Below are 72,089 nucleotides of genomic sequence, written 5' to 3' on the forward strand. Positions count from 1 at the left end.
ATGGCTTTAGCCTGAAAGAAAGTAGGTTTAGATTAGATATTAGAAAGAAATTCTTCCCTGTGATAGTGGTGATGAGATATTGGAAGAGGTTGCCCAGAGAAGTTGTTGCCACACCACTCCTGGAAGTGCTCAAGGCCAGGTTGGATGGTGTTTTGAGCAACCTGGTCTAGTGGAAGGTGTCCCTAGGGCCAGCTGGAACCAGGCGAGCTTTAAAATGCCTCCCAGCCCATACCATTCTCTAAGTCTACAGAGCAAGATGAAATCTTATTTTGACTTATCAGATACTTACTTAGGGAGAGATATTAAGAAGAAGGAAAATGAGATATTGAATTTTTTAAAACACTGTTTAGGCTTAAAACAGAAATGTAGTCACCATATTTCTACATATTTCTTGTGTAATGATGGTGACATTTGCTAACCATAGATTTGAGTAAATCAGATTTATTATACTATACTGGGAGAATGAGTGATCTCAGACACATAATTAAAATGCTTTCCTAATGTGCCTGCATTTAGAAAATGTTTCCTTTGAGACCATGTGGAATTCCTTACCAGATGAGATCAGACTTAAAAGCTATGATTAGATGAATTTAAGTACAATACCATTTCATTTTGGTAAACATGAAAACAAATTAAAATGTTGCCTCCTGAAGAATGTAATTTAAAAATTGTACTCATGTTCTCAACAGTTTTATGGAAGAATGTTTTTTTCAAATATAAGAATAGAGAAAAGTTATTTATTTACAAATTACTCTGTGTCTGCATTTTTTTCAATTTGTCAAAATCAGCCTTGTTTGAAGGCAGTTGGTCCTGTGGGACTAAAATTTTTTCCAGGAAAAAACCGTTTCCTCAAAAACTCTCAGATGCATTTTAAAATATGCTCCTGATGTGTAAGTTATGGTAAAAACCTGAAGAGCAGTTCTAAATATTATTCTATATTAATAAAGACTTAACTCTACTGAGTAGATGGAAAAGATTTATAAGAGAATTTAGTTTTAAATTTAGTATTTTCATTGTTAGAGGAACACTTTTTAAGTTATTCATTGCTATTTCAGGTATCCCAAATGTAACTGAATATACAGAAGAACTAACTTCCAAAATTAATTTTTACTTAAGAGATGTACTTATTTCCTGTTTATATTTCATTTTTTGAAGTGCAGTTTCCATGAAAATTAACTCCTGAGAATACTTTGAATCATAAAAAAGATTTTTAGCACATGTCTTTTATTTCATCATTTGCAGATAAATGCAAGTGCAAGTTGGATGAAGGTTTGGATTGTTCTAGTGATCCACCTGAAAACTGTCGCTGGTTTCTTTCTTTTCTGGTAGAGTTAGGTGGAGTCCTTAGACCTGTAAGATTTACTGTTGCAGTAACAGCACCAGAGCTGCTGCAGTAGAGGGGCTGCCTCTCATGAAAGCATCAAGGTTTTAGGATGGTTTCAACTAGTTATGAAACTCTATCTTTGAAAAAAGGATATTCATTGCCATAATGCAAAGACCAGTAATTGTAAATGACCAAAAGCTACCAAGTAACTGGTAGACAGGACTGGAGAGTTATTACTAGAAAGGAATGGGAGTCAGCTGGCAGAGATGAGGAAGAAGCAGTGGTTCTTCAACAACTGCTTAAAGATCCACCAAGGAGCAACCCTCTTGCCACCCAGGCCAGCTCAGATCTGTCTCAGAACAAGTTATGAAGCAATTTCTTTTTTTTTAAGCCCAGGTGCTCTATCTAAAAAAAACCCAAACAAACAACCCCCCCCCCCAAAAAACCCGGAGATGTTCTTATTTAAATACCCTTCAGGAGAAAGAATGCAACATCTGAGAACAAAATAGATATATCATTTTGGAAGTGAACCAACTAGAAAAACGTGTTAGATTATATGTGTAATATTTCTGAAGAGAATGTAGAAAAATGTTTGTGCAAAAATTGGGCTTTGTGATATTGCTTAGACTGTATCCTTTTCTTTTTTTGCTTTCCAAAGTTAAATGCTTTTATTTGTCCTAAGTACACTTTTTCAAAAAAAAAACCCAGCAGGTTAAGTCATATAAAACATAAATCTGCAACTCAGTTAAAGTAAAATTGCAGAGTTTTTCTAAAATCTTTGTTTTTTCACTGATCTCTGTAATGTTCAAACATCTTCAAACACTGCATTGAAGAGTATATTGCTTAATATAAGATGCAAACTGAACTGCTTGGAAAATTGGAATTTGTTAAAGATTTTTCTACTTTAATTTTTTCTTTTTTTAATATAATTTTATATTTATGAAGGTAAGAAATGAACTGGAAAGTAGTCATATTTGTTAGTTCTTCTGAAAATTTGCTTCCTAATCCAGGAAAATGAAAATACTTTTGCAGACAGAGGTTTAAGTAGTGATGAGTTAACAGACAATTAGCAGGCAGTTGATTACATGTCTGCTCAGAAAATGAGCAGTGACTAAAGCTCTGGATGAATCACTAATACTGTGTGTGCTAATGAGCTGACACTGCCTCACCAGGAACTCCACAAAGATTTACCAATACATTTATACACACACATATATGTGTTTATACTTATATATATATATATACACCTATGTGTGTCTATTTATTTTTAGCATATATAATTCTCTACACCAAGAGAAAAGTTAGAAGTTATCCAGATTCTTCCCTCCTACCACATACTAATAATTTGGGAAATAAAATTACCTGCTTATAAATATTTTAACTGCCTTATGCCTAATCAATGGCTTTTTTGCAAACAGTTTGTGAATCACTGCTGGAGAGAAATTTTTTGCCACAGTGTACCAAAAATCACTTTTGCAATTCAAGTTAATTCTCACTATCTGACAAAGAAGGAGATTAACATTAACTATCAAGAAAGAGTTTATGGCAGTTGAAAGCAAAACCTTGTTGCTGGAATTTAGTACATCTAATTTCATTCCCTTTCTCTGGTCTCTTGAGAGTGCAGAATTATACTGAAATAAGTTTGAAAATCTGGAGAAAGCAAGTGAGTGTCTAATCATCATATTACAGGATGACTTTCCTTTTCTTCTTTTGACTTAAAATCCAAATATTCATGAAAGTTGCAACAGCTTTAAGAGGAAAAAAAGATCAGGCACTTCCTTCAAGTCTGTCCCCAGGAGTCTAGACAGTATATACTGAAGTCTGCTCAGGCAGGGAAATAAAAACAGATTTTGGGTTTCCTGTAGTTCTTCAGTAGCAGCTTTAGCTACCAGAGTGCTCATTAAAATAGCAGTGAAATCAGCTATCTATCCTTACTTAGTTCCAGAGTTCTGTGAAATTTGCTTCCTCTTTTGCTTAAAAGTGCCTCAAATTGGCAGTAAAATTTTACCTCAGGATGAATATAAACCGTAGTCCATGTAAAAATATTTTTGATGCTCCTTATTTGCACAAGATTAAGCCCATTTTGTGCCAGATACCAAAAGGAGTAGGCAAGACATTGGGGAAAACTATCTAGGTAACGCTAGGTAACAAAGCAAACAGCAGAAATGGCAATGAATATGCCCGTGACTGTTATGTCAGTGAGGAAATATCTCAATATCTCACCACTGGACAATTGAGTACAATTTGAGGGTTCTGAGTTTTCAGGAGATGAGCTGAAGCCTCCGCTTAAGTTCCTAGTCCCAGACATTCTCTGCTTGAAGTAGAAGACACTGATGAAAAATTGCTGAGTCAGAATCTATCTTGTGAACCAATCTGCAGGTAAAACCATTTATTACCATCACTGAGTATGAAGACATACATTGGTTCACCTTCACCTGTTGAACATAAATGTTTCCAAAGACTGATCAGACACATTTGACGGTATGTCTGTTGCCAATTGTTCAGTATTACAAATAGGTCAGTTTCATCTCTTCACTAAGAATGTTCTCTTTGTGCACTCAGAATACGCATGTGATGACACTATAAACATGGGTTTGGAGACATATCAGATGCCATTGTCATGTTTGTTTCCACTCAAGCAATTTACTTGTGTCTGCTAGCTCTCTGCTAGCATTAATTGAATTGTATTGTCCTCCATTAATGCGAATTGCATTGGGTCACATTACGTGCCAGATCATCTAAATGCTAACTGTTTCAGAAGATACTCCAGTTCATTCACTCACAACTTTAGAAACATTACAGTTTATTGCCTAACTTTATCTGCCAAATCACAAACAAAAGAAAGGCCAAGAGAATTATGGCTTATTTCATAAATATATACAAGAAGATATGCTACAATATATTAATACTTCTTCTGAAAATTGTTTATGTCTTATTCCATCTTAATAAGTCCTGCAGTCAGTCCTGGATAAAGATGCACATTCATTAAGAATGTTTAGTTGCTTTCTTCATAATCTTGTCCAATAACAACAAAAAAAAGTGCTTTAGAGATCACTTTGAGGTCCTTTACTCACATGCTACAGGTTCATGTGTTACACCAGGAACAGGTTTACCACAGAATTGTAACAGATGCATGAGTTCCTCTCAAGCCTTCTCTTGGTGGAAGAATCTTCACCTGGACCACAAGAACAGTCTATTAATCCTTGATTTACAATGACTTGATGGAGGGTCTGTAATCCTCATCTTAGATTTATTTTTTGTAAAACACTTTTTTCTATTTATTGGACTATCCTGTTGTTGGGGTTTTAGGATTTGTCCTTCTGTTTTCTTTTTCTCTTAAAGAATTCTCCCCATATATGTTGCCGGGGGACAAATTACTGGGTGCTTAAGAAAAACAAAAGACCTGGCCATAGCGAGAGGGGTCCATCTGGCTACTCTCTTTCACCTGGGGTTTTCTCGTGTAGGGTGGGGGGATGCCGTGAGATTTGAAATTGGAAAAAGGGGTTGGGATGGTGTTCTTGGCGTTCGGAGGGAGAGGAGGGCTGCCATTGTTGTGGAGGGAGTTCGTCGCTGCTGCAGGCTTCTGCTTTTGGCTGCCTTCTACTATGAGTGGAGCTTGCTCGCTGGAGCGGCTGTTGCACCAGGACCCTAACATCCCACCTCACTAAAAGAGGGACCTTTTCACCGTCTGCTCAGTTGCCACAGGGAAAACTCTGGGATTCCCAAGCCTGCCTTTCCCTGCCTCGATGGGAGCTGGGCTGCGGCCACCCTGCCCCCGCCATTGCTTCGAGCCTTTGCTACGTTGTAGCCCCGCACACCCTGCTTGCCCAGACCTCCTGGGGGTTCCCACTGCAGCTCCGGAGTTCGATACATCTCGTCTGCCACCCGGGATTTTTGCTCGTCCCTGCCATTCCAGCTTGCTGCTCCCAAAGGTCCAGCAGGACACCGGGATCGGCTGCCCAGGGGTTTGTGAAGCCTTTGTTCCATCCTTCCCCGGGATCCCAGGGCACCAGTGCCGCGTGCTCCCCGAGCTCGCTCCGGAGCGCCCCCTGCAGCCGCGGGGGAACCATCGCACCTGCCCTGCTCACCGGGAGCCGCCAGCGATCCCTGCCGGCTGCGAGCGGAACTGCACCCGAGGGGAAAGGGCCCGACAGCCGAGAAGGCTGGGACTGGGTTTGTGATTGTTTGCTGTTACTGCCATAGTTATTGTTGTTTGTTTGACTGGTTATATATATATATATACACATAATAATAAAGAACTGTTATTCCTATTCCTCATGTCTTTGCCTGACAGCCCCTTAATTTCAAAATTATAGTAACTCAGAGGGAAGGGGGTTGCATTTTCCATCTCAAGGGAGGTTCCTGCCTTCGTTGGCAGACACATGTCTTTCAAACCAAGACACCTGTTTACATTTTTTTAAACAGGTCGTGAAATCCTATTTTACTTATTCCTTTGTCAGTATTATCACTAGGTTTGCATCAGATATGACAGGATTTCCTTTTTCCCCCTAGGACTTTAATTGATTAACTTCTCAAATGTAGTTTTATCATCAGTTGTTTTAACAATAGAGGACCATTTACTCAGTTAAGATTTTTTTCCAATCTCCGCTGAAAAGTATAATTTTAAGTTTATGATTAAATTAGTTTAAATTTCTGACACGATGCTTGACATGATGTCAAGATATAAAACCTCAGATAAGCACTCCCTTCCTTATTACAAGTCTTTTCTTCATGTATAAAACAGACACATATTTATTTTGCAAGACTGCTAAGATAGCTCCTTATTCTAAACTGTTAAGCAGTTACTCACTTCCCCTGAGTATAACCTAAATGTACATGAGAACAATTTTAAACATTGTATCTATGAAACAGAATTTCTTTGTCATCCTTATATTTTATCACAAGAACTTTTCATTCTTTCATTCTGTGATTGCTTTTATGCATAAACAAATATCGATCTTCTGCTTTTAAATTGGCCATCAACAGTTAGGAATTTATATTTTGTTAATTTTTATTTATAAACACTCTGCACATTTATTACTTACATTATTGCTTAATAGATAAAGCATTAGAGATACATTTGGAGTCTATGTGTTTGTCACTACAAAACCAGCTCTGCCTTATTAACTTTAAGAAAGAGTGGTGTTTAATAAAAAAAAAGGAATAGTAAGATTGAAAGCAGAAAAAGCCAAGTGTGTTGGAAACTTCAGAAGAGTGATGGAAACCAAGTTTCAGACCTTATCCTGCCCTCCCAGAGAAAGTTAAATAAATATTTCATGGAAAGCTTTGCACCACTCAAAATAATAATTGTCAGCCTAGAACAAAGAAAATGTTTTCCAGGCTGCCATGGTGATGAAGTAAAACATGACTTTATGTTGGGTATACAGGAGCCAACTTCATTAATTTTTAAAGAGTAGGTATGTGCATTCAACATTACCACTGCGGACTTCAATGCTAAAATACACCATTGTTCCCTACAAGAAACTATTGGTTATTCACATTTGCTCAGTAGTTAACTTTTTTCTTTGCATGTAATACATATAAATGTTTACATGCTGATACTTCTCCACTGCAAGCTGTCCCTATGGTAAGAGGGCAAAACAGATCACTTTAGCTAGCTACAGAGTAAAACACAGCACTCTGATGGCCTCAGTAGCCACTCTCTTTTAGTTTGATGACCAAGTTTCTTCTGTGTGTGCTCTCTTGCATGTGTAATCAACACAGATATGCACAAAGTGAGCACTCTTCTCAAAAATTATGCCAAAAAAGCCAAAGATGCTCCTTGATAAACTGATGCTGGTGGAGAGCTACAAGGCTCTGATTTTGCAGAACATAATCTAAATTTAGCAAAGTATAGTAGCAACAGAAAGTATTTCAGGCTGAACTTGAACAGCTAAGAAGACTTAAAGACAGCTGCAGTGTGACACTAAGTCTCATTATTACTGGTGATATCTGGAGAAGGCAAGAGGAAAATGTCTTTTGCCAAGGACCCCAGAGCTGATATTCCCAAGGATATTAGGGTCCTTTGGAAGAGTCAAACTCAGTAAAAGTCTTCCTCTACTGCTTGAGCATGGATCTCCAGAAGCTAAGTTTTCACTTTTGTTTTCATTTGAGAGGATTTGAGGCCAAGGCAGCTGTTAAACTTTGCAGGCATGTGACCCTCTCCAAGAAACTATGAACCACAGGAACATGAATTGGAAAATGAAAAGTGACCTTGGTGGTGACATAAGATTGAAGTGAGTGTTCAGAGAAGGCACTGAAACAGGCACAGAAGAAAAATGTCTGTGCAGTGAGAACAATCAGCAGTGTGCTCTGAGTCAGCAGGCTGCTTGGGCAGTACTGAAATGGAAATGGCTGTGCTGCTTCTTTTTAGTACAAGCACTGAGCAGTAGTAGGCAGGGATTATAGCATAAAGGGAAAACTTACTGCCTCTTACAGTAGGACACAAGCATGTAGGCTATTCATTTTCAAAGATTTTGTATTATTTTATCTAATGAAAGATTGGATCTTGGAAGCTGCTGGAACCAGAGAGGACAGGTGCCATGCCAGAATATAAGCTGCCAAAGACTTTTGCTACACATCTACAAAGTTAGAAATAAAGACAAGGCACTTTGGTAAATGTTGGCAAAACCCTATCAGCTGTATTCAATTTCTTCTGAGATAAATGTGTTTCCATGAGAATCTAAGGTCTTCATTACCTTTGAAAATAAATATCCATCTTCCAACTAACTCCCCAAACACAGTTCATCAGATTTTTGGAAACCTTCCCAGTAACATATTTAGAAAATGCACTGTACTTGTGAAAGAACTAATCCATACAACACTAAGTAATAATCATGTAGGAAGTCTGGTTCCTTGCCAGTGGGGATTCAGCATCTGAATTGATATAAACAGACAAGGGAAAAAGAAATGGTGCTCCAGAAAAACAAACTGGAGCAATTACATTCAAGGTGCATACACTACAAAGAATTCACCTAGAAACATGACATAAAGCATAAGCATCATTCTGATAAAATTCCAGAAATACCAACAAAACATGCCTGCAGCAGTATGCCCATGTCATTTGTATATCCTGATAAAATCATACAGTGATTCATATAGTGATTAGAGGATTTGAACCTATGGTTGAACGTTCAGTTATGCATCCACTTGTGTATTACTGTACTAGACAATGAATATATAGTCTCAAAATGCTTTTCACAGACAAAAATGAACAGCTAGATTTGCACTGTGTGTGCAAGGATGAAATTCACCTGTAGGCAATGAGCCATAACAAAAAGTTAAAAATCATTTAAGTCTTCTTTAAGACTTTGAAATGTTATGCAGTTTATAGGAGTTTTTTCCACTGGACAAGCTAAAATTCACCCTAACACATATTCAGGGACATAATTTCTTTTGATTTTGCCCACACTCTTCCTCCTGTTTTTCTCGCAAAATTATCCTGCATTAAAGTAATGATTGGGATGGCTTTAGAGCACCATTCATAACAGGGCATAAAGTCCATTGATGTGTATCAAAGTGCTGGCATCTCAATTCCCTGACAGCACAATGAACAAAATTTAACCATCTCTTTCTGAGTACTGCAAAGGTTTCTTCTTTGGCGTTTCAAAGTGTCCTGACATTCCATGATCAGGGCACCATATAAAAGACTTGAATACAACCCAAAATACAGAATTATAAATAGAGTAAAAAAGGCCCTTCAGTTAAGTAACTTGATTTGGGTAGGAGAAATACACTTTTATGTAATAGATTAGATAGGAAAAAAATTTAAAAATCAAACATTCCTACATGGCAGAAGAAAACCTATTTTAAAAAGAATTAAGAATGGGATATGAATTTAAAGGGAAATATCTTTTCAATAATCAAGACTGCACAATAAAGTCTTTTGAGGGGAAAAAAACAACAACAACAAAAAAGGAAATCAAACCCAAGAAGTACTTACATTTAGTGTCTTATGAAAAATGTAAGCAGTGAAGAACACTGGGTAATTCCAGAATAGAAAAGGTCCAAAAAAGGCCATCTAGGCCTATCTAAACATTGGAGGTGTTTCTTTTCCAACATGACTTTTTAGTTGCAAATGACAAGGAAGGCTCTTATGCTATTTTTAGCATCAGACTCTTCCTGAAAACCAGGCATTTCCAGCATTGTCACTGAATGGCAAGTCACAGTCACTTAATGAAAAAAATAAAAATAGCAAGAAGATGTAAAAACCAATACTTTACTATGCAATATTCACTGACCCTAAACATGGGGGATCACAGTAATGAAAAATATAAATTAAGCATACAGCAGTGCATGTTTGTCTATAAAATTTAAAGTTGTTACCTTTGTGTATTAGAAATAAAGAGATGGAGACAATTTCTAACTTTATAGCATCTTTCTTTGTGTACAAGGAAAGGAAAGTATTTTAATGTCATCAAGGGCTTTTACAACAGCTCTGCTTTTAGCTAATGCCCATTGCCTTCAAAGCTCAGGCTTGCTCAAGTGGGGCAGTAGCACATTGTGGGAATGGCAAAAGCCATAGGTTCTAATTTTTTTAGCCAAAAAGCAGGGAAAGGCAAAGTTTCTGCTCATGTATACTCTTAAAAACAATTTGAGAATGGAATACCCTAGAGGTGCTTCAAGAATAACTTAAACATTAAACTAAACTGTTCCACTGCAGAAAAAAATGCACTTCTGCCTGCATGTAAGTTGTGTCATGCCAGGGAAGAACTAAGCTAAAAATTTTCTATTAAAGTTCAAAGTTCTACCTAAAATTGAGAGCTTGAAAAGTTACGTACTTTTAGAAGAACTTGCAAAGCAGGACTTTTGTCAAAAGTGTGGCAGTAAGTCAAAAAGCACAAAATTATTTGTGTTGTTTCATAAATAACTGTGAATGACAGTCTGCAGTACCTGGAGCATGTTGCCATTTCAGTGGTGCTAAATACAGGTTTCATTTAGGCATATCACTTGCTGTATTGCCTTTAAAGGATTTAATCCATTTGCACTAGATCTGAGTGGGGAAATGGGCAAATATTACTTCACTTGCCATTGTTATGGTTTTATAATTAAGTAATGTTTCACTGACACCACACAGATTCATCAGTTCACCCAAAGCAGCTAAATCTATCAACAGCTGTTGTTGTTGTAAGTGGGAGTTTGGGATTTTTTTTGTCTTTTAAAGTTATTTCCTATGGTTTAAAAAAAAAAAATCTCTAGAAGTGCATCACTGCTTACTCTTTTGATAAATTTCATTTTCTTTTCCAGCTCTGGTTAGAGATAGAGAATACTTTCCTACTTTTCTTGTCTGGTTCTATCAGGTTGTTGCAGTTTAACCCAGCCAACAAATATGTACCATGCAGCTCCTCTTTCACATCCTGCCCCAGACGTTAGTGGGGAAGAGAATCTAAGTAAAAAAAAAAAAAGTAAACCTTGAGATAAAACAGATTAACAATGGAAAAAAAATAAAAAACACACCACCACCATCACCAATTATAATAGAACAACAATAATAATAGCGAGTGCTCAAGATAATATTTACAATAATAATAATTGTAATGAAAAAGAGAGATAGAAATAAACCCGAGACAAACAAGCAATGCACAATACCATTGCTTACCATATGCTGACTGATGCCCAGCCTGTCCCCAAGCAGCAACCAGCAGCTCAAGCCAACAGCCCTGTTTATATGAGGTGGCATGACATTCTTTGGTATGGGATATCCCTTTGGCCGCTTTGGGTCAGCTGTCCTGGCCATGCTCCCTCCCAGCTTCTTGTGCACCTGCTCACTGGCAGAACATATCAAACTGAAAAGTCCTTGACTCAAGGTAAACACTGCTCAGTAACAACTAGATCATCAGTGTGTTATCAACATTGTTCTCTACTAAATCCAAAATGTAGCACTGTATCAGGTACTAAGAAAAATTTACTTTTTCTTAGACAAAACCAATACACAGAGCTTTAATATGAGATATAATTGTTTTTCCTATCCTGGTTCACTGCAGACTACTCAAGGGTCTTCAAAAACCCACACAAACACCCTAACCCCCACATATACATGCAAACACTCAGAGAACCCCTACCAATAACAACAGCTGCCAGCAACAATGAGTCAGACTGATGGGGGAATGTGATGATATCGTACTGAGATCAAGCATTTCTTTGAAGTCTAAATTCACCTGGAAACTCCATATTCTATTTGCTTTGCTTATTAGTTCATAGGAAAAAGCCTCAGGTTTGAAATTGTATCTTCCTGCAATTATTGCTACTTTTTTTTGTTTGAGCTAAAAAACTTCTATACCATTGCTGTGTTACTCCTGGCAGCCAGAATTATAATTTTAGTTCCTTTAAAGAGGACATAATGATTCACCATCAAACATTCTTTTGAAAACATAACTACTTAATTTCTTTTAATACATATCCTGTACATATATTTTTAAATGACGTAATTTACATTGCAATTGAATAACATTTTATCACAGTAAACCACAGCAATAACTATAAGGAAAAAGAACTTGACTCCTGAAGATGCAGTAAACCAATTTATCTACCAGGACAAGATGAAGGTTCCTACCAGAGCAATTCAATAATAATCACGGAATTCACTTCTCTCAGTTAATCCAGATACGATAAGAAAAGGAATTAGAAGACATGTATGTGTCATATAGTTTTTAAGAGTCCAGAGGTGACTAATCTGAATTAAACCTTATTTTTCTTTTATTGCCAGTAAAGTAAAAGGCTGTGTTTTGAAGAAATGCTACAATTATTTTATACTTACATGCCCCTTCTGCTACAAAACTCTTGTTGGTAATCACAAAAAAACTAAAAAGAAGTTTGAAAATTCATTCTTCCAAATATGCCTATACTTACTACCTAACCAGACTTCACAGAATCACAGAACTCTTAGGGCTGGAAAGGACCTTTGGAGATCATCTAGCCCAACCCCCCTGCCAAGACAGGATCACTTAGAGTGGGTTACACAGGACCATGTTGAGTTTTGAATGTCTCCAGAGAGGGAGAATCCTTGACCTCCCTGGGCAGCCTGTTTCAGTGCTCTGCCACCCTCAGTGTAAAGAAGGTCTTCCTCATGTTGATTTCTTGTGTTTTAGTTTATGGCCAGTGCTCCTCATCCTGTCAGTGGGCACCACTGAAAAGAGCCTGGCACCACCCTCCTGACAGCCGCCGTTGAAATATTTCATGCATTGATGAGATCTCCTCCCAGTCTTCTCATTTCCAAACTACACAGGCCCAGCTCCCACAGTCTCTCCTCTTATGAGAGAGACTCCAGACCTCAAATCATGTTTGTGGCCCCCACTGGATCCTCTCCAGTCGCTCCTTTTGTTTCTTGAACTGCGGAGACCAGAACTGAAATTCTGAACAGTATTACGGATAGGACACTTAAAGGGTCAGGATCACCTCCCTTGACCTCCCGGCCTCACTCTTCCTGATGCACCCCAGAATCCCATTGGCCCTCCTGGCCACAAGGGCCCTGCAGGCTCATGCTCATCCACCAAGACTCGCAGCTCCTTCTCCAAAGAGCTGCTGTCTAGTAGGTCAGTCCTAACTCATATTTGTTCTTGGGGTTATTCCTCCCCAGGTGCAGGACCTCATTAGGTTTCTCTCCACCCAACTCTCCAGCCTGTCGAGGTCCTGATGAATGTCAGCACAGCTTTCAGGTGTATTTGCCACTCCCCTCAGTTTTGTATCATCAGCAAACTTGCTCAAGGTGCATTCTATCTGTTTGGCCAGGCTGTTGATAAACAAGTTGAATAAGAATGGACCCAATAAGTATTGACCCCTGGTAATGCCACTGACTTCAGGCCTCCTACTGTATTCTTCTCCACTGATCACGACCCTCTGAGTTCTGACATTGAGCCAGTTATTGATCCACCTCACTGTTCATTCATCTAACACACATTTACTGAGCTTACGTCTGAGGATGAGATACAGTGTCAAAAGCCTTGCTGAAGTCAAGGTAGACTTCTGTGATTTCTGTACTTCTTACAGTAGACTCTCCATCACATCTGAGCAGTTTATCAAATGATCCATCACAGTTACACGCAACCTGGTGTATTCTCATGTGCTGCCGTAATGCTTTGGCAGAACAATATGTAAGATATCAGTCCAATTCTAAAAAGGCTCAGCAAGTTTTAAGAACTGAAAGGTTAAGCCATAAGTGAACTGTTATTCTTCAGTAATGTCAGAAGAAGATGTGTTTACAAAATCAATTTTTTCTGTGAAACAATAGGCCAATTTAAGCATCTTTTATATTTTTTGAATTAGTGTTTGTTCCATTTGAGACCTATTTTTTTGTAGTATGTGATTCCAAAGGTTTTCCCACAGATAGAAAGAAATGCCTTGACTGTCTTTTCATGCATTTTTCCCAAAAACAATACCTGCAATTCATTGTTAACAGACCCTTCCCATTAAATATTGCTATGCATCTTGTACAAAGGTTGAATTTTTGCAAAAATTAATTCTTCACTGGCAAAAGCTTGATAAAAACTCTTCTTTTTTCTCTTTTTCATCCTCTGGTTCTTCCTATACTGTGACAGAAATAGAAGCAAATAGATATAGGAAGGTTTGTAGATACGTAAGACATGTTCTGTTCAGTCTGATTTACAGTGAAAATATGATATGTGCATACTGAAATCTTCCCCTGTGGAATAATTCAAAGAGTCTCTGTTTACATCCGTACTATCCGTTTGTTAAATCATTTGGGAAAAGTACTTGTATATATGAATAGAAGAAGGATTATATACTGTGTCATACTTTTAACTTCAATGGCATAAAAAGAGCTTCAAAAAGCCAGCACAGTTCAAAATAACACCCAAAATAATTAAGTTCTCCAGAGGAAAACTTATTTTCTTAACAAGGCCAGCAAACTAAGCTGATTTGTAATAAAATCTTAATCAAGCGCTGATTGCTTTCTTCTACCACATTGGGAGAATTATCTTCCGGCCAGTACTGCCTCCTCCAACACTAAGGAAGATATTTTATACATATTATAAAAACCTAAAGTAGGACTCAGGACTCCCTTTACAATGTGGTCAGATAATTAGCAACAGAGATGGAGAAATACTAAAAAGAAAAGGTGGGGGGAGAAGGCTTCTCATTTATATTGGCTTTTTATCTAGTAAAAATGACAAAATATTCTGATGTGCTTTTCCAACAGTGGATAGAAATTCATACCTGAAACCACACCTCCAAATACTCAAAAGTCTGTCTTCTATCTGTCACATAAATCTTTTTAAGAAAGAAAAATTCTACCAACTCTTTTTGTCCCATGTTTTCTTCCTTGTCATAGCAGTTATGCATCCAGTCCCAAATTTCCTCTCTTGCTTTACCAAGAAAGTGAGTTATAGCAGGACTGACATTTCAGAGGACACCAGGCTCCTCCACACATTTCTATGTGTTTTTCTTTAGAAGAACAAACATCATCTGTATCTGTTACTATCACTGTGCTAATCATCCAAGAACAAAGGCAATTTCTATGTTATTTTTTTAATGTTAAAAAAACCCAATCAGTATCATCAGGCCATGACTGAAGGATTTATTTTCTTTCATGGCTGAAGCCTTATTTCCCCAGCCCAGTGAATAACCCTGGGGTTTTTTTTCCCAAGAATGGATCAGCCTACAAGCTAATCAGTTCAGATCATGTGACATCATTGGAAAGCAAAACATTGGGCAATAATCCAGCATTATACACCCTATTTATATATTCTTTAACAAACGGGATTTACAATTCAAATAAATATTTTCTGGCAACTGTTGCAGTTATTTTTGAATGTCAGGCTTATGATGGTTGAAATCTATACAATATGTTACTTGCTCTGAAGAAGATGTTTCTTCAAAATAGATACTACAGCTGGATTTATAGCCAAACAACCCCAAAAAGTACTGCAGGCTTTTCCACACCCATGCCATTAACTTCCAGAGTATATACAGTAAACTCATTATGCTATACCAGGCAATGTGTGTGTTGTGATATATTTATATTTCAGTAGTTTCCATAAATATGAAAGACGCCAACATTGGTTGTATTATGAATTATGTATCTGCAAAAAATAAAAGCATTTCCTCAGTGTTGCCGGTGAATGCTCCATATCTGTTTATGCCTAACCAAAATGTTTCCCTATGCTGCTTCTATATATTATCTTATGAAAAAAAATGTTCCGTTGTATAACTTGAATGCTTTTTTACACCAAACCACATGTTGGCCTGATTTATGCCCCTGATGAAAGCCGTAATAGTGTCTTTTCCATTACTTTTAAGCACTATTTTTTCTGTTAGTGGGTTTCTTGACATATATATAATTTGTGTGTCTTTTCTTGAACATCGGTTGCTGCAGTACTCTTTATATTACTGTGGGTTTAACAGGCCTTTCTGTGTTGATGGTACTGTCAAGCCAAAAAAACCCACAAAAATTTCTGTAGTAACATTCCAATATGCAAATGAAACCACGGCTAAAGGTGCTCTCTGCCTTCAAAAACATGCCAAGAAATAGCCATTGAAGAAATCCCTAGAGAACTAAGGCAGAGACATAAAACTGTCTCTTGAGGTACAGAACATCAGGGAAGATAAAAGGGAAAGATCACCAGCAATCCATAAGGCCCAAAGAGATATCAGTGCATGACACAAAGAGCATATCTACCTGTTCCATGGATTATGCACAGTGTTGAGTTGAATTCCTACTATCTGTTGGGCAAACTAAAACTGGAATAAATGCATAAGGTTAGGATTGCCAGCAACATCTGGGTGGATCTGAAGGCAGAGTTTATATTTGACATTCTTCCTGTATTACTAAGTCAACTTGAAGAAAATGCATTTGGATTTACGAAAACCGTAATGGTCTAAAGCAGAATTGATTCTTACAGGGAACTTCTGTGATGAGCAAAAGGCAGGCATAAACATCAGGTAAATGGTTCTTTATATTAGCACATTATTTTATTCTGGAATAACCTAACAGCATAACTGTGTCATTTGTCTCTTCAGGTCTCTAGTTTTAGACAAGAATCTTCCCTTGGTACATTTCAGGAATATGTGTAAGGCATCTGAATTTCTCATAAAAATTTATTTCTTAAGCAGTTGTATATTCCCATGTCGCCTTTCCTAGTCATTTTAAGCAGGTGGAGGTCCTACTATTTAAATAATATCACATAAGTAGTTCATCCTAACAGTTGATTACAGGAAGACTTTTCTTTTGATCTTCTACCTCTTAATGAACTTCCTTTGGAATGGGTCACATACATGTCAGTATCATTGTATCAGGAACTTTCTCTCTGTATCTTCTCTAAGACATCTTATTTCCTACTTATAGAAGCAGACTTCTAAGGATGGGAAAGAAAGAAAATGGAGTTTCAGTATCAAATGAAAGCCCAAATTTCTTTTGTTTGTGCATCATATTTGTACTTTTCCATTCACCAAACCATCTTTGATCAGAACCACTAAGCATTAAATGGCTACTTTTCTAGTTCTGCTTCACTGTCACTCAGCTGCTCTTCTCCTAGAGATGGTTTTCAAGTCTTAACTTTTCCCTGTATCAGTCTTCATGTTGTGTTTTTTCCTGTCACTCAGCCTTGCTTGCCTTAGCTTTGTTTTCCTCTTGCATTGCCTGCAATACCTCTAGCATTCAACCTTTTCACCAGTCTCTGAAGCAGCCATGCATGACTGCATCTTTGAGTCTAGAAGAACAACAAACTCAAAGGGCAATGGTAATATATAAGACCTGATTCTAATGGCTTGTTTATTTTTATTTTTGTGTTTAAAATAAATGCATTTTCTTGCATTTCTTCCAGCCCTTTAATTAATTTCCTGAGATGTGCCATTGCAAAGAGAAAATACTTAATGGAAACAAGAATTTTTGCTCAGTCAATGAGCACACAGTTGACCAGATGCACATCTGGCACTAGGAAGTGCTCATACAGACTGACTGAACTCAGGCTAATTTTTCATTCTTATAATTTCATTCATGGACTAATGGATATAGTTTAAACACCCCCTATGGAGATCTGGGAAGTTTTACTCCTTATTTCCTTTGTTTCCCTTTCTTAGCTGATGCCTTTATTATTTGCTCTTGACTCCAAAGCTTTTAATTAAAGATACTTATTCTATGAACTCACCTTTGCTGCATTAACTGTGCCTTGTGTACTTTGAAGTGAAGTTTTTTTGGGCCAGAATCTGAATCTTCCACTTCCGTATTTTTATGCCTAGCAGAATGGCACCTGGTTTTTACTAGTCTTTATTAGAATGGAAAACAATTACTACATATTTGGATGAAGTTAGCCAAAATACTCCCATCTAAAGCATGTAAGATGTAAGTGAATAATCATTTTGAAGTAAGCTATTTGCAGTGACAGTGTATGTTGCAAATAGGACTGAGGCATATAGACGGTATACTTTAAAATTCTTGTTTCCTATAGGCAATTATTGAGACAAAGAAAATTTAAGTTTTGAATCATCAGAATTAAGGAAAATGGAATCCTCATTCTTAGAGATATCGCATCTGCCACCTAAGCCTGTACATTTCTTTACTTTTCATGTGAACTCCTTATGTATGCATATCATTTACTCTGAAACATCAGAGGACTCTCTCTGCCTATAATAAATTTTCTTAGGAGTTAATAAATATTATAATGCATTACAGCTTTTCTCATGGTCTATCTCACAACGAAAAAAAGAATTGTTCCAATCAAATGAGTTCAAATAAATATTTTATCACACCTCTTGTATCCAAGACTACATCTAAAATGACATTACACTTCCACAACAGAAGAACAAATGACATTTAAAATTAAACAATTTTATGGAATGGGGAAAGTGAAAACAACTATCACTGGAATACAAAAATCAATTTGCTTTTTCATATAATCAATTCAGTTACATTTTACTTTATTCAAACTGCCATGCAGCAAATGCCAGACATTTTCATTCTGCAAGACTGTCTTTTTCTCTCAACAATTCCTAATAGTCCCTAAAGAGCCACAAAGATGATCAAAGGACTGGGCAGCCTGCCATATGAGGAGATGCTGAGAGAACTGTGTTTGTTCAGCCTGGAGCTTAGGGAAGACATTGCCACCATGTTCCAATATTTAAAGGATGGCTACAAAGATGGAGACCTCAATATTACCAGGGCTCACATGGAAAAGACAAGGGGTAATGGCTACCAGCTACTCCTGGGAAATTTCCAGTTGGACGCAAAAGAAAAATTTTTCACAATGAGAACAATCAGCCATTGGAATAATCTCCCCGCAGAAGTGGCATATTCCCCAACACTGGGCACTTTCATGATGCAGCTGGACAAGGTGCTGGGTCATGTTGTCTGTGCTTTTGTCAAGAAATTTTGAACCAAGTGATTATTGAGGTCCCTGCCAACTTAGTACTCCATTACAGTTCTATTATGATGATGACTGACGGCTTCTCTGGTAGTTTTCTATTACTCTCTATTCAAGAGTCTCAGAGAGAACGTATTCCTTTCTCTCAGACTTCATAACACTTCATCAAACTTTAAGATAATAAAGAATGTTATACAATATCTACATAGATTGGCCCCTACCCCCCCATCTTTTTTTTCCTCCCTGGCCTATATTATACAACCTAAAGCAACTGTAGAATGGCTGGAGGCCAAGCTTTATTTCACAATCACTGATCTGAGTTTTGATTTCTCATTCAGATGAACTCTTTTCCTTAACTACCTATTACCTAAATTAAAGATTACACAAAAGTGGCAAAATTCAATTTTAATAAGTATTTTCTTTCTAAATACAGTCTTGCTTTTGAAGGATTCCTAGTATCTTCCATCATGGGCATTTCACTAATTTCCCTTTATCTTACTTATAAAAGATACAGCATGGAAAAAAAATGACAATTTTACAATTTTACAATACAAAGGGCCCTCTCTGAAAGAAAGGCTATCATCCAAGTTTTCCTGTGTGGTGGACCTCAAGGAAGTATCTGTGATTCTAATTAGCCCTTTCTTATGTTTATTTTTAGTCTAAATTCCAAAACCCATATGGCATGGTCATAGTGGATTGCATTTCCATGACACCCATCACAACGATTATAGAGTAAGTGATAGTTACAGTCCAGTTACTTGACTTTTCCTGACAGATATTGAGGACAGGCTCAGTTTGTTAAAGAATAGAGGGATTTTTTTTTTTAATTTGCTTTGAAATAACATTATATTTTATTTCAGAACAGCAAACTAATAGAGCATTTTCATTTTACATTCCCTGTTTTCAAGACTGTGAATCATCACATAGAAAGGAACATGGAAAGAGGGAGTCTCTGTGCTTATTTTTTTAAAAAGTTGAGGGATCTACTAAAAGAGCTGTCCTGCATGTGTGAGTTGCAAACATTTTGGCATCTTTTATTTGCATCTGGTAAAAAGAAAAAACAAAAAAATCTTCTATTATGAATTTTAGTTGAATTGTATAACCTGTCAGTTCTTTAATTTGAAAATTACATCAGCATTGCTGAGAAATAAGGTTCATCTGTTATGGATGTGTTAACAAAAGATAAAAAGTATTTTTGCTATTTACATGCATTGGTAAATTATCTATGCATATAGATACCACAGCATTCACAATTATGATCAGTGAACAAAATTATTACCTATATCTTCAAAGTTAACTAGGAAGTTTAAAATCATTGCAAGAAGATTAAAATTTAGAATTACTAGAGAAGTACATTTTCTGGAATCATGCATTTTTTAACAACTTCTAACTTGTAGAACATGTTTTAAGGAAAATATAACTAGAAATCAGGATGTTCGGCAAGCAAAACAAACCAAGTATCTTCTTCCTCATACCCAAGATCATGATCCAGAATGTGAGTTATTGGTTGAAATTTCTCCTGCCTATGCCATAGCTACATGTAGATCTCAATGAAAAATGTTTCCATTATATTTCCATCATATTTCCATTATATTTCCAATATTTCCATTACTTATATGCATCAATATAATCAGATATCTTCATTTTGCTGAAGCTAAAACAGATCCAGCTACAGCACCTTTTTCAAATAATAACACATTAGATGTCTAATTTGTGTCAACTTAATAGTGTTTACACCCCCATTATTCAGTTGCTCTCCTGTCTCAGTTAACAACAAAATATTTAAAGCATAAAAAGGAATTAGTGTTTTTTAAATCCCCATTTCTGATGAACAGCTTGTATAGTCTAACAAATTACATTTAGCTGCTTATTTATAGATTTTTCTTTCCTGTTCCTCAGAACAAAATCAGACCATCTGACATGCATTAGAAAATATATCTACTGATATAAACAAGACAAAATAGCTCTCATTTAGGGAGAGAAAATATAGACTAATACAATTAGAATCCATGGTTTGTGCAAACTCCTGAGAACAGATCTCTTGATGTTCACTTCAACACATGAAGCATTAGACTTTTTCCCATAGACATATTTGTTTTAATTTGGAGGTCAAAAGTTTTTTGCTCTTGCTGCAAGTTTTTTTTGATCTCCCAAGAGCCTCTCCATTGTTGCTAGAATAGTCCCTAATAACAGTCTACCTGTAAAAACTGTGAAAGTTTGGAAAGTGTTTATGATACAGATGTTTGTCTGAGAAAATAATTTTACATTTTGTGTGATCCATCATAAACAGGCATAAATGCTGTAAATGCTGTGGTAAGATACAAATGCAGGATAGTCTTTCTACAAAATAGACACCAAAGATGGGAGATCAGTTACATTCTTCACAGACATGAAATTAAATAGTCTGAAATAGTATTATTAAAATTTTCCTTAAAACAGAGTTTTTGCTTCCATACTTGTGATCTTCTTTTGTTTGCTCGTTAAATCCAGATGTCTTATTTTAGATTTGACCTGTAACTCCCCATAGACAATATCTTTTCTTTAGGTTTTTTGTTCCTTCCATTATTGCTTTGTGGGAAGCTGTCCATAAGATTTATGTTTGCTTTTCTGCACATTAGATTCTGAGCTGACGTTAGTATGACTTCACTATAGTGGCTTATTTTAATATTCCACAATGAAAAATACACATTAAAAAGAAGCTTGATTTTTATTTTGCTTCTTTCAGAACCCCTGCAGCCATATATTTCTATTACCCAACAGAAACCTTGGTATTATCACAGCAAAATATAGGTATAGTGGCTCTAATAGAGTTCAGACAAAGTTACACAAAGTTCTGTGTTATGCAAAGCTAAACCATTCCAGTTTGAATACAACCAAATTTAACCACTGAGATCTACTCAATTATTCAAAATTAGAATGAAGTAAGAGAAATCATACAGGTCAATCTTGCACTGTATTCTTGAAATTTGGTCTTACATGATTTAGATTTTCTTAAAATCAGTTTCTTTCAAACAGATAAAAAAAGCAGTTCTATTTCAGAGCAAGCATTACTGCACATAGAAGTTCCTTATGATAGCTGTGGAAGATCAACAGCATAGAATAGTATAATAAATACCAGAAATTATTCCACATATTACATTTAAGAACATATGAATGTACCAAAGCATTTCCATTTTTACAGATTTTAACTAATTGTGTTGTGTAACGTTTTGATAGTGTGATATGTGAAAATAAAAATTGGTATTTAACTTGAAGGGAGTAGCATGTTAGCAGTCTTGTGCCCCTTGAACTGATTCATTAAGTTTAGGAAGACTGAAAATATCAAATGAACTTTAGTCTGAGACAAATTGATTTTATCGGCAGTTAAATAGGACAGAAAGTTGAGGCTGACAAAGAAGGTCCAACAGCAGAACAGTGGAAAAGTTCTGTAAAATAATGCTAGAATTGAAAGGGAAACTCCTGTATTTGTTATTTTCCTATATTTATATTTTATTTGAGTTAATACAACATTTTTTTAGAAGTCTGTCAAGAGACTCCAAGAACCATCATTTTGTCACTGAAGAGAAACTAAGCAGAAAACTTTTTTTCCAGTTTAGAAACATTGGGGAGAGAAAAAAATGCAATCTAAACAATTATTTATCTTGTCTTGATTAATCCTTATTTTTTTTATCAGTGGGGGAAAAACCTTTTCTTCTGATGACCTGACAAACAGAAAGTTTGAAACTCCTTTGAAATACATGAATTCCTAAATTTGAGAGTTTCCAGAAAATGCCCATCCAGGATGTGAATCTAGCTCCTGTTTGAAAGTGCAGTTTCTGGGAATACCTGTAGCTGTGTAATACGGGGTAAAAAGTGCAGAGAATTGATGTGAAAAACTTACAGATTCAGGATAAAAGCTGTAAAATGACCATGCCATCCAGTATCACTTTCTTCTGGAAGTCCACAATGTCTAACAAAACTGAAAAAAAATAACCCGTTCCTCTTATTGGGCAGAAATTCTTATTCCCCTATATTTAATTTTGCCTTTAATCTGAATTGGTAAAAAATCAGGACCTTGATCTGGTAACTCAGTTTTCTTATGATAACTTGTTTGTATCAAAGTCTTCAATTTGTCAAAGCAATTAAACATATATTCAAGTGTGTTCGATCAGCTCTTAAGTTAGTGAAAGTTGTATGTATAAACAATCTTTGAAGAATAACACATATTTATACTACTTATATTTATTGCCTAATAATCAGAAACATGAAGAAATTTTAATTAATTTTTACAAAATTGGGCAGCTTTAGAGACACTTCTTTAACAGATAGCCCCATTGCCCTGTAAGTACAGGCTGATGATGTTTTTTTCAGTTCACCCATATAAAATGCAGAACAGGTATGGAAAAAAGTCAGCAGTATTCACCTCCTCCTGTTTAATCTATGTCTGATTTTCATTCCAAATTGGACCAAAGCATTTTATACATAAAAAGAACCAAATCGTGTTTGCTTTACTGAGGCAAATAATCCAATTTATTTCAAAAGAGCTACTTAAGCATAATATAATATGTGGATACAAAAATGCTGCTAGCAAGGATTTTCTTGCTATTTTCTAAGCCCGTGACAGACTTTTCTCTCACAGAAGAGGTAGCAGAGTTCTGTAAACAATAAAACACCTGCAACCTTGAGAAGTCTTGTTTATGGTACAGTAGAAAAATATTTTGACAATGGATGTTTTAGGATTCTAGCCAATCACCCCCAAGGGGTGGCTGATCCTTGTCCAATTAGACTATGAAGAAAAAAGTCTATAAAAGAGTTTGTAAAATAATTAAATAAATCAATCTTGCTGCACAATTCCTGCCTGCTGGATCTTCTCTCCTCCTCTTCCCTACATCTGCGGGACACGGTGATATACCCTAGGGCATTTTAGTAATAATGCACCATTTATCATTCTATACTTAAATGCTGAGATTCCTATTTGGAGTCTATCCATTCTTTGTTGGGTTTTTTGTTTGGTTTTTTTTTTCCACATCCACCCTTTCTCTTTAATTGTTTTTTTTTTTTTTTTTTTTTTTCTACATTCTCTACTACTTAATATTTCTATATTCAAGAAACCAACATTACAAACAATATGCGAAAACCATTTTAATTACAGGTTTAAAAAGCAATAGCTGTGCCTCAGTTACAAGAATAAATTTTTGGGAGTGAAGGATCTGAAAAATGTTATTAAAAACACACATTAAAACATGCAAAGGCAACAGAAGGATTGAAACAAAGCTGTTAAATATTACTAGCTTCTAGGATTTTTGAAAGAATACTTCAAAGGAAAGAAGTAGGAAGGATGTGATACACTTGAGACACCAGTGTAGGAATTCTTTTTTTTGGTAGCTTGAGTCTGTGTTTCCAGGGGAATGTGAAAACTCTGAAAATCCACTTTATTAAAAGCTTACATAGCTTAAAAAACCTTATAAATGGTGTAAATGCATAATTTTATTTTCTTGTGGGGTTCTAACTCTCAGGTTTTAGTTAATATACTAAGTGATTTATAGATGCAGAAGATTCACATTACTCAAACTATGACCATTAACTGTGAGTTAAAGTAAACCAAAATCCCAACACAAAACCAGTGCACAGAATAAAACCTCTCCCTGCCCCAGCTTAGTACTGCTTCAACTGGCCTTAAAGCAAGATTCAAATTTGCCTATGAGAGCAAGAGTTCATATTATTTGTACACAATTTCTATATTTCATTTCTGTCTTGAAATAATTGGATCATGCTATTCTAAGGCCAAAATATTTAACAGAACTTCTGCAGTACATTTTGTCCCAGGACTGTACACTTTCCCTGAATAATGACTCAGTCAAAAATCCAATTTCATCACCTAGATTGCTATCTAAATAATCTTAGTTTTTAAGCTTGAAAGTATGAACTGGAATCCAAGCTGAGGATATCTTTGATTAGCAATTTTTCTTTTAGGAATACTTGAATTGTATAAAACTTATCCAACAGGACTTTCATGATCAATATTCAGCCTGTCCAGTGTTTTTTAGCAACAATTTGGTTAAAAAAATAAAGAAGACAAAATTCTGTTTCAGAAGCAGAATAGAGTGTTTAGAAAACATATTATCCCAAATTATTTAGTCCCATGAATTAAGATTTTTTATCTACCACTGGTTTCAGCAAAAGCACCCACAGACACCATTGTTAGTCTGCAACTCCCGATTTATTCAGTGTAAGAAAACATTCCATATTTATTTGAGCAAATAGAAAAAAATCTACAAAAACATATGTAGGAGCAGCTTATGAAAAGGTAAATCTTCATGTAATTGGGAAAATGAAAACACATTTCAAGTCTTGAACAACGTATTTGATGTATATATAGTTATGAGGATTTTTTCCTTTTTTTTTTTTTTAACTTTAAAATTATCTGTCTTTCTTGGGAACTCATGTAAAGGCAGAGATCCAGCTTCATCGACCTCAAAGTTCTGGCAGAATCAACATTTTTCAGAGCTTAAGAGGGCAAAAACATGCTGAATGCTCAGGTGAGGCATGTGGGCCTCACCTGACATATGGTCTTTCTACATTTCTTCTAAGCTGGTGGGAGGTAGGCTGGTGCCAGTTCAGAAACTGCGGCAGAGAAGGCCCACATACATCTTCGCAGGAGTTGTCTTCCCAAATTTCAACACTATAATATTTTATGAGAGATTGTAGTACTGTTTGGATTTTTTACAAGACTCTAGACACTCAAACCATGACTCTTGCTCGTCTGCCTTTCATCTACTTGCCACCTTTTCCATCATGCTGCAGATTGTTTCCTGTTAAGTTACACTGCTGCGTATGGGACCTCTCCTGAATTTCACTAGGGACATGCCAGGTGACTTTGCCCATGGAGTGCTGGATGATAGCCACTAACCCATGGAGAAGGCTACAGGGCAGCTCAGGGGCTGGCAGTGACCTGGGGCTGGGTGCTGGCCCAAGAGGGGCTCCCTTGAGCATATCCAGGAAGGGTGTGGCAGCCAGGGACTGTCCCACTGCCCCAACCAGGAGCAGGGCAGCAGCAGGGGGATGAGGGCAGCCCCAGCCCTGGACAGGCCGAGACTTGGCCCAGATGTGGGCCTGTGCCTGGGCAGGGCAGGTCTGTGGGGAGCTGGAGACCAGCCCTGCTGCTGGCGGTCACTGGGGCAGGGACTGCCTGCGCCGGGGCTCTGCCATGGGATCCTGGGCTGTGGGCAGTGTGAGGAAGCCCAGTGGCTGGACATGGCTGGGCAGGGCTGGCAGTGCCCTTGGGGCCTGAAAATTGCTCAGGCACATAAATGCTTCGACGAACCAGGGCATCAAAAAGAACACGTTTCTGGAAATAGTAAAAGAGACCATGCAGTGCCTTTCACTTTGCTGAACCGTTTAGTGAATGATTTAATTCCTGTTTGCATTTTTGGTTCCTTCTATGTTAGCTAATTCTGTTTATAGAATAATTAGGCAATTACTTAATTGAAACAGAAACAAAATTTGGTGCATTTCTAAATGTGTAAATTATAATTAGTCTGCTTATTAAACTGCATTTGCACAAATTATACCTCTTTATGTATAAAAGGAAACATAGCTAAACAATTTAGTGTTTTAAAACAGCTCTGAGTGTGTATTTCAGAGGCTGTGTGTGCCAGGTACATGATTATCATTCAGGCGAAAAAGTACAAGTTCAAAAGAGTTGTCTTTCAAAAGGATTAAAAATAAGTAGATAGTTCAGAGATTCACAGCTTTGAAAATGTCTGGACAATTTTCCCATATCCTGTGCTCTGAAGGAAGGCAGACTTTACTGTGTTTAAACCATTTTAATAAAGTAAACCGCAAAGTTGAATAAGTTTTGGATAAGAATTCACTGCAGTATATCCAGTTGTTATTATTCTTGTGTCATGTACGACAAATTCAAATGGTACCGTTGCAAAAGAAAAGCAGTTAGCAATGATCCTTTGCAGGTTGGATTTCATGTTCCAGTATTGGTCATTTAATTTTAACCATGAGTTCAAGTGAACTAAGGATCATACTAAATGATCCCTGCAAATCCTCATGTAACCATGCAACATTAGATTTTGCATACAGTCTTGACTGAAAGAACTTTACAGTGTGCAAGAACTTAAAGCTGTCTTTTGACTACACATGACTTGCATGCATTGTATTACCGAATACATTTTGTCATTAAGTATGTTCACAGTACTCTTGTTTCGCAAAAGAATACCTGAATAAGTCATATAGAATTTGAAGTCTTGCCCTTTTGGAATATCTACAACCTGTTGATAAAATATTAGACAAACTCTAGCCACACAAAGTTAAGATGTAGAAATGAGACTTGGGAAGTAGGAACTAAAAATCCTCCATAAAGCTAGAGATTTCACGTAGCATATTCCTCAGGTCAGCACAGCAATTTTTAATTAAAAATGTAAAGGTTTAGAAATATTTCTCATCTGATTCAGAGGATTAAGTATGTATAAAGTTCTTATGGTAACTTACCCTCACAGTTACAAAGCTGTGCTTTAATTTCCTTCAAAACACTTCACAGCCACTGGACACTGCTTCACCTTTCCTGTTTGAAGTATTACCTCTAATTGTTGGTGGCTTCCATGTATCTCTTATCTATATTGGTAATTATAGGATCAGGTCAAAATGTTACTGGAGAACAGGAAGGAATAAGTAGTTCTCAGCTTGCAGATCACTGCATAGCTCATTACTTTAAAATATGCTTTTTACACACCTGAGCCTTGTATAGAGATACCCAACTAAATCAGTTAAGTCATGTTAGAACACAGCTAATTTTCCCCTGCCCTTTAGTCCTGTGCCAAAAGAAACACTTGTAGGATGTCTGAAGGGGGCAGCCACCCAACAGACAGTTATACAGGAACTGCATTTTTAAAAACTACATTATGGACAGATTCATACAAAACTTTTAAAACTAATATTATATTTTGATATCAGTGTGTTAATTAAGTTGTTTTGGGAACTGTCCATAAGACTTAATTTAATAATGACATGCAGTTTTCTGTTATGAATCTCAAAAACCACAATGCCTTCACTCATAAGTCAGATGGTGTATTAGACAGACCTTAAGACAAAATGGTGCATCTTTCACCTTTCCATAACATAAAAGCAAAATATAAAACAGTAGACGAGCAAACCCCTAGTTGTTTCATTACTTGCTTCTAGGTTAAAGCTCTAAATGGAAATTGTCAAACTGGGCATCAAATAAAACCAATCAGAATTACTAGGATTTTACAATCTCCCTGTACAAGAGTGAGGAAGCGTGAAAGGAGTGGGGTAATGATGAAATGTTTAATTCTGCATCCCTGTTCTTTTAACAAAATGTCACAAGAACAATATCTCCTGATTTTTTTATAAATGTCTAAGTAATTTTTTTCATTAGCACTTTGATATAACACCAACATTTGTGAAGGATTGTCACTTATGCAAAAACTACCCTTTTACATCTAAAATGTCTTAAGATGAAGTGAGTTAGACTTTTTTGATTACCAGCTTGAATTCCAAGTCACAAAATGACCTTAAAAATACAAACAGTCATAGCTGTTCTCCGTAACTGCTACAAAAAGGATTTTTTAAAAAAAATTAAAAAAATAATCCAATCACCTACATAAAATATTAATTAAAATTAATAGCTGAATAATATGTTTTGCAGTATTTTATATATTATGTATTAATTTACAATAGAAAGTTTCCAAAGTAATAGATGAATTAGGTTTTGTCCTCCAGATTTTAAGTAAAAACAGCTCAGTTCAAGCTAATGTCACTTAGGATTTTAATTTTTTTACATATTAAAGACAGAATTCTTTCTGTCTTCATCTAAACTTAGTTCTACAGGTTGTGACATTATAGCAAATCTAGTTTAATCATACTGGTAGTTTTACATGTAAATTAATGCATGTACTCATACAGAATTATAATATTAAAGAGTCATTAACAAAACCAACGATGGGCATTCCCCCCAGAATATGAGATCCCTAATGAGCTATAATTTGGATTTTAAATGAGAATAAATTAAGATGCCAACAGTTCTTTGAACACAGGTTTTTGTTTGTTTTTTTTTTTTAATATATGTTCACTAGGCAGAATATTACTGGAAGTGAATTTAACATTTCAGTGCAGAAAAAAATCAAATGCATTGAAATAAAACTTGCATGACTGCTCCTTTAAATTTTAATTCATTAGGATGGTTCTTTTGGACAGAAATATTTAGAATGATGATTGGTTTTAAATCTTTTTGTACATTTACTTGAAGAAGAAGATAAGTTTTACTTGCCCACCAACAAATCGCATATCCATTCACTTGGGAACTTTAGCATATGTCATGAGGATAGTTACATTTGAAAGTGTACATCATGAACACATGAAAGTGGCATAAGCAGCCAAATGAGATACCAGGTACTATAAAGCAAAAATGGTAAAAAGCAGCATGAAACCTGGTCTTTCAATTTGGTATTATAGGAGGTTCAAGGACTATGGCTATATTTTTGTGCTTTGTTCATTTATTTTCTTGCTGTATTCTATCATCACAGTAAGTGTAATGAGACAAAATCTGGTTGATGTTTTGGAGCTGATTGAATAAAGTACGTGGAGTAGTTAAACATACTAAAGCACACTGAAAGTGAAAGATCACTGTTCATGCAATAGACAAGAGAACCCCCAGTATAGCCCAGATTCTCATTAAGAACATAGTGAATAATTTCCCTTGGCTAAAAAAAAACTATATAGACTCTCTTTTTATTAAGTGCGGGAAGAAATGCAATATTGCAGCAAGCAAAGAAAGAGATATTGCAGAAACAATAACCACAACAAAAAAGATTTAGCAATAATTAACCTTGTTTTCTGAAAACCTTCTCTTCATCTTCATGATGTGAAGATAATAATTTATGCAAATTTTTGGAAACATTTCTGTTCTCATGGGATGAATATTTGGAATGTGCAACTTACAGACATAGGGCAAAGTGTTTCTAGACTTGGCCATCTACAGCTTTCATTATCCATTTAGAAGAAATGAAGACAGACGCTTTGTGAAGACAGACACTATTCATTCACAGTTCTGCACCAGACATCTATCTCCTCATGTTTCTGTGCATTTCTTGCAGAGAAATGAACTGGGATACTTCATATCCTCAGGGTAGATAAGGCCTTTCAATGTTTCCCCTCACTCCCTTCCCTTCCTGGTTCCATTTTGCTTGTGGACTTAGTCATACTCTAAAGCTGAAACAGAGTATGTGTACATTGGTGCTGTAAATTTGCACCAGGAATGTGCTTTTCAAGTAAAACTCCTAAATGCTCCCACTTCTCGTGCCTTGATTTATATCACAGAGTAGTTGCAGACTTCGCAAACTGGATTAATTCCAGATGAAAATAAATCGAAAAGTGTGCCCCCAGGAGCCCACTAAATGTTTTTCAATCCCCTATGAACATTCAGTCCTGGGTGTAAAGTCCATACCTTTCTCCCATTCTCACCAAACATGCACAGTGCAAACACGGAGTCTGCTATCAATTGTTTCACTAGACAGACTTGCTTTTGCTGTGCTGTTCTATTTGCTAATGTACCATAGTCACATTAACCCATATGCCTTGCTGAGAAGTGATCCTGGAGCTAAGAAATCAGTCATGATTTTGTCTTTTATTTCAGAATTAAATATATGATACATCATGAATTTTAGAACTTCACAACAAACACTGGAAAAAAGAGGTACCTTATTGTATAAACAGATAACCATGCTTAACTTGAGTAGCCTGGTCAAGTCAGTGAAAACACTACATAGACACAAATATTTATACAAATATACTAAATATGAAAGAATGTAACATGAAGAATATACCTTGAAAATCACCTAACACCAAAGCCTGTGATGACATGGGCAATTTCTAGTTAAGGCTTCCCCTAAAGATTTTTCTTCTCCATTTAGTACTTCATAATAGTAGGAAGACATTTTGGCTATTGACTTTGAAACTGTCACTTTGAAAAGTCCCCAAAAGAACCCTCCTTAATAAAACTTGTGCCAAATACTTTGGATCTCACTTGGGAGTTGAGATACCTCATAACAGGAAGTACTTTAGTTAATGGACATTAGCATCCCAAATTTGTGGAGAGAACATATGAAAAGTTTTAAACAAAAGAAAAGATAATTCTATGGGTAGTAGCTTTTCAGTATTTTTACTTGAAATTACCTCATACCTAGAAAGCTGGCTGTACCTGTGACTACACTTCTACACCTTTATTATTTTTAATTCATGGCATAGCCATTTGCTACCTACCACATGATATATGGTTCTAACATTTTATGTCTCAAGTCCACAGCCTTAGAAGTTGTACTTACTTTTTTTACTGGCTTGCACAGACCCTTTGTCATGGTTTACTGTTTGATAACATCAGAACACATAGAAAAGGTTAGTATATGATTCTGACTAGCACTCTTTCTGCTTGAGTTAGTATTTGTAAGTAATTTGCAACACAGCGAGATCCAGTCTTGAAATCTGAAAGTGACAGAATGATTAAGATTATTGTTTTCAACAATAAAGGAGATAGACTTTTGTACTTCTTACCGTGTCTTGAATATAGTATGAAAGAAATCTATATTTCTTTCCTTTGAAATTAATTATCTAATACATTTTAAAGCTTTTTTTTAAGCTTGCATAGGTACCCAGAAGTACCAATCTGATTTGATTCAGAATCAGAACTGCATTAAATCTTGATGTCTATATGCATAATTTTCATTTTTAAATCTGTTTAGTCTGAAAATCAGAAGGATTGGTTTCCTTGAGAAAAGAAACTTATACATAAGCTAATAAATAATCTCTGAATATTCATATTCTTACTTGAAATGGCAAGCAAAAGTGGTAGGAGACTTCAATTTATGTTTGCACAAGTTTCTCATGTTAAGATCTCTGGCAGAGTCTGCTCCTGATCATCAAGCATTCCAGTTAGCATCAAATTGCAAGGGAAGACACCGTGTAATTCTTAGTCTTTACAGAGATGTTATCCACAACATTAGTGAAAAAAATATTCAGTAATATGGCCTAGAAGAACTGACATGTGTAAATGCAATTGTGCAGCTGCATTGTCCTAGGGGCAGCAAGAAGCCTGGCTGAGATGAAATGCAACATCATCGCTGGCTGGTAACAGTGTTGTGTGTGCCCTAGGGGAGTTGTCTCCGTGACAGATTGTCATCATACTGATGACAATTATACTGATGGTCTGAAAAAATGCAGCACTGGAAAGCAGTAATGCCCCCCCAAACACTGAGTGTTGTAATGAGATCAAATAGCTGTCCTTACATGCAAAAACAGTTCAGAAAGCGATGTGCCATTGAATCTATAGGATAAAACAAAACAGGATAAAAGAGAAAAGACTTTTATTGAAAAATACCTGTGAATATATATCTGGATAAAAGCACATTTATGAGACGAGCGATATGTTTTTATGCCATTACAAGAGATATCTTCATCTTAGTTCAATTTCTGTACACTTCTGAAAGAAAATTCACCAGCCATAACTCTTTTAGAAGTGGACTAAGAATAAACTTGGAGAAGGAAAGTATAATGAGGGCAAGACAAAAGATATTGTATTGAAATGAACCTAGAACAAAGAACACAGATATGAACGTTTGAAAACATACCTCTTGGGACAGTCTGGAAGAGAATTTAAATACATTGGTTCTGCAATAGACATATAGGGTATTTATGCAGATATTGGTAGGGTAACCAAGGAAACTCTCAATGAAATTGTTGCTGATTTCTGAATGTGCTTAATTCTTAAACCCCCTGGAAATCTTTATAGAAACATGTAAATGATTAATTTATTATCCACCAATTTTTCTGTGCATGATTTTGTAATTTTTCCACCTGTTATTTCTAGTTCTAAGGATCTATTCTTTTTGATTTCCAAAGACTCTCTTTTTGAAATAATATCAGATGAGTCATATATGAGTTTTTCAAATCAAGAATTTATCTTCTCTTTAAATGATTTCCAACTTCCCTAAAATGTTTAAGCTTTTTTATGGGGACAAAGTTTGACCTATTAACCACTATTCTTCAGTTTCTTAATTGTGGGACTTTGGCTGCAAATAATAACCTTCCACATTCTTTTTTCACTTGGGGTCTTTTGTAATTGTGTCTATCAGAGACCTGGTTTGTGGATATACAACACATTGTGCTACTTAAATCTGTTATTTCATGTCTACAATGCACTTGATTTCTTTGATTTTCAAGGAAGAGATGCTTGAAACATTTCTGGTTTTATAAATCTCAGGAAGTTTCATTTTTCTTACTAACAGATATATTTTCTTAAAAAGAAATTAAAAGTTTTGTAGCACTATCACTGTAAAACTTCTTCTCTAATGTAAGAAGCTGTAACTGTGCTAACCACATCAGAAGTTTTAGACAAAGTAAAATGACTTCCATTTTGGTTTATTACAATTTTTACATTTATATTTACTGTCAGGGAAAACTACCTATGGATATTGATGAATCTATGTTACTCGTTTGCAATTTTTTCCGGTAATCAATTTTTTCAACCATTCATCTTCCTTATAATGTGTTTGTCTCTAAATTTAACAGAATTTTCTCTAACTTACAAAGTCCTTATTTGACACTTTGGTTTCACATATTTTTACTGTCTTTCTTATACCCCTCCTCATTTACTCTAATTATATATTGTGTCCAGTATCAAGAAATGCCTTATCAGATTCCTAAAACCTCAGTGCAAATATGACACAACAATATTAAAATTTCTTCCATCTTTATGTTTGCTGTCCAAATAATGAAAATACAGCCATGCAGGTTTACAAAACTTCCTCTCCTCAGAAGAAAAGCAAGAAGTGGGAAATTATGTCAAGGGAACTGTTGTTTTTGACTAAAAAAGACTTTAACATTTTTGAGAAAGGTTCTTGTTCCATAATCTTTTGAACTGCTAACCATGCCTGATTTACTTGTTAGTCAGAAATGTCCATAACTTAAAAGGTATAAAGAACCTGTTCAGATTAATGATTTGATGACTATTACTAACTTATTTTAATGAGACAAACATATGCACACTAACCAAGGGAAAACCAATATCTCTGCTCTAAATATGACCAAAGAAAATTTCTCAGCTATGGTTATATTCTTCAGAGATGCATAGGCTTGAACGAGCACAAAACAGCTGTTGTTGCTGGGATGAAAAATAATTTCATCACAGTTATGCAAAAATAGATTATAGCAAAAAAGGAGCATCGCTGTTGTGTCAAGAACTACATACTGGAAGGAAGTTGAAAATATTAAAGCATAAATTCTCCAGAACAGGCAAGTGCGCTAAGTGAAAGCCCAGTGCAGAAGAAAGAACCTGCACAGTTCTATCAAGTACCTTTCTTTCTTTTGTTTCTTTATAAATGACTACAATTTCAAAAGGAGAAACTTCAGAATGGCCTTGTATATCTGATATTATCTTCTTGAGTGGCAGAATCACTAACGTTTGTCTGACAAAAGCAGAGCTTATGTCATCTCTTTAGCTCTACTTCAGTTTCGCTCCTCTAGGATTAGCAACTTAACACTCACTATTGTTCTTGCTATCTGATTATACCATATTATTTACTGCTTTCACTATTTAAGCTGAGGCCAAAATGGGGTCATATGACAAAAACTAAATTCTGAGCTCAGAAATTTCTCCTTCACCAGTCAATACAAGTCTATTAATGTTTTCACATACTATACTTTTCTCGTAGTACAAAAAGCTTGCAAAAAATCGAGCTGAATTTTAAAGTACTCTGTATGTACATACTGTGGTGCACAGAAATCAACAGTATTTGTTATTGATAATTCCTCTTACTTACAATTAGTAGAGTGTTTTCAAGCAAAAGCAAGTCACATTTTCACTGCTTGGCAAAGTGAGTTGTTGGACTTTGCTACAAATTAAGTGTCATAAAACCTTACTAGCTTCTATGTGTATGTGTTTTTTTAGTGCTCCCCTTGATTGCTGCAATACCATACTCAATTAAAATTTTCACATTACTAAAAGTAATGAAAAAAGCAAAGTATCAGCCATTTTTAATGAAAGAATAAAATAACTTCTAAAAATGGAGGCTTGAAGTAAACACAGGCTTTCATTTTAAAGTTATTTTACACATTAAAAAAATCCAGCTTGAGGAGTTCATCTGGAAACATAAAAAACCCCACACAAATAAAATAAAATTACATAGAAAAGCCGGAGTCACCAGACTTTGTATTCTTATTTTAGAGGTCTAACTGCTCAAAATAGTTATGCCAACCATTTATTTGTTTCTTTATTCTCTTTTGGCTAAGGCAAAAGCACTTGAGTGAACATATTGCTGTATCTACTTCTTTCTTTCATTTATGGGCTCTTTATTTTCTCTGCCCTTTTTGCTTCCATTCAGGTGGTATGTCTCCACAAAATAGCAATTTTGCTGTTTATGTTTCACTCCTTTTTTATCTGCTGAGAGAGGCTTTCCTTTGAGCTCTTAATTTGCTAATTCCAGAAAGTGTAATATCTTAAATTAAAAACAAAAACTAACAAACAAAAACCGAACAGCATTTTACAGCTACCTGGCTATTACAAGAAGTTTTTTGTTCTGATTTGATGAATATTTTCCCTATTAATGAAAGTTTACCTGATTACTAATAATTTTTTCATAAGCTTTACAAATAGCATTGAAGTTGCTCTAGAGAAGCGACTGGTTTATTTGCTGCCAGACACAGGTTCTGAACATTTTGCTCCAGAGATTTTATTTAGGTTCGTTCTTATAGCAGAGCTGCCTGTTCATTAGGAGATAAATGAAGACTACCTAAAACATTCAGTATGGACAGATTTTTTTTGTATCCTGAAGTAGAAGTTTAACAAGTAATCAATCTCATTGAGGTGTGTTAAAAGCAAGCAACAAAGCAACCAGAAACCAACAAAACCCACCAATGTTTTTGAAGATGTGATCTCAATCCTCTTTCCAATGCAGACATTTTTTAAGATTCCAAGTAAGTTACTACAGGATTTAGTATTGCACAGATTGACTACAATCTAAAGACAACAGCACTGCCTAGGTCTCTAAACTTTTATTCTTTTATAATTAAACCTTACATCATTAGATGTTCTATTCTTATTAGAATGACTTTATATCTGAAAAATAAATGCTGGTACTTCTGGTGTGAGGAGGTTTTTGACAGGTCTTTTTGCTTAGCTGCTTTATTTCTGAAAAAAAGATGCAGGAAAGAGGTACCATAAAATGCTACAGGAAAATCTTCAACAAAAAAAGACAAAAAAGCCAGGCAGAAGTAAATTGTGGAAAATTTTGCACTTTTCCCTCTCAAAAAGAAAAGTGACAATCGCACATAAATGGAAAGGATGATTTTTGGATCGGAATATTTTTGACAGTAAAGGAGAAAAGAGAGCTAAATGTGATTACATAAGAGATAAAAAGGTCCAAATCAGCATCAGATCCCCTGATCTGATAGTCAGAATATGGTTTCCTAAAAAATTAGGAAACAGCTAATAGTTTTGGAGCTTTTTTGGCCATTCAAATTAAAACAATGATGAAGCATGATTAAAAACATGCTGTCTCCTAACCCATTGTCCAAGACAGAGGGATAAAGAAAGACAGGTTACGATAAGCAGAGATTTGAAACCTTTCTCTCATTGTATAGAAAGTCCTTAAACCAGCTGGCCTTATGATACTAATTTCTTCATTATGCTAGCACAATATAATTTAGGGGTTGAAGTATTACACAATTTTTAGTTGAACATAGAGATATCTCAACTTATTTTATGTTGTTAAGATACTGAAGTTATAACATTTTTAAAGCTGCACTTTCAATCAGAAACTCAGATACCAGGACAGAATATTTCAGTTTCTACTTCTTATGAATTATTTTTCCCCCCTCCAGCATTTTGTAATTTTGGAGTAAGGAAAAGCATCATAATATTTAACAAGTTACACTTTTTGCTCACATTCAAATATAGAATAACATGTTAGAAATTTAGAACCTGTAGTTTTAGGCAAAAATGTTGCTTCTAACCACCCACACTCTTCACTCAAGATATGACGCACAATTACAGAAAACCAGCAGAACAGCTAGCCATCTAAAAAATTGAGGATATTACATCAGAGAAATGTTCTCAATTTGTTTTCGTACTCTTTTCCATTTTTGAAAACAACCATTAATTGGCCTATAGACAATGTGTCTCTTTAAGACACAAAGTTTGGTATAAAGATACATCCTTACCTATAGAGATGTCCTGAAAACGTGAACAGTACATTACTGGTTTCTCTTATTGCTTTTAGAGGAAATTGAATGTCAACTTTTCACCACTGTTAAATTATCCATGTACTCCTGGTTGTCTAATTTCTCCTCTTTATCCAGTTGTTAGCATTTTCATGTCATGTTTGCAGTTATGAACCTATGTGCAGCATACAATCCAGACTCTGTCATGTTTCCATAGGTTTCAGTTCTATTGTGGCATCTTTATTCTCCTCAGTCTTTCACAACACAGACTGCCATATCATGTGCCTTGTGTTTCATTGCTGTTTGTGGGCTATCCAGTAATGGGTTACATTATCTGCTGAAATGAATCATAGCACACACTATTACCTATATTTTCTTTGTTTCCTCACTGTCTCAGCATTCTTGGCCAAAGAAGACTCTACAATTTTTAAAAATTTATTTTAAAAAATTTATTTTAAAAAAATTTATTTAAAAAATTTATTTTAAAATTCATTCAATCATATAGTATCTTTTTCAACAGTAGATCTGAATAAATCTTCTTTGTCTTATAAAATTATTTAAAAGAATAGTACTTTATTCTGTGTTCTTATCACCATCTCTCTCCCTTCCTCCTTTCGTCATTTGGTAACTTTAATCTTTGGCAATGTTCAAGAACTCAAAAGCAATGTGAAGCTTTTATATATCCCAAGTCATGTCCAAGTTAAGTGGAAACAGATGAAACAGGTCCATTTTCAGAAAGTAATGATAAAATATACTTTGAAGGTCATTCCTCGTAAAAAAAATCAACTAAGACCCCAAATAATAACAAAATCTGAGTCTCTAGTTACCTTCAAAAATATTATCTAGTTACATTATTATACAGCATATTTTGATTAAGTAGGGCAATTGTATGCTAACAGTATTTTAATTCATATATGTTGATGTGTAAGATGTATTTTCAAAACTGCACTTAGTACTTCTAATAAAAAGATTTCAGAGAACAATAAAGTGAATATTTTTAAAAATTGGAATTATCAAACCCAATTCCATTTGTTTACCCTACAAAGAAAGGTTGAATTTCCTAAAATCATTGTTGGACATTCAATATATTACTCCCTTTTGAAGTTTTCATGTTTTTGTCATCCTAAATAATGATAGTTGTCTATACCAATAATTTTAAAATAATACAATAAAAAACCAACGTCACGTACAATTTTTTCCCAAATAAGTAATTAAAAAAAAAATGGAAAGCTATTATGCAAAAAGTTTCACTGCACATTTCATACATTGATGACAGGCCAGAATATGTTACTCTCTTATAATGTTTTAGAATCAAAGAAGACTTCTCATTATTAATTGAACTCCATTACCTTTTTTCCTCCATGCTATGTAATTAGAGGTCGACAGAGCCAGAAATTAATTTTAAAATAGTCTATCAGGAGAGGCTACCACATACAAAATTGTGTCAGAGCAGAAAATACCTTTGCAACTATTTCCAAGGCCAGCTGTTCTACACATGGATATGCCTGGCTAATGAGGAAGGAATACCTTATGAATGTTTTGACTCCATTACTGATTTCAAGATGTAATAGTCAAGATTTTTCTTTATGGATTTTGAGGACTGTTTCATTGTGACTGTTTCATTGTGTATTCTCCCATTAGTAATTACACTTTTGCTACCAATTTTGAGCAATTTTTATTTAAAATGTTGGGGTTTTAAGAGTTCTAGTTTTTTTCTGTTAAAGGAATTTTCCTCCATACTGTTATTAAGATACAAATCGCTCTGTACTTAAGGAAAGACAAAAGACCTGCCCACTGTGGGTGGGGTGGGTCTGGCTACTCCTTTGTTTCACCTGGGTGTGGGGCCAGTTCGCTCTCAGCGTTCGGAGAGAGAAGCTGCTCTTTTCTTTTTGGCCGTTCTTCCTTTTTCTGCAGAGAAAGATCCCAGCATCCCCGGCCCACCTTCCCTGCCCCTCTGGAGGCTGGGCTGTGGCCACCCTGCCCCGCCGCTGATTCGAGCCTTCGCTGCGTTGTAGCCGTGCTTGCCCTGCCTGCCTGGACCTCCGGGGGGTTCCCTGCTTGGATACATCGCGTCTGCCACCAGGGATTTGTGCTCATCCCTGCTGCTCCAGCCTGCTGCTCCAGCCTGCCGTTCCAGCCTGCTGTTCCCAAAGGTCCAGCCGGACACCGGGATCGGCTGCCCAGGGGTTTCTGAAGCCTTTGTCCCATCCCTTCCCGGGATCCCAGGGCACCAGTGCCGCGTGCTCCCCGAGCTCTCTCCGGAACATCCCCTGCAGCCGCGGGGGAGCCATCGCACCTGCCCTGCTCACCGGGAGCCGCCAGCGATCCCTGCCGGCTGCGAGCGGAACTGCACCCGAGGGGAAAGGGCCCGGCAGCCGAGAAGGCTGGGACTGGGTTTGTGTTTGCTGTTGCTGCCATAGTTATTGGTGTTTGTTTGACTGGTTATATATATAATAGTAAAGAACTGTTACTCCTATTTCCCACATCTTTGCCTAAAAGCCCTTGATTTCAAAATTATAACAACTCGGAGGGAAAGGGGTTACAGCTGCCATTCCAAGGGAGGCTTCTGCCTTCCTTAGCAGACACCTGTCTTTCAAACCAAGACACTGTTTCATTGTGACTGTTTCATTGTGTATTCTCCCATTAGTAATTACACTTTTTCTACCAATTTTGAGCAATTTTTGTTTATAGTTTTCTTCAGTATCCTTGTTGTGGTTTGAGAATGAGCTGACAAGTGGAGATTAATGGGGTAGTTCATCCTGAGTAGTTCTATGAATTCCTTTCCAAATCATTCATTATTGTACACTTCCTCCTTGAGGTCCGGACAATAGGGTTAATATTATAAACAGAATATACTCCCCTTTGTTGGAGAGCCAGCTTACTGAAGCTAATGCTGTATTTATTATGATTGCACCCCTATATTTATCTCCTAAGGCCTGGTTGGTTGTAATGTGTCTGTTCACTACACTAACAACAAGACTTGTCTGTGTTTGGTGGCTGGCTGTACTTCTGCATAGATGGATCTACCTCAATATTTCCACCTGTGGTTTTTTCTACTCTTTTTTTCTACTCCCACAACACAGTGGCTACTAACCCCTTACTCCTTTAGACAATGCTTCTGCATTGAAACAGGAATTCCAGCCTCCTAGCTGATTTGACGTTGGTTCTGGTTGCCAATCTTTGTTGTCATTAAAGGGCTCCACAGCAAACATCTGATTGTCCTATCCTGCTCTCCCACCTACACAGCTGGGGCAGCTCCTTGTGTGGATTCCTCTAGCCAAATTATCCTCTTACCCTTCCCTAAAACCAGAAATTGTGGCTTTTTCTTTCTGCAGAGTGAGAAACCCCTCCTTTTCCTTGGAAGAGAAAGGAAACCAGATGCCCCCATCCTTATGTTCCATGCCCAAATAAAGACATTTGCTACAATGACCTCAGACATCAGGTTTGCAGCACTTTTCTGTCAGCAGTGCAGTTGTTTCATTTCTTCAGCAAGCCAGCTCCACTGCTGGTCTCTCTGTACTTTTCTGCACTTAGACCAGTATGAAGGAAAAGTAGGATAAAAGTCTTACAGCTTACTAGATGAAAAAGTAAATATGATCTTTGAGTAGGCTTCAGCTCTTCCTAGCAGCTGCAGAAGCTTTTCTTTATGAAAATGATGCCTATGGGGTCCTTTTTTATTTCATCAAAATACATTTTTTTGGAAATGTGTATTACTGTAGGGAACCTACTGGTTAATTAAAACATTGACTTTTAAATCTCTGGATGACACTAGCATCATACTCCTGCTCAGCATAAACATACATAGTTTAAGAGTTATTATAATCATTAGTATAAATGTTGAAAAAGTGTTCTTTCACAAGCAGTCCTGAATCACTCTTATCTGAGACATACAATAGGTACATTGTGGGCTTTTTTCCATCATAAAGCATGCCAGCTTTGTCAAGGGAAACTTGCATGAGGCTATCTTAAGGCAGATGCCTCTGGAGTGCTGCTTTGCCTTTGCTCAGCTAGTAGTTGCATAAACTGCTTTGGAAGAAAATGCCTCTGAGTAGAAACATAATACATAATCAGCTCAAATAATTACAACAAAAATGCTAACTTGCTGTTTTCACAACATGGATAATAGGCTTGCTTAAGGGCATGGAATGCAAAATCAGTTTTGCATGTCTTCTTGTATATCAGAGTCATTAAAATGTGCTGCACTCTAAGTATAGAAATAAATGCCTCTGCTGATAACAGAAGTGACAACTGGCACACTGGGAATTCAGCTGTTTCAAGCTGTGGCAGACCTATCAGTCAGAGAGTAATGTGGATAATTTTCATAGTGTCTATCTCTGTTGAAATATTTCAGTTTTAAATTCAGGAGGCAGAACATGATAGCCCAATATTGAAATTTAGAGATTCAGAGAAATGAAACGGAAAGATATATATTATCATTGCTTAAATTTATGTTGAACTTTATCATATGAAACCAAGGGGTTTCCATTTTAAAGCATTGTAAGAATATTATCTAACAGAATGAATTCTATCTAAGTTGTATTTCACATATTAGAAGAGCTTCTACACTCCCAATAGTTTCCAAACAAGTTATTCACAGAGCTTGTGATGGTTTTGACTTGGATAGAATTATTTTTATTCACGGTAGATGGTATGGGGCAACATTTTGAATTTGCATTGAAACCAGTGTTGGTAATGCAAGGATGTCTTTGTTGATGCTGGGCAGCAGCTTTGTTGATGCTGAGTTTACGCAGCATCAAGGTCTTTTCTGTTCCTCACCCCACCTGATCAGTGAGGAAGCTGGGGGACTCATAGGGAGTTCAAAGGGGACACAGCCAGGACAATTGACTACAACTGACCAAAAGGACATTCCACAGCATCTGGCATCACACTCAGCATATACACCTGGGTGAAGAAGGAGACAGGGAAGGATGTTCAGAGTGATCGCATTTGTCTTTTCAAGTTACAGTTACGTGTGATGAAACTCTGCTTTCTTGAGGATAACTGAACACCTGCCTGCTGATGGGAACTGTTGAATGAATTTCTTTCTTTGTTTTGCTTGCATGAGCTGCTTTTGCTTTCCATATTGAACTGATGTTATTGCAACCCATAAGCTCAATTTCAGCCTTCTGATTCTCTCCCCTATCTCACCAAGAGGGAGGATAAGTGGCTGCATGGGGCTTAGTTGCTGGATGGGGTTAAATCACAGAAAGGTTAGTCTTCTACATCCATAATTAGCAAACTCATGTTCAAAGAACATAGGCACTTTGTACTGAAATAGTCTTTCCTTGTTAAATAATCACAATAATATTTTATATGGAAAAAAATCTGATCTTATTTTTTTTAAATAGCCAGTAACCATGTATATTCTGCCAGCAATTTAGCAGCTGTTGAATCTGAATGTTTGTAAATATTCAACAGAAACAACTCCAAAATGCCAAATATGTACATATAAATATTGATGCATATGCATATGTATCACCATACATATATCTGCTTGCCCCATCTATGAGGAAAGGTATTTACAGAAAGTTTTCAGTTTCCTGTTCTTATTAAGTTTGTCAAAATGCCCCCCTGCTATTGCTGACAAAGCATTAAGTAGCCTACGATGAGGCTCAGATTATTCTGGGTAAAGACTGTTAAAATAGTCCAGTTTCAGTTTCGTTTCCTCTCAATGTATATACTCCTTCTTCTCTACCCAAAAGAAATTCTCACACTCCCAGAACTGTTTTCTCATATCCCAGCTGAAGGTAATTCTTTTGCTTTCTTAAAGCAGCTCTCCAGCTCATTCTTCTGCTCCTTTAGTTTTCTTGGAAAAATAAGGCAAACTCATCCATGTTCTCTTATTTTTTTATTCAGTTATCTCTTTTTCTTTCTTTCTTAGTATAATAAATACAGTACATAAGTTAGATAAAACAAACAGAGGTGTATGCAACCAGGGTATGACTAAGAGGGCTCCACTGAAATCAGGTAACCCAGGAAAGTGTAACTTAGTAACCCAAAGAAAGCTGATATGTCCTTTGTTCAAAGATCCTTCTCTTCTTCAGAACTGGTTTCCCAAATACCACTGCTTGTCATGTCCCTTCATATATTGCAGCTAAGCTTGTTTACAATAGACAAGTATCCAAAGTCATCTATCTGTGAGCTCTTTTTGACCTGACATACATAGGTTTTTTCATCAGAATGCAAACTTTTTAACTTATGCAAATTGTCATAATTCTATTTACTTCAATAGCTTGATGGCTCTAAACCAGTTGACGATCTGACCAAAGCAAACAGCTCAAATATTTCTTTACTTGTTACATGTTGAATTGAATAATTTAGTGGTAGAGCACGGGGTATCAATTTTAAAAGGAAAGAGTCTTTAAAACACTTCAACTAGGAAGAAATTCTTTACTGAGGAATTGGAACAGGCTGCCCAGAAAAGCTGTGGACACCTCATCCCTGAAAGTGTTCAAGGCCAGGTTGGATGGGACTTGGAGCAATCTGGTCTAGTGAAAGCTGCCCCTGCCCATGGCAGAGAGGTTGGAAATAAATTATCTTTAAGGTCCCTTCCATCCTAAACCATTCTATCATTCTATAATTCTGCTAAAGTAGACATTCTTAAAAAGTCCTGTGAACTTCTGAAAATTCCTCTACTAAATGAGACTTGCCACTTGAAAAATTATCCCTGCTCAGGATATCAGATGGCATTTCACAGTGTATGATGTACAGAGGTCATCTTGTTCCCGCTAGGTACTTTAACATAAAATTTCCTTTAGGCTAAATGGGGATATTCACTTGTCCAGATTATGATAGGAAAGACTGGAGACAAACATAACATAACAAGAGTTCCCTGTGGTCTCACTGTAGTACTAAACCTTTTGGAAAATTATTTAGTTACGAGTATGGTTAATTTAATCTACCACTGTGGATAAGGTACATCATAGTGAAGAGTTAGATTTGTCTTTGTGCTGTGTTTGTGACTATAACAGAAGATCAAACCTGGCAAATTCAGTAGTCTGAGATGACTCTGGGTACCTTTCACCCAGGCCTGTCAAGACTGATAGAAAGTGCTTGCATGAACTGAAGAAAGCTTGATCGCTGAGATTTCACTGCTGTAATTGGAACCTGGAAAGATGGAGTCCTCTGTGTATTGTAAGAGTATTTGGACTGATAATTGCAGTGTAGCTACAATGGAATTGTAGCTGCACTGTAGTACAGATATAATGAAAATGCAAACAAGCTTAAGGTAGACAAGGACATAAATACAAGTGTCATTCTAAATTCTAGGAGAGCAGCTACATTTTATGGTAGCCAAAATGTTAAAAGAAGGGTGTTAAAAACTTTAAATAAAACTGTGACAAAATTTGCCAAGGTTCTGAGGATCAAAAACTCCTTCCAGAGAACCCACAAGGCCAATAGATAAGTTCAAGAGAAGGAGATAAGGCCACAGAAAACAAACACTTTTCCCAACCCTGTGTGCATATGTGTTGGGGAGACTCCCATGGCAGAAACCTGGATCTAGCATCTAAAAAAATGAATGGCTTTCCATCTTCCACTGTCTATGGGTTTGCCAGTCCTGTATAATTCACCATATCTCAATTACTAATCTTTTCCACCCTGTGTTCTCCCCTCAAAGCTTATAGATACAGATGCATTTCACTTGGATAATTAGTCACTCGATTAAGGCCCTATCTATAAATAGGTATTCTTACTTATTATTTGTTACAAATGTGGATCATTTTTTTTTACCCTTGTAATGGGAATTTTTATAAGCACATTTGTTTGATGCAAATGCAGTCTATATAGTAGTATGGAATTCTTCAGACTCATCTCTTTAATGGTGGCATTTAGACTCAAGAATTTGAAAATACAATTTTTAATGTTATGTAGAAAGATCACACTTCCTTTTTCTAACACAAAAATGTATATTACTAATTAATACAAATCCTCTGTCATTTGCATTTCCTGTTTCTTAATTACCTGATATTTTATTCTGTTAGGCTCTGTGTCAGGAAAAGGAGAAATTTGCTCAAGCCCTTTTTGTTTGATCAGTCTGTCAGCACTCCAGGAAAGCCAAGACCCATGTGCCCGACCAGTCTGTCAGTATCCCATTATGGGGACCCTTCACTCAACAGTCCCACTGGATTGGAGGGCGGTTCAAGTGTCTTGGTCAGGGTCACACACCAAACAGAAACCCCCCCCGGGTCTCCACACCTTTACCCATTGCCAGTGACTGCCAGCACCCTTGAAGGACTCACATTAACGGTTTACAGAATAAGACTCTTAATTAGTGAAATTGTGGGAATTTAAGGTTCGAGATCTGCCAGTGATAGTACCTGACTGCAAATATATATTCAAAGTAATACTAATTCAAAGCAATATACTAACAAACTCTAATCCCTGGTAAAAGCTGGCTTGAGATGACCACTCAGCATGCAGAGAACACAGTTCTTTACCCAAAAGGCATCTCTGTGGGGGACGAGACAGGTTCAGCCCCTCAACTGATCCCAGAAATTATACTGGAGTCTTCCCCCACTTGTCCCCATTCTTAGCTTACTTCTACACTATTTCTTTACATTTAGGTGGAGCTTGGGTGATTTTAGTCACACATCACTAGTGAGTGGTGGTTGTATCTTGGGGGTGGATATCTCAGGATAGTACCTGAGATAACCTTGGGATGGGGACATGGGTCAGTCCAAGATTTCGCCACTGTTGCCGATTCAACAGCAGGACATTTTCCTTTATCTCCAAAGTTTTCACTGCTGTGTGGTTTATCAGCTGGAAAGTACCACTGAGCTCTCTCCTCTGCAAGGGTTTTGACCTTGGCTCCACTCTGCTCCGTCATCCATTTAGTCCCCCTTGGATTGTATTGTGTGGGTGAGGTTGGACATGCTGACTGCATTCCATATGGGAGTAGCAACTGCACTTTTCCCTAGAACTCCCATACCATTATCTTTCTACCCTCAGTCATGTTCCCCCACTCTGGTCAGGTTTTCCTTTTAAATAAGTAATAGTGTTTTAGAAATAGATTATTCATTGTGTTCGACAAAACCTCTATACACTCACTGAATTTTGGGACAGAGAGAAGATTCCAAAAAAGGGGAATACAGGGCAGCACAGAAGATGTCTCAGTATTCATTCTTTTTGCATGACTTGTTAATCATGATCCATATAACATTATTGCATCTGTGGTTGTATGCAGAATATTAAATTGAAATGTACAAATGAAACAGTATTAAAGAGCATCTTTATAACAGAGTGGATACATTTACTCTTATACAATAAAGAAGGCTCTGGAACAAACCTTTTCCTTGCTATTCAAAATAACCAGCATTTTTTTTTCCCAGTGGAATTACATACTAGGTTTCTGATTATGTACAGTCAAATTATACTTAATTATCTTTCTCTTGAAAACTAAATAGCATATTTTGTGGTTCTATTGAGGACTTTAATAAAATTTAGAACTCAGAAATACTAAAATGTTAATAAAATACTTTATTAGTTGTAAAAAATTAAAAACTATAAGCCATAGAGAGAAAAAAAGGAGTGAAAAGCTGCTCTATGTCTAATTTGAACAGTTTTGAATGACTTGTTAATTATTTATGAAAAGTAAAGCTTCAAAAGAAAATAGCTGTAGTACTCAGAAACACATTTGGTCTCTGAGTCTTTCTAATCATAATAAAGCTTAGTCCAATTACTGTGTTTGCTTACCAGAAGCTACGATGAATTTTACCTAGAGTATTACTTCTTTTTAAAATTATTTTTATTTTGTTTTTTCTCTGCCTACTGAAGCAGTGAACAGTAAAGTACTGCAATACTGCAATTAATATATTGCAATTTGAAATTTCTCTACCCTATGGCAATAAAAAACATAATATAAAGAGATTTATCAAACCCCATGTTTCACAAAGTTTCCCTTGAAAAGTGACATATCAACATATCAAAATTTCATTTGGAGATTTTGAGTTAAGCACCAGGAATGAAGTATATTAACATGAAAAATCTGACCATAGTTCATCAAACATAGAACATTAAATATAAATTGCTTAAATGTGAAGTCAATGTCCATTAATGCAAAATATGCTGTTCTGTCTCCAAAGCTTACCTTTACTTCCAAATCCATTTTTCAATTTGAATACATTTGCTGAATTCCTGTATAAGTGGGTATTGCTCTGGTATTTGGAGACTCGTTCTTTTCTACTTTGACTTAATAAGAATGCAACAGAAAACAACTCCTGGGAAAAAAGGTAGAAAAACACTTCTCACCTTGAAAGGTCAACTGAAATAAGTCCAGTACCTACAAACATTTTATGCTGGATTATAACACTGATGCACTTTCTGAAACACCACAAACTTTTGAAAGCTTGCTTACAGCATGCTTTCCTAAATCAGCTCTGCATTCTTCTCGTCCTTGGGCTCAATGCACCAAAAGTTGTTTGATAGAGAAGTGTTAGTTGACCTGCCATAGTCACACATACATCCCTCCGTTTTTCCAGTACCACTGGGGAAAATAAATGTCCAATTTTTTGTCTTCAGGAAGAGGAGAATACTCTGTGGCAAGGGGATACTGCCAAGTAAACTAGAGATGGTACAAAACACTTTCAGTAATCAAAGCGCATATGAAAATTTAATGTACTGTAAAATATTTTAGACCTGAAAAGAAAAAAGGGCAGAAGAAGCTGAGAGAACCTTAAGGGGTCATTTAATCTATCCTTCTGTCCCAAGAGAGAATTAGGCATTGCTGCATCACTTCTGTCAGATACTCGCCATCTGTTCTAAAGGGCTTTAATGACAGAGAAATCCACAGCCTCCCCAGGCAATCTATTACATTTCTTGCTATCCTTAGTGATAGAAAAATTTCTCTAGTGTCTAACCTGACATCCTGGCTGCAATTTATGTCCATTTTTTCTTGTTCTATACCTCACAGAAAATGGAAAAAAAAATAAAAAAGAAAAAAACCTACTCCATTTTGCTTGGCAAAGCTTTGCTAAAAAGTTATTAATTCAGTTTTCCCTTTCTCCTTCTCAAGAGTCTCTCCATATCTATTCCCATCTTTCTGAACTTTGCCACTAAACAATGTTGCAGGAGAAACTTTAGTGATGTTGAGTACAGCAGAAGGATAATGTTAGTACATATTACAGCCTATTCTATTCATGAAAAAAAATACTACTGAGGTATACTACTGTTTTAGGCATTATGGTGGTTTTGATTCACGCTTAGCTCTCAGAAACCTTTCTGCAGAACTCCTACACAGTTGCTCATTTACTTTGTAGTCTAAGTACAGTTTAGTATTCCTTCATTTGTATTGGGTAGCTGTCTTAAGTGAAATAAGGGAGTTTGTTTGTTGTTTTGTTTGTTTGTTTCTTTTTTTGTTTTGAACCTTATCTCTGATATATTTTTTTTTAAGATTGTGGCTTTCTAACCTTCTGTTTCAGCCCCTACAAACTGTCCTGAAGTTTGATATAACCCAAATTTAGTCCCGAAGTCTCTATTCCATTGGCCAGATTATTTAAGAAATCATCTATTACCAGATTAAGAAAAAAACCATAAATCCTTCAGTTTTTCTGAACTTCCAGTAAATCTTTCAATATAGTTCCGAAGAGCTTTGTATCTGCATTTTACCGAACTTTTTACCTGAATATTGAAAGTTGTACTCAAGACAAGACTGGATACCCCTTACACCTCTTCAACATATAAAGTCAGTTACAATGTCAAAAATTAATTAAACTTGTTTGTCAAAAACAGTTCTTGGCAGATCTGTGCTGATGATTATTTTTCTGTTATCTTCCAAGTGCTTTTCAAATACTTTGGGCTTTTTAGTGTTTTTCATTTTCTGTCACCTGTTTTTTGGTATAACTTATAAAATTATAAATTCATATGAAACTTTAATGAAAGGAAGATATATATATGAAACTACTTACAAGAAGGCAAATAGAATATCTATGAAAATATATGAAAAGCTTAATATTTGTTCATTCCGAAATAGTATCATTCTGCATGTTAATTACTGCAAGTTTGGGGGGTTTCTTATAAATTATCTAGATGTTTGCTTTATTGAGGTATTGGAATTATGTCTTGCAAAATCTTTTTTTGAAAGAAATTCCAATAAAAGTTGAAGATTTTTTTTGCAGCTATGCAAATACTTTGTGAATTAATCTCTAGCAAGTTCAAAGAGAAACAAATAGCTTTTGAAGTCACATGAATTTTGTTTCTATCTCTTTTTCTGAATTCCTGAGCAACTTGCCAATCCATTATAGCATAGACATGACTGTCCTCTCCTAATCAAAATGGTGATTTTTTTTTTAATCAGTTTTAGAATTTTAACCTGATTAGGAGAAGTTGAATTTGAAAATATTTCAATCACTAGCATTTTTTTCTGTTCACCATGAAATTTTTATAGGTAGGTTGATAAACTATAGTGAAGTACAGTGAGTGTGTGTTTTTGTATGGACAGGTACACTTGAAGGTGTTCCGTTCATAAAAAAATTCTGTAATTTTTCCTATCTACTTACAAGTTTAAATAGTTTAAATTCATACATTCAGTGTAAAGGAAGAGCTACCTGTCCAATTTTTACTTTACCTTGAAATAAAATGAATGAAATATGAGCCTATATTTAGGTTGTTTCACTGACAGATTTCTTTGACAGAAGAATTACAACATCCTTTGACTATCATTGCGTTCTTACCCTGACTTTTATGTCATTCTTAGTATCCTCTAAATCTTAGTTCATGCTATCGCTGAAAGTTCCTAGTAACAGTTTCTTGCTGTTATAGGGGGCAACACCACAGTAAATAGCAAGGAAACAGACAGTTCTTTAAGAAAGTGGGCAGTATTTCCTTGTGAGGCAAGAAATACAAACATTTTTGAATAGTTTTTTCATTGATATAGGACAGAGGAGCTTAAACATAATCATGCAAATTAGAGTTTACAAGAAAAGAGCTTGTTAAGTTTTGCATGTTCCTAATGAAAAGCAAATAATGCATGAATTTTCCCCTCTTCTCTCATTCTTGAGATTCTGACCATATAAAAATGAATCCTTATGAGAAAAGAATGTAAGCTTTTGTGCCATTCATTAACATTTTAAATGAAAATGCAGTGAGTACAATTTTGCTGGTCCATTTATGGACAAACAATTGTTTACATTTATAAATAAATAAATTTCATGGCAAAAATCATAATAATAAAACCCAAACAGTAGATTTTAATAAAAAGAGAGAAAGCAAAAGTAAGATCTTTACATTATTACATTTTCTAATGACAGGCTGATCACTTCAGTGAAAAATGTTTCTTTACTGTTGTTATGTTATTTTAAATTATCCCACAATTTCTCTTCTATAGTACCCAATATATATATAAAAAAAAAAATTGAAAAATCATATAATCTTGACCACAGTGATTAAAAATAAGTAACACTACTAAAGATACATCTGTTGTGAGAACCTACAATCTTCCACAAGAAAAATGAATCGACATATGAAAAAGGAAAATGATTATCTATACATAATTAGTTTGACACTACCAAAATATTGTAGATTTTTATTCTGTGGAAATTTTTAGTAAAGCTCAAGCTACAAAAGGAAGTCAGTGAAGTCAGTAGAATAGTATTTGGCTTTATGACTCTGGGTAAGAGATTAAACCAATTTAGTAGTTGGAGTTTATGCTTAAGTTTAATTTCCAGGTGTCCTATCCAGTTGGTAGGGGAAGCAGGGAGGGGAATAAAAATTTCAGATGTATATAAGAGACTTTGTTTTGACCATTCTTTTGCTCCTATGTGTCTCTGAAATACTGTGGGACTGTATTTCATGTGGAATTTGTCCATAAATCAAAAGGAACTGCTAGTATATTACTGTAATGACTAAAATAATTCACTAGAGGTAGTGTCAAAACTGCTGCTCATTGTAGTAAATAAAAAAACACATATGGCCCCAAACCTTCTAAAAGACCTTTAATATAATTTCTAAATATATCTTATCTGTTTTCTCCCTGCACTCTCTTATTTTTGATGTGTGCATATAATGTTAGACATTGAAAAGCCAGATATTCTTAAAGCCTGCCTGAGCATATTATAAAACTAGTCATCTAACTTCTCTACATACACTACTATTACTGATAATTTGCAGACCTAGACATTAAAATATTTTTGTCCCAAGTTAATTTTGCTTATGGAAACACTGCCATTTTTCTCTTGCCCCGCCTGAGATACATAATCACAGTGTCTCTTCACTTACGCTGTTTAGAGGTTTATTATCTTAAGGGTTTATCAGTTCTCTATGGGCAGTTAGCTACACTTGATATGAGCCACTTCTTGGCTTGCATTGAATCAGCAGTATCCCAAGTCAGTCAAAATTAGAAGACAGACCTGCCAATAGGAAACCCAGTACTGTTGTGTAAGATCAAATTAAATGCCAGGCAACTTTTGCATAGGGAAGAAATAGAGACATTATCTCCGACATTCATAAAAGAGTGGCCCAGGCTCTTGGGTTGAAACAGCTACCAGTAGTCCTTGAAGTGCATATAGCAAAATTTACTCCTTTGCAACAACTCAAGGACCTGACTTTGAATATTCCCTCTGCATCAGATGGGCCAACACACTTTGAACTCGAGTCTAAATCTTGCTTCAGGCTCCTAAACAAATGCTTTTATGTCCCTGCCTGCCTCAGTCTACCATGAAGCTCTTCCAATATTCATATGCTTGGGGGCTCATAAGGAAGAGTTATCTTCCCCTTCAAATTGGTGACCTCAAGTGGAAGAAACAAGTAGAAATATTTTTGATTTTGGAGCTGCTATAAAAATGTTATAAATAATTAATATTTAATAATTTGAAATTCTTTGCCTAACAAGTTTGTTTAAGATGAGAGAGAACCATTTTTATAATTATGGCAGCATAGTTAAAATTTTGAATCACCATTTACTATCTCTGCTTTAGGAAGTGAAGGCAAAAGGTGGTTTTGTGAATCTGTAACCCTCTGCACATATATTTTTAATGTATGCAATACATTTGAAAATAAGCTAAAATAGTACAATTATATTTGGAGATCTTTCGTGGGAGTAGATAACTAATGGGAAAAAGATACAGTTTAAGCTTTTGCCATGGAAATATTCTAGTAATGTGGTTTATAACCAACATTTTACAGAATTGCCATGTGGACGATTACTTCAGTTTATCTTCCATTTCAGTTGTTATCTAAAATCATATTTTGACATGCTGGAGCTTCAAGAAAAATAAAACTATCACCTCATCTCATCCTTTGTCTGTGCTTTAAAAGCAGCATTAGACAGACAAAGAATGTTAGTTACCAAAGAATCAATTCTGTAATGTAGAATGAAAGACGCCATTGATTTTTAACAGAACATGATATGAAAACTTGATGCCGTTAAAATCAGTAAGTTTGTTTGATTATTTTATACCCAAAAAGATTTATTGAAAGCTTAGTTTTAATGTATTTTAGGAAATGCTTTGTGTAAAATCATGACAAATCCACATGGAAAACATGAGAGCTCTCTTCCTCAAATTTTGGTTGTTAATTTAATGCAATGATAGCTCTGGGTGAATACAGGAGCTTTATGAAACTCATATAATGGCTACCAAACATATCAAAGAAAAAATAATCAAATTTCTTACTCTTCAGTGTTCTTTCTGAAAATTTGGGGTAAAAATGCACATTAAATTTTTGACAACATTTTACTGTACATTTAGAAGCTATCCAAGGGGTACTGTGAATTGTGCCTTTTTAAAAAAATTTCATAAAGCTGTCTGTAATGGCAATTTGTAAATGGATTTCAATTGTGCAGTAATAAGTCTAGGAATTACAGCTTCACCAGAAGCTACAAATGAGAAGTTTTCTGAGAGAGAATGAGAACACTTAATTTTTCTTTATTTTAAGCACCTTCATATTCACAAAAGAATAATAGTAATTCAAAAAAAAAGTGCAAAACTAATTGGATTAAAGAAGGTAAATTACTCAAGTCATGAGGTGCAACAGTAATCAGTCTACAGGGTGTTTTCATTATTTTTCTGTGACATTATAAAAAGTAAAAATAGAGTAAATTAAGACTAGCTAGGAGATACAGTGATTTAAAACACTGGCCCATGTCAGGGTTTTCCTAGAAGTTATTTTTGTTTACATGAATGCAGGTCTGTCTAAATTAAGTCTCATGTCTCATAAGAAGTTCAAGTCTCTTGTACTTTTGGTTGTCTTTCTTCCTTTAAGTATGGACCATCCTGTATTTTTCTTCTTTGTTCCATTCCACCCTTTCACCATAATTTTTCAGGTCTTCTTACATCTACAGTGCAGTTATAAATCTGTCAATATTCTTTGCAAGCAAACCGCCAGGATCTCCTGATTAAATGCATCATTAAAAAATAATTTTAAAAGAGTGACATCTTACAGTGTTTAGTATTTTGATACAAGTTTTATAGAAAACAAGGTAGTGGATCTTTGGTTACACTTTCAAGCTAAACCAAATTAGCTGAAATGTGTCTTCTATATCCATTTTTAGGGAAATCCTTGTTGTCTTTGAGAACTCATGAGTAGTAAGCCCTTTCTGATCTTTCCAGAGTGCTAATTTTAAGTGACATGGTTTTGCTATTGCTATCAATTCAGTTATATGTGCTTTCATAAAAGAAGAAATCAAGACATGTCAGAATCTGGATCAAGAGGGACCATCAACAGGGGTGAGCATAGGTTCTGACTTGACTGGAAACTGGCATTCTGATAAGGTATCTCAGGCAGGGACTCAAGGACAAAATGCTGAACTGAAAAGGGACTGCTCAGCCCATGGAGACTCCAGTGAGTGAACACCCCAGTTGAAGCAGGTCAGATCCATTAAGGCCTGTTCGTGCACTCAAGACCCTCACTGCTCTAATGGAGATTCAGTTTAGTACAGTTTAGTACATAGTGCAGAATATCCCACAAGTATTTTATCTTCTATCCATTTTTAAATCAAATCTATTGGGACCCCTACTTTCCTGCAAAATGGATAATTTTCGAAGTATTAGTGGTGTTTGTTAATTTTTAGTGCCATTGAATATCCTGTTAATGTGTTCCAAGTGAGAGAAGAAAACCTTTCAGAATATTCTGTGTGACATATTGCATGTGACCTTTCATTTGCTCCAGATACTGGAGTGTTTAGTCAGCTCACCTGTCACCTAAAGTCCTTGAGTTTCAACTGGTTAGTTTCTACCAGGACCCCAAATTTTAATTGTTACAGTTTCCAGGAAATCAAATTGTCCTGGTTTTTTGGCAGGAAATCAATGCTATGAGTTATGCCAGAGAGAGAGAGAGAGATGTTTGAAAGCTGGAATTTTAAATGCTCACTGCAAGAAGCGTGTTCTCATTTTCCTTAGCTATCACAGTAGCGCACAAAAGAGCAAAACACACACAAGCACACATAAAAAAATATAGAAAGCAGAGAACACTCTAATTTGGCTAGTTAGAAAAATGTAACAAAAATTGATAAGTACTTCCTCAGAATTCATCCATAGGCAGCAACAGCCTTGAAGTGATCCAGGTCAAGCCCATCAGAAGATATTTTGGCCCATTTTCCACATGCTACTAGAAAAGTAAGTAGAAAAACAAGCTAGCACATAGAGGGCCTAGGTTCAAATTCTTCCTCAGCCAAAGGTTATTTGAGATCCCGAGTCCCTACTTTCCATAAGATTCAGCATAACACTGAATTTTGGGATATTTTCAGTAGGGGCTTCCTATCTCTCACATTGAAATTATTTTGGTTTTATTGAAGTAATTTAAATTATTTTATCTAGGTAAATAAAGACTAATTTTTGAGCTTAAGGCAGACTTACAAGGGGAGAGTCAAGCTTTATCTAGTGAGCATTTAAATCTCCTAACAGAAGCACACTAGTGTGAAAAAATTGTTTTAATGTTGAACTATCCTCCTAGATGTAGGCAAAGGCAAAGCTAAACAGGCCTAAAAGTATGATGTCTGACTTTTATAGATTTGCAAAAGAAGAAATAAGAACTTGAGTATATGTCTCCTAAGTAGCAAGATAAACCATCTACGAGCAACATATTTGTACTTCAAAAGATGAATGAGAACATCTAGTTACTCTGGTATCAAAATGTCCCAAAACATCTTTCAAAGGACACACAGAATGAGCTAGTATGAACTAAACATATACCACAACTACTAACAGGTGCTGAGTTCTGTGCTTAGAACATGGTTGCATGGAATTATTAATACTTTCTTGGCAGAAAATTATATGCAGCATGGAATGGCACAGCAAAGTGCATGAGGTAATGGTGTAGAGGATAAAGAGCGGAATTGTAGTTTGAATTCCGGGATTGAAGTTTCTAGACTGCTGACTTCACTGCATAATTGTCTGATGAGTGTTAAACAAGTCATGTTTCCTAATGGTTTACTAACACAGGGTTTGGTGCTCGAGGCACCAACTCTGGCGTGCCCCAGGTCAGAGACAGTCCAGCTGCGCTACTTCTGTGGGTCGCTGAAGCGACTTCAGAATCAGGAAAGGAGCTGCTGGCTGAGCTAGCTAGCTGGCTTCTCTGCAGAGCAAACACGGCAGGAGCCGATGGGATCGGCTCACATTAGCTCGGAGACAAAGGAAGAGAGAGGCTGTTCGGGTCTGGCTTCTAACAGGTTTATTGTTAGAAGTTTTGCAACCTGAACAAGCTCAGAAGGCTGGAATCCAATGTGATGGGAATGATGGGATTTGATGGGATCGCTCCCCGAAGCCTTGTCCTCAGTTTTATAGGGAATTTGAAAACCCTGCTGAAAGGGGAAAACAACCAATGAGTTACAAGCCGGGGGGGGGGGGGAGGGGGGATACAATGTAATAAGAGCCACTGGGGGAAACTGAGAGGCGGGAGTTATGACAGAGAACCAGTGAACAACCCAGTAACCGAGAATTTTCCCAAACCAGGGGATGCGGCTTGTACCCGGGCACCGCCCAGGGGGTGAGGCTTAGGCTTCTGAGCCGCCCATCGACCCCCCCTTGAGTATGCCTCTTAGGGGAACTCGATCCAGGGGAGGGGCTGGGATTGATTGGCATCTCGCTGCCCCAGCCCCGCAGTGGGCTGGGTCACACCAACAGTTTACCCCACAAAAAAGAATCACCAAAGCTTGAAGATGAAACTCAGATTCAAGCCAACCTTCATGCTGGCAAAAACATAAGTGGCTTAAGTTCTTCAAAAATTCAGGTACAGGAACAAACAGTGGAAGCTTCTGAATCCTGTTTGCCAACAGTGAACCAGGAGTCTCCGGGGATACAACAGCACATGAATCATCAAAACCAGACACCAGCAGGAACAGAGATTAAGAGCAACCAAAATACATAAAAAAAGACTGTACTTTAAGGCTGTAGTGGTCTAAATTCCAACTTCACACTCTTGGAAATGAGCATGTTTTTGATGGGTGTCTTTCCCATATATTTATTTAGAGAACATATCATTCTCCTTCTCTATTTTCAGACTTGTTTTACAGCTTCTCTGTCACTGGGATGTGCTTTCTTTTCAACCTTGACATTTCTGAGTATACTTTAAAAGCACAAAGAAGTACCAGAGAGACAATTTCTTTATGGTTTTGACAATGCCATTTACAGAGATAAGATCAGCTTTATATCTGTGTTTTCAAAGAATCAAGGAAATAGTTTTCTCTTTTTTTTCATACTTATGTTCAGGGTTCATGATGAGAAAGCTACCTCTGACATCCTCACCATTTTAAAACACAGATACTGAAGGAAACATTAAGACTAAAATTTTAGTTAAAGATAAATTTTACTAAAATTAGTTAGAGGAAGTAGGTTCACTTGAAACTAACTAAGAGTTAATAAAAGTTAAGTTAAAAACAAGCCTTTAAGTTGCAGATAATTATTGTCTTTTTATATTTGCTTAGCTGTGTTTATAATAAGAACCAGAAAGCATTGATAAATAGATTTAAAGAAATGTAATACAATTGTTAATTTTTTCTATTTAGATACTACTCAGAAGTCATAAGGAAGAAACTGGATGTTCCCCAAGGGGCCATTTGTATGGTGTCTTGGTTTTGAAAGACAGGTGTCTGCTAAGGAAGGCAGAAGCCTTCCTTGAAGTAGCAGATATAACCCCTTCCCCTCTGAGTTATTATAATTTTGAAATCAAGGGCTTTTAGGCAAAGATGTGGGAAAATAGGAATAACAGTTCTTTACTATTATATATATAACCGGTCAAACAAACACCAATAACTATGGCAGTAACAGCAAACACAAACCCAGTCCCGGCCTTCTCGGCTGTCAGGCCCTTTCCCCTCGGGTGCAGTTCCGCTCGCAGCCGGCAGGGATCGCTGGCGGCTCCCGGTGAGCAGGGCAGGTGCGATGGCTCCCCCGCGGCTGCAGGGGGCGCTCCGGAGCGAGCTCGGGGAGCGCGCGGCACTGGTGCCCTGGGATCCCGGGGAAAGATGGGACAAAGGCTTCAGAAACCCCTGGGCAGCTGATCCTGGACTCTCGGGAACAGGAGGCTGGAACGGCAGGCTGGAGCGGCAGGCACAAACACAAATCCCAGGTGGCAGACGAGATGTATCCAAAAGGGGAACCCCCCGGAGGTCCAGGCAGGCAGGGCAAGCACGGCTACAACGCAGCGAAGGCTCGAAGCAGCAGCGGGGCAGGGCGGCCACAGCCCAGCCTCCAGTGAGGCAGGGAAAGCAGCTTTGGGATCCCGGCGTTGTTTCCAGCAGAAAGAAAAAAACGGCCGAAAACAGGAACCAGCAGGTCCTTTCTCTGCAGCTTCTCTCTCTGGGCACTGAGAGCGAACTGAACTCACATCCAGGTGAAAACAAAAGCCTGGCCAGGCCCTTTTGTCTTCTCTTAAATATGGCCATTTGTCCCCTAGCAACATGCATATGAGAAAAAATTCCTTTAACAGGAAAAAAACTAGGACTAAACTAAAAACCCCAACATATGGTCAAAACCCAGAGGGGTGGAAAGTTCAAGTGAGGAAGACCATTATTCCTTCATCTTCAAGACCACTCCTCAATTAATGATGACCACCTACCCAATTTAAAAACTATAGTACGCATGCTTAATGACATTAAAGCTAATTTTTATACTAAGCGGAGAATAGGAGGCGTCGTTGTTATAAATATGTATTTGTATTTTGGATATTCACAACTTTTGTGGATAAATAAACTTTGTACTTGTTTATACTTCGACACTGCGTATTAGGAAGCTATTCCACGCAGCTGTCTGGCACCAATAAATATGCACTTTCTGACTTTAAAGTGTTAGAGAGTTTTTGTCCATCTCAGTTGGATATCGATACTAGATCAATATTCATATTTTGGTAAATCAATTTTTTTTATATTTTGGCATGAATGGTAGAAGACTTCTTGCATTCTTGGTTTACATTCCACTACACTGCATATGACTGTGCTGGGAATATGTTGTCTTACTATCTCTGAATTATAGGAAATTCTGCAAGTGTATTTTATCTCACTCGTAAATTATTGTCTCACCAATCATCAGCAATCAAGTCACACCAGCAATTAATTGATATAATTAGTTAGATGACTGACAATAATTTCTACTCTTTTTCATGTTCCTGTCAAGAAAATAAAGGAGACGTCTCTCTCTTTTCCCTCTATCTTTTTAATTTCTCTACCTCACATTCATTGTTAAATAAAATCCGTATTATTGACTGCAGCATATGAACTTCTTTGCACCTTAATTTGGGCAGAGGCATCCCTAAATAATAGAGTCTTAGCAACCTCATAAACAATTTCTTGGTTTATGTTAAACAGGAAAGCTCCTACTCTTTGACTACTTTGTATCTCTTCACCACATTAACCAAAGAAATTTGAAAATTCTTGTCCTTCACAAAGCTGAATCCCTTTTCAAGCTGCCGTAGAACTAGGTGTTAGCAATATGCATATCCCTTACACAGAATATGTCATTAGGGCATAATCTCTAGTGGGGAAGACAGCCCGCTTAGATTCCAGCCAAGGCATTCCAGGCTGCTGCTTAGTTAGGGTGACCCTTTCTCCTATTTTAGCATTAATTTGAAATTTTATTTTTCCTCGGAAATGTAGATGAAGATTCACTTGTTTAGTTAAATAGCTTTGTTCAACAAGTGGCATCAAGAAATTTGTTTCTCTTTGAAAAATCTAACATACCTATTATCTCTCCTCTGTATACACACTCAGATATGGGTTTCTATTTTCCTTGGTAAAGAACAAGAGGAATTAAGGGAACTCTGTTGGTCTCAATGAACTTTCATCTATAGACTTAAAAAAATTAGATATGTTGAATTAGATATTATTGATGCCAGAGAATCAGTTACACCAAGTCTCATTTTCTGTAAGAACCAGCTCAGGCTAACTGATTTTTGGGGTATAATTTTGGGGTATAATTCCTCTCTCCTTTTCTAAATATTGGAACTACAGCAGACTTTTGGAGTATCCTCATTTTTCAAGAGTTACAGGAAACATAGAATCATATAATATTCTGGGTTGGAAGGGACCCACAAGTATCATCAAAGTCTAACTTCTGGTTCTTCATAGGTCAGCCCCAAGTATCCCACCCTGTGCCTAAGAGCATTGCCCATATGCTTCTCTAAATGCTCCTTGAACTCCAGTTCTGTGATTCGTCCTCATTTCTGCAAAACACCTGTAATTTTCTGAACTATCTTCAGCTATGGTCTATCTGTGAAAGTGAAATCCCTACAGTCCTTGTGCTTGCTTAATCCAGAATTTACTGTCTGTCTCTAATGAGCTTCTTCTGGGCATTAGTTGCAAAATCTTACATCCTGGAATAACACAGGTACCGCCCAATCAACAGCAATCAGCCAGAAGGACAAAGAAGGACAACTTTCACCCTGCAGCAATGCAAAGTGTTTATGTTCATGTCACAGCCTAACAAACAGAAGGTAGCTCAGGGCAAAACACACAAGTTCCTTTTCTCCAGAGAAAGTTTTATCTTCTAATTGTATATAAACAGATAATAAACATTTAAACACAATAATGTGAAACTATCCAGTTAGCAGTATGCTCTCCTACAGACTTCAATTTAAAAATCCCAAACAAAAGACACTTTTCTTCTGGAAGCTCCTGGTCCACCCCTGGGTGACCTGATTGAGACTGTTAATGGTTTGGTTTTTTTTTTTTTTTGCTAGGGTCAGGACAAAGCAAAGCTCTACTGTTACATTTCCCCAATGTTTTATAGCACTGGATGTTTTAACCTGCTTCGAGTTGCTGCCCAAGACAAATGATTCTTCTCACTAAAAACTCATGAACAACAAAAGAGAAGCAAAATCTATTTGAGCAAATGTCTTACCAGGATGTTCCTGACAATGATGTTCTACCTCAGTAGATGGTGTCCAGGGCCAGGTTGAGGTGGATCCAGAAGAGCCACCAGAGGTCCAGAGCAACTGCAGACCCCAGCCTTGGGAATACAAGCCTCATACCTTTTGCAATGAGTTCAGCAACCCATCTCATTTTCTCCTTATAAACTCCAACCGGAAAAGGTAGGATTTCCTTTTCTAAAGTGTGTTCCTCCATTCTGTTTTGTTAAATTTTACAAAGGGACTGAAATTGGTGTTTTGGATGAAGAGTATTTTATCCAGGTGGTATTATGGGTATTATTAGTGGGACATGCAGGTTTTGTTTTTTGGTGTTCGGTTTGCGTTTTTTTTTCCTCAGGTCACTGTCTGCAGAACAAAGTATTCCTATCAATTATGGAAAGCAGAGAAGTAAGTTTTTGCTGTCGCCCTGCAGGACACAACCTAGGAGAGTCCAAATTCTTGTGCTGAAATGCTCTAACAGAGCACCTGTGACAACTTCACTGCCTTTTCCTCAGGATGGCACTCAAAGTCAGGTCTGAATAGGTAAGAGCTCCTGTCATGGGTACTTGCCTTCCTCATGTGTTTAATAATAGAGTATAATGAGCTGTGGCTGAGAGAACAATAGACACAACCCCTGGGTATGATAAACCAGGTCCAACAGGGAAAGAAAAGAGAGTACAGACTATGGTGAGCCTAGACACTGGCCACAGACCAACAAGTGGCTGGAGAATGATGCCTTAGCATTTTGGAAACATATACTGGGATATCATCATGGACTGATTTGATTGACATCTGCCTGGAGAAGACCTCAGTGGTAAAAATTGGTGGAATATCATTACTTGGCCATCCAGCATCATGTAGAAGCAAATTGCCTGAGATGAAGCAACTTCACATTGGTGCCAAGCCACTGGAGCCTGACACTGAGACTGGCTGCAGTTAAGTGTGGCAGCTTTCCTAGATTCTACAACACCAAGTCATTGGAGCGGTGTATAGAGCTGTACTCAGTTGCTGCAGGTGCATTTGTGCAGGGGAAGTGCAAAGATTTTTCCTAATACAGGAAACTTGGACCACTTAATAAGTTCAGCTTAACAGTGTCATGTTTACCTAATGTTCATGTTTCTCTTCAGCTAGTTTTACTGTATTTGCTGGGGGGAAAAAAACCCCATTTTTTAAAACCCTTACATGTTCCCTTTAAAAAGAACCTCCTATGATAGAGATGCTGTCTTCTAAGGACCAAGCTGGGGACAAAGTTACTACTGTTCTTCATGGTTTGCTAGTCTGCTGTTTCAAGGCTTCCTTTTAAAGTTAGGCTACCTTTTCAATATACTTATATTTTATCTCATCGTCCTTTCCACTCGCTTCAGCAAGTCATAAATATTTATGATTTGTGACTCCTGAGGAAGTTACAGACAAAGTCCCTAGCATATAAAAATGGATTTCAATGGAAACTACAAGCTCATGATTCTTCCTATTTAGTCAATTGGGAACTGGGTTATTAGCGCCTGAAAACATATATCAACAAATGGCTAAATCATCTCTGTGTGTTCTATTTTTACCTAAGTATACAATAACAGAGTAATTCAGGTATCAACAAAAGTTGGGGGAAGAAAAATTTCCTTTCTAGACATTCTGCTGATAATTTTTCCAACATTAAGAAATATTTCCATCTAAATTCTCTCTTCTTTAGAACCCTCCCTCGACTGTAGTAAAACCAACTGTAAAATTCTTTTGAGAAAATCAGAGCTACATCATAAATCCTGACGGAGTTGGAAGGAATAGAACTCCTTTTTACTCTAGACATGCTCTAAGTCAGCACACTGCAAAAGATATTTTTACATCATAAAATTTGTTCCTGAAAGGGTCTGTCTCAAAAATTAGTGGAGAGCAGTTTTTCAAGTGGTAAAGTGGTAGACGGTTTCATTTTTTCTGAGACCTTTAAGTGTGTCTCCCTGGATTTGAGAATTCCTTTGCCTCAAAGGAACTTAGGTGGGGAAAAGGAAAAAAGTGTTTGAGATTAAATTAGTTAAGTTACTAAGGGTAAGGAGAGTTCATTGTTTATCTAGAAATGGAAAGCAATAGCATTATATAATCTCAATCACTTCCCAGACAGTAAGAAAAATGTGCAAGTACGTTAGCAACTGAATAATGAAAGGTAGTAGGTACAATTTTACAGTGCTTCCTTGGAAGAATAGCTTAGTTTTGCAATAGTTTTTTTACCTCACAGCTCTAGTTATCTCATTTTTATAATTTTCTCCACATACTTTACAGAAATAAAGACTGCTCAGTCATTTCTGAAACCATCTTAGTCAGGCACATGGTCTGTGATTCTTGGAATTGTCCTGCGCAAGCCCAGGAGCTGGAGTCATTGATCCTTGTAGGTCCCTTCCAGCACAGGATATTCTATGATTCTATATTGGTCAATGTCACTAGTGAGTTTATGAACCTGTTCAGTAATCTTCTTTTTTTGTTTCAAGTTTATGGCTTAAATCCTTTTTAGTTACTCTTCTCAGCCATTCCATATATATGAGGACATTTACCACTCCTCTGCCTGTTTGCTATTTTACCTGTAGCTGGTTCCTTAATGGGGAAGAGAAAAAATTAATAAACCAAATGGCTTTATGGGAAATATTGCATATAAAGCATATCCCATGAAGTCACAAAAGCACCACAGTAAAAAATGAAGACACAAGTTACAGTTATTGAAATCAAGGCAATTTTTTCCAAAGAAATAAAATTATTTAGTGCTATTTCATATTTGCAATATGAGCTTATATTCCTAAGTTTAACATCGGACTCCAGAGTGCACAGGTATCAAAAGTACCTTTAGAGCAGTGTATCAAACCACTTCCTCAAAGATATCTTTTATACAATATGAACCTCACAGTATTTTTTTTCTGTCACTTCTTAACTCTTACATGGCTAATGCATGGTAGAATACTGAATTGTGTTGCCTCTAAACCAAGATTTGCAGTGGTACAAAAATACTATTAGCCCTTATCAGTAGTAGTATCATTGTGTCTATTATTTTGATTTACATTTTATTGTAGCTTACTAAACAAAAAATAAAACTAGCAACAACACTGATATTTTATCTTTTTTCCCTTTTTTCCTGACAGATAGGGTATTGTAGCTTCATGGGTAAAACCAGAAGCTTTATACTTATAATTAGTATAATTCGCTTATCTTACACAACATTCTCAGATTTTTTTCCAGATATTTTTTTTGCAAATCTGAAGGTCCAAAATGTATTGGAGACCATCATCCTAAACAGCACACACCCCAATAACTGGTAGGTGGACTGGGGAAAGCACCTAAGTACAAGGTTATTGGAAAGATGGATCTGTACTAATGAGATAGTTCAGGATCTACTGTTCTAGAAAGGATGAGTTTAGGAAACATGCACAGATTTTCATATTTTGGACCAACCCTGGAACACATTACTTTCATCACACACTAATTTCTCATTCAATTAAAACATTACTGCAAAAAGTTACAACTTCAAGGCCAGAGTGGATAAGTTACTCACATTTCTTCCTGAAGCATGCAGTTGTTTCTAGGTACACTGCCACCACTGAGCCAGGCTTACCAGAGCAGTGAATACCTTAAAAGTTAGTACAAGTACCGTACTGGTGCTTTGGAGTACCAGTAATTTACCACATGATACTTTCTGCTGAAAATCAAATTAGCATTCTATCCAAGGGTGTTGGGTTAGGCTGTCACATGCTGGATTAAGAGATCTTATTAATCGTGGCCAGTATTGGAATTTGAAAGTCTTTCAGAAGATGTACAGATGTACACTATTTAGTGAGCTAATAAAACACAAATAGCAAGAGATAGCCTGAAGCTTCTATACCATTGAAAACGATAGATTTAGAAATTGCTCATGCTGTGTTAAAGGTGTTTGTTGACAATAAGATAAAGATATCAAACCCTTTGATTCATGGATTCAGTGGTTGCCAGCAAAGGGCAAAAATTCCCCCATGTCTCCATTAGTCAAATAAATAGTGTTTGTTTCTTTCACTTTCTCAGAAGCATTATATATTGATCCCAGCTAGAAGCAGGGCATCAGGAAAGGTGTGATGAATGGCATTAGACTATTTAGCAAGTTCTATAACTCATGGTAGTAGTAAGTTTAGTCTCTTGGGTTTCAGAATAAGACCAGGACTTAGACGATGTTTCCCTGACATCAGGGAGGCCAGCATGGATCATGTGGGCTCAGCTCATGATTTACTTCTTGCCATTTCAGGAACTCAAAATGCTGGCAGCTTCTTTTCCTTCCACAACTTAAGTTTGGGTTTTGTTTTCTTTTTTTTTTTTTTTTTTTCCTATTATTCCCCCAGCATCACCTGAAAACTTAATTTTAGTATGTGTTTGCTGCCACCAACAAACTTGATTTATTGTTCTTTTAGGTCTGCTGAGTATCTCACATTATTTTACAGGTAGGATTCAAGTGTCAATTTTCCCTTGAAAATGCTTTATTAAATGGCAATGACAAAAGCTTTTTCAACAAGAGGAGAAATGCCAAATGATAATAAAAGATGAGGTTTCTAACTACACCAAAGCTGAATGGAAAATGAAGAATATAAAAAACGACTTCGCACTATCACATAGGGGTAATTTGCTGTGAACATGAAAAGACAAAGCAGGTCCTGAACTGGGAAGCAATGCTCTATGAATGTATTTGAAAGGGATGGAGTTTTTACTGGTGGATTTAACAGAAAACTCAGGAGAATTAGATGGATGTAAACAGGTAACCTTTGCCTTTAGGCCTTCTGTCTTATGGTGAAACAAAAAGGCATAATGGCTGCAGTTAAAACATTTGGGTGTTGAATTTCAAGCAGAGTCTAAGAGTGCTTTGTGACAAAGGCACTCAGCAAGCGGTATAAGAATTATAGAAATCAGAGCCTGAGACATGTAACATTTAAAAAATTAGTTTAGTAAAATTGCTGTCCACTCTACAGCACAGTTTTCTTGAACTTCTGAGTATGATATCAGTCATCTAAAGAAGAAACAAGTTTGGAATGGCACTTCATTTCTAAAAGGTCCCAAACAACTTGGAAGGCTCCATAGACGTAGGAGTGGGACAGAGTCATGAGACCATTTTATCTGTCCCACTGTGAACAAAGAAGAAAGGAGAGCATCTATCAAAAGAATGGATGTGTTATTGCCATGCCTTATTGGGACGTTGAAATAGTCTGTTTCCCAAGAGTGTTAGGACTCAGTAGGATCTGTTACATATTCTCCTCCAGGGGTTCCTTAAGTACAAATTAGTAGTTTAGAGATTAACAGACTTAACTTCTACTTGGAAGCTTGATTTTCTGTTTCAGCAATCTTACTCAGATACCTTCTAGGTACTTTTAATGAAGGGGGGTTGATTAGCCTATGCTCCCTGACCATGTGGTTCACTCCTTTCAGAATAATATGTGCTGTTCTTTTGACAAATATAAGAATCCATGATATACAATCTAAAGTTAGAAACCCTAAAGACCTTCCTATTTCCTGTACTGTAGAAAACAAAAGCATTAATGAAAAATGAAAGTGCTACTGCACTAAATCAAAAAAAGGCAGAGTAATGACCTCTCAAATTTAGAAATAAAATTAACACATGAAGAAAAATATCTTTGCCCTGCAAATTGGTATTACACATTATGAGGCTTAAAAGAAATGTAAACTTAAAGAAAATTGAAGATCAGAAGTTGTGGCCTAAAGATTTTTCTAACCTTCATGAGCAGATCTGCCCTGAGTTCAACTACATGTTTGTCAAGACAAACATGAAGCCAGCCTTTCCACCCCTTTAATGCCATTATGACAACACCATGCCTCTATTAATGGAGAAATTCTAAAGATTTTCAGTTTTAGACCATATTGAGACTCTTTTCCAATGAACTTTATTCCTTTCTCATTCACAAGCCTGACTTCTCTAAAAACACATTAAATTCTGCAAAGAGGTTTCTTTAATCAATCTAAAACATTTCAACTTCTGTAATTTAAGTAAAGAATGGAAACTACATGGATTTGAGCTGAACTTTAACACTTTTTAACGATCATTTAGAATAAACATATTTTTTAGCACCATTGTGTTAATTTGATGATTTCCATATGCTCCAAATGATAGTCTCCTACAAGCAACCATGAAAAAACAGCTTGTTTTGTTTTCAAAACTCAGAATTCTCTTTCAAAGTATCAGGCAGGCTCAACAATTCCTTGGGGAATTATTCTCTGAAAGGAAGGTAGCGGAAGTAGTGATGTAAGGAACGTAAAAAGGTGGGGAAAAGCAAAAGAATGCAAATAGGATGTGTAAGAGAGATGTAAGCAGTTCCAGAAATAGTCACATGGAAAAAAATTACATAATGAAAAACTGCGTCTTTTAAACCTAGCAAAAGCAAAAGATCTTAAAAAATGGTGTGAGACTCTAAAATGGGAAATGAGGCTGACAAAGAACTGTTAATGAGAAAACATTCGAGCAGAATCTTGGCAACGTACAAGGTTAAGACATTTCAAAAAATGTGCTGTAAAAGCAAAAGATAGATGCTGAAGGTGGAAAAATCCTTACTGTGACTTTAGGCTAATGGACTTTGGACTTACTTTGCTGAGAAAATAAATGTTGTATGCCATATTCATTACTGAGTGCCACTTAATTAAGTATGAACATAATCATTAAGTAGCTTCTAGACTGTGTGTCCATTATATAATACATGTGCACATAGAATGAAATGTTTTGTTTTAGGATTAACAGCTTTCCATTTAACTCTTCTCCACTTCCCTCAAAATAGGTGCTAGAATAATGCACTCCTGTATGAAAAAAAGGTTAGCAAGAACTAGTGACTAAAAGTTTATGTGTGTAACATCCAAGTACATATATAGTACATTTTAAACACAGTTAATTATTCTTATAGCTAAAAGCCAACTTTGAACTTCAATTTTTTTTTTGAAAATAAGATTTAATGCTATTAAACATCTCATTTCAAACAGATATTTTTCTTTGTTTTTCTTTCCTGACAATTCCAACCTAACCTCAAATGGAAAAAATATCTGTCCATTTTAACAGGAAGAAGAATTGGAACTTGTTTGCCTTAATCAGTGGCAATTCAAATCAGTGTACTATAAGAAAATTCTGATTTTCATGCACATATTGTTTATTACACCTTAGATACAATTCAAGAAGAATGACAAGGAAATAATTTAATACTACTTATATGGCATCATCACATATAAAAGAAGACTATCTTAGAGTCAAAGAACAAAATAATAGTTAACAAATGGTTATACTAAAATGATAAAAAGTGAAAAGTGATCATGACTACCATGATAACACTTTTAATTTCTTATTTTTTTAATAACACACCTCCTCTGTCAAATGAAGTTCAAAAATAATTTTTTACTTGTGAAAGTATGTCAGACTCTCTTAAACACTTAATTTGGTATATTTTTACACATTAGAATATTCCAAGGCAAAAAATTAATTTAAATTAAAAGGAAAAGAGATAATGGGCCTAGATTTCTATCTTTCATCCCCTTCCTACTCTCAGCCCTGACTTTGTGACAAAATTTGTGTTTGTTTCCAAAGCACATCCAATATTCATTGGAAATGAAGTTGTCTGACAATGGTTTATACCTGTGGTCCTACTCCACAATTGGAAGGTACAAAGAACTGTGAGCATCTGTTCTCCAGCTGTACAGTTAGGAAAGGGAACATATGTAGTTTGTCATTAAATAGAATTCACTGGTCTTCTTCGTCTTAGTGGCACTAGTTCTTATTTCTACCAATTTCCATTTGAAGAAACAAGTACTTACATATTGTATAAAGAGGTCATAGACTACAAAAATGAGAAACCATTCAGAACAGAAAAAAAATTGATGAAAAGAAAGCAAAAGAGCACTTCCGATCTTTTCCTTAATTTTTTTCTTCCACTAAAAATGTGTCAACTGAACAGGGATGTTGCTTTGAAAAATGTCTAATCTATACCTATTCCTCTGGTTTTCCTTTTCTACTATTGGAAAAAAAAATTATCATCTCTTTTTGATCATCCCATTTGACTCTTTGAGCACTTATAAATACCACTTAATGGCAAGTCAAAGATTACCCCTCTGTATGTGGAATTGATTTTCTTTATTCATCTTGTGGTTTTGTTTGCTTTGAACTTTTTTTCCCCCCCTTCACTTAAAAGAGGAAAGATAGGGAATAGTTATTTTCCCTTGCTATTACTAAGAAAAGGTTAAGGAAGTGTTCTTCAATATATTTGTGCAGATGAGTCTTGGTTGAAGTTTATCTCCAATGAAACTGATTAGAATTAAATGAGATTTTTTTTCTTTCTGTACCAAAGGCCTGACATTTTATCTATGTGCACAGTGGGTTTAATATACACTCTTCTTTTTTATAACCACTGAGTTCTACTCAGATCCTTTGGATTTTCCCAGTGATTTAAACTGTCCTTTTGTTTCTTTTTCAGTCTCAGTTATAGTGAAGTAAAACTTTAGTAACACTCAGTCACACTCTTACAGAAACTGTACACATAGACAAAACTCTCCCAACACAGCAGAAACTCCCACAGAAGAAGGCCAGTCTATCAACTCTTAACATGAGCACCTGTAATATCATTGCTCCTCTAAAAAGCTTGGGGGTCTAACTGATAACGTGGCATCCACATTTTTTTGTGTGCTAGGCAGAGCTTCCAACCCTTGACAAGTAACTGAGAACTCTTTAGTGCATCAGAGAATGGTATAGTGCTATAATGAAATAATAATAATAATAATAATAATAATAACAACAAAATTACTACAATAATACCAAAATCAATATAAAGTTCTATTATATAAAAATGGCTTTATGGTAAGTAGCTGTGTCTTAATGGAAAGAATGATAATGGAAGTGCACCTTATCTTTTGCCCAACTTGCAATTAATTTGTAGTTAATCTGATGTACTGGTACCAGAGGGAGCTACTTGTTTTTACATCTTTTGTAGCTTTGCTCAATCTTTGCATTTGGAGTGAAGAGGGAGGGGTCTCTCATGATAGTTTTGACTAGCCTGGCACTCTGGGCAACCTTCTCATGACTAATTTGCCACAGAAATGGCAAATTAAACTAAACTGCAATTGCCACCCTAAATAAAAATCTTGACCTGAAGCTGGCTACTCACATTAATGTCCTGCTACTAAAAACTAAAAAGATAATGAAGTTGCCACAGTAATAAACAAACCTGAGCTTTTGCATAGAAAGGTAGTGTATGTGAGCTGGATATTTGTTTTTAGGCATGACAGAGAAGTATAGTCTAAGAGGGGTGGATGTAGAAGAGAAATTCTGAAGACACATTTAAATCAGTGAGGAATGGATTATGAGAATGATTGTGGACAACATTTGTTTTATTTCTTTCCACATTCATTGGCTGTAGTAAATATTTGAGAGGATTCCTCTAGAAGCGAGTAATTGCTGTTTTTCCTAGGTTTGGCTGAGAAAGCTTAAGAGAAAAAAGTTCAGAGTCAGGTCAGTAGGGGTCAAATGGAAGAAAGCACTCAGAAAGTCAAAATAAAAACAACTGGGAGCCAGTGCAGAGTAGTTACCTCTGCACTTTGGGTAGCTTTTGTGGCATTTGCTGCAATGCAGTAAGCCACTGAGACCTCTGACAGTCTGAATGCAAGGGCACACTCAAAGAAATGTTTATGAAGTTTATCTTACTGGTATTCATCTGGCATAGTTTCTTTGAGATTTCTCTGTTTAGAATCTTAAAATATCTTAGTTTGGATTCCAAGTCACGCTGTTTTACTTGGGAAATTTTCTGGCTGGTTTTGAGATGCTTAGTGTGAGGAAAGTACAGCCAGATAAACCTTGACTCAATAGCAATAGTATTAGGTGATGAAAAAACACCAGCAGAGGCAATAATCTGCTACCTAGATGGTGATAAACACTTAAAATACATTAGAAAACATTTTCCTATATGTAAACTATAGATGGTCCATTTTTCTAGTTTCTATAACTATTCTTTTTGGTGTATAGGATCACCCTAGGAAATCAAAATCCTTGAGGAATTTATGCATAAGTAAGCTACAGAAAAAATATTTAGAAGCTGCTGGTGACAATCAAAGGATTTAGCTGCGAAGGACACAGAGTATGAAAATTTGTCTTTATGTCTGCTTCTAGCTGTGTTCACTCCAAATAAACCCAATGTCACTATAGCCCATCAAGAAGATTTAAAACAATTTTTTAAAATTGGTGTGGCTAACCAATTGAATATAATGAGATTTCCAGCAACTGTTTAGTTAAACTTTCAAGAATCTATGGCTGACCTTTGATGGTCAGGGCACGAGGGCTTATTTAAAACCCAAATGTTTAAAAATTAGAAGATGGAAGAAATAATAATACTATAATATATTAATATCAGAACAATATGCTTGTATTGAATTAAATAAGTAAGTAAAAAGCAATATATAATATAAAAATCCAGATATGTGAAAGGGCATTGAAGGGGCATAGGAAATGCTGACAAGATACACTTTTCATAAAGTAAGATGGAAAAATTAGAATTTATTGTCTTTTTGATGAGTGTTATTTAGAGAAAGCACTTTCTTCTGTAGCTGAGGTTCATCAGCAGATGGTTCCAACCTGAGCTTCAGCTATCAAAATGAGGTGATATATATATGAGGTGTCATCATTTGACTTATGTTTCTTCACTGAGTATGTTTTATAACTGTCGCGGGTTGGGTTTGTAACCGGGCGGAAACACCAATTTAGTGTAGTGGTTTGGTCTAAAATACTCATTACTGTTTATCTTCTGTGAGATAAGAATTAGGAGAAATGCAAAGCAGGCACCAACTTGGATGAATATAAAGAAGTTTATTAACAGACCTAAAAGAAGAAAAGAAAAGAAAAAAAAAATTATACCACCTTTAGAACTCTCCTCCTCCCCCCACCTTCCTCCCGTCTCCCACTGACAATGTAAAGACAACCCTTAAGATGTTCAGTCTGTTTACCACTTCCATAATAACCTGGTTCAGTCCATTTAGAAAGAGAAGTCTCTTTTTGCTCATGCCATGAAAACAGTATCACACCGAGACAGCCACCCACTTCCAAATATTGTTCAGTCCATTTAGGAAGAGGAGTCTCTCTGCTTGCGATGTGAGTCCCTTCCCCCGACTTGCAGCTTTTCCCGCAACTGCTTTCGAGGGTCCACTCTTGAAAGTTTTCTGGGGTACAATTTTAAGGTTGAGCTGTTCAGAAACAAAGAAAAACAGAGGCCCTTCTCCTTCCCTGGGAGCAAAGGGTCATCTTCATCTTTAAGACTATCTCTGGAAGCATCTCTAGGAATTGAGGTTTTTTCTCCTTTCCTCTTTGGAGCAAAAGTCCTCATCTGGTTCATCTGGTTCATCTCTCTCTGTCCAAACTTCTCATGAAATTACAGCTGCATCAGCATCTGCCTATCTCAGCGCAGGTGCTTCTGCTTATGAGTTGAACACTCCACCCCCCATATCTTCATGAAATTACAACAGGATACTCTGATATATCATAGCTTCACAACAGACTTTCAGCTTTAAGCATCTCCTCTCTCTCTTCCCTCAGGTTTTCAGCTCTTCACAGCAATAAAAGGGTTAATCTCACCTCGGCCTTACAGCTGGAATGTGGCTTATCACAGTTGGTCACCTGACCTCTGCCGGACAGAGGTGCCGCTTTGCTGAATCTCGGCCGCAGTGGAGGGGGGGTTCCGAGCCGCTCTGGCTGCCCACGGCAAGGCAGTGGGGGGGGGTTCCACAGCTGGAACAGGCCCATGGCTCCAGGCTGGCCGTGGCCCGGCCCGGCCTGGCCCAAGCAGGGCCTGGCCGGGCCTGCTGGCCCCTGCACGGGGCCTGCAGCCACCTGTCCCAACGCCGGAAACAAGAGAGAGCTTGGAGGGGGAGTTTGCTGTTCTTAAGTGTGGATCACAGAGGCGGTCACAACTTTAAGTGGCTTAAAGAATTGTCCATATTCAAACTGGCCA

The sequence above is a fragment of the Aphelocoma coerulescens genome, chromosome 2 (genome assembly GCF_041296385.1).
Source record: "Aphelocoma coerulescens isolate FSJ_1873_10779 chromosome 2, UR_Acoe_1.0, whole genome shotgun sequence".
Lineage (NCBI taxonomy): Eukaryota > Metazoa > Chordata > Aves > Passeriformes > Corvidae > Aphelocoma > Aphelocoma coerulescens.